A 72,089-nucleotide genomic window follows, 5' to 3' on the forward strand; every position below is an offset into this window, starting at 1 on the left:
GCAATCCTATTACTCTCTTACTAAATATATCTGTGATGTACACTTATTCGTATCTCTACTGGCTTTCCAAAATTCTTTGAGTATCTTACCTCTGAAGTGGAACAAATTCTTTTCCTTTCTTTTCTACCTTCTCTGAAATATCCGTTTAGGTCACTTTTAAATGTTTCTCCACATATGGCTCCACTTTTCATTCTCTGTTACTCTCAGTGAGCTAGCCTGTTTCTTTGCCTTCCCCTATTGCCTCAAACAACTTGTACAGCAAGTTGAATACCGTGGAGGGAGTTCCAGTACACAGTACATGGCTGCTTTCTTACAACTAGTTCTTCTTCATCGTCTGTCAAACTTTTCTTTACATTGGGGTGCTCCGACGACAACCTTACTTCAGTAACACGTCCTGTTGCTCCAGCAACCTCTATGAGCCCTCCCCAGAACTGGCGTCTGTGGTATTTGGTGCTGCAGATTGGGAGGCCCACAGGCAATACCTCACTGACTTTCCCTGGATAAATTATTTTGCCAATGACCGAGAGCCATCTGAATGTGCTTTAAGCATGTGCGGATGTTACTGTATTTCTGGGTTGGAAGTATACAGTACATTCTTTTCCCCTACCATCTGACTAATAAGTTGTTCTAATGCCGTCCTAATGGGGGCTCCTCCTCTTAATCTAAAGAACTGTGCTTCTGTGTTGAAACCCTGCTTAGGCAAATTCATTCACATTTGCTTGTCAACTGACATCTTTCCTTTCTGCTGAATGTTTGTTCTCATTCCACCTGATTCAAAGATGAGCGGCTGCTCTCAGTTCTCTAACAATTACCCAGATTCTTTAATCTCTTGGAATTCTAACAGTTTTAACCCTGTTGTGAACAGTAAGAGACACAATCACCTTTCATTTAATAGCATTCTTTCTGATAGGCAGTATGGGCTCTGTCTTCCGTCAGAGATACTCCATAGGTTATATCATAGCCTTTCAGATTACTGATCATCCACTTTTCGGGATTCCAGTGAAACTTTTCCTACTGTGATAGGCCTACATATTTCCAAGGCCTCGTATGGTTTCCATCCCTCTTTCTGTAAATCTTCATCTTGAATTTTCTTTCCATCCCTCTATGTTTGTTGCTCTTCTTTTAAGCTGTCAACAGTGGTGTTCTTAACCGTTCTGTCCTTTCATCAGTTTCTTCCCCCTTTTCATAAGAGATAATCTGTACGTTAATTTCTATTCATTCATACGTTGACTCTTTCACATTTTCATCTACTCACAGCGTCTCCGTCTATCACAACAATCACTTCATATCACGTCATTACTCACAGAATGAGGCTTCGGCACACCTGACTTCTGATTTGTCTGTTATTTCTGAGTTAGGAAAAGAAATGTTGTTAATACTTAAAACCTTAGTTTTTCATCTTCCAATTCGCTACGATCTTCCACGGGGCCATTCCCTTGCCTTCAACAACACATTTCAGTCTATTATCTCTCAGTGTTTCTTATGTTTCTTTTTCTCTTGTTCCATCTTGGAAGTATCAACTAGAAAGATAACATCTCTAGCAAAAATAACATCATAGAGGTTAGCAGCGCTGAACAAAATTCATGAATTCTTAAACATTGCTCAGCTATTGACTGTTCATAGGTCAAATTTACTCATGCACAAAGTACAGTTATCATATGTGTGTGTGTGTGTGTGTGTGTGTGTGTGTGTGTGGTGGGGAAGTTTACCATATATAAGTGCCTCTAAACAGGGTGGTGTTAAAAGCTCTTAACAACTGTTTCTTTAACTGACTCCCTTCGGCCTTTCTTTCTTCACGCAGTGCTCTCTCTCTCTCTCTCTCTCTCTCTCTCTCTCTCTCTCTCTCTCTCTCTCTCTCTCTCTCTCTTTCACGTTGCTTCTAATACACTGTTCAGGTTATTGTTCATTTGCATTCTGTACTTGCATTCCTTTTATATTACTGTGGGCACGCAACACCCGACGGGCTGCAAACATTTACTCATTTTTCTGTCCAGCTCTCCCACCCAAGAGTCAGTCAGTGTGTTTGGTAATGTAGACGTGCAGCTTCTGGGAAGTTTCATCCAAATCCATCAAATAACCTAGAGGGAGTTAAGACACACACACACACACACGCACACACACACACACACACACACACACACACACACCGCTCGCTGGTGCAGTGGTAACGTTCTCGCTTGCCATCTGGTAGACGGGAGTTCGCGCCTCGCTCAGGTTGCGAAAAGTTTCACTGACGAAGTGGGTGGTTACTGTCCCCCTTGAGCAAGGGGACGGGTGTGTGCGTGTGTGAAGGTCACAGCCTTGCCCTTAGATCGGACTATATGAGCTCTCAGCTCCCTTCCGGGAGGGTAAAAGCTGACGATCACGACCATCAGGTGATCCTGACCGACCCGGTGAATTACACACACACACACACACACACACACACACAGGCTGAATCTCGCACAACGGTATAGGGCAAGTGCCGCAAATATCATATGCATTTGGTCAGCACTGGGACTGTCTTCCCTGGTTTGTCTTTCCCAGTTCCTATGATTGTAATCTTTTAACTGCAGTCTATCCAGGTATCGAGAATGAGCTTGCATTGAACTTTCTAATTTTTGGTAAGAAGTAGGCTTTCAAAAAGTAAATGAAAAAGAAGCCATTGGAAAAAATAAATATACATGAATCGAGATGAAATCTAAAACAATAATTGCGTGGGGCAATAAAAACATCCATAAGCGAGAGTTCATGGAGCCACACAATTACACAGTAGCTTCAATTACAACACAGCAACAATAAATGTGTATGAAACTGGGTGCAATAGCATTTTCATCCATATTGACAAGTGTAAACGAAAACTGTCGATATTGCTGTTTATACTTGCATGTGTTCAGGTAAAAAAAAAAAAGTGCTATTTTTATAATTATTTTGCACGTAACAAATTATGGTCTTTGTAGAGCACAATTCGCCCAATGCTGGGTTTTTGTGCTTGGTTTGTGTAAAGCTCCTAACATGACTAAAACATTCCTCCTCTCCACTCTTGTGTTGCCCGACGTCAAGGCCTTCATGCTGAGGTTTCACCGGACCTATCTGAGGTTTTTTGATGTACAAGGCACTGTAAGAAATGAGACGAAATGGAAACCAACGACAAAGAAACAAATGGGAGAGACACCTTTTAACTTATAGTTGACTTTAAGTTTTATTCTTGTAACATGCGATTATAAAAGAATTGATTAGCTGTTTTGGTACTGTTAGTTTTTCTCTGTAAAGTAATTAAATGGGCTGTGCTATACCGTGAGAATCTACCTGCGGAGACTGTGGCAAAAAGATCTCCACGTCATCTAATCATGCTCAGATGCAGTCTTTCATTCCGTCCTAATTACATGTATGTTCCCTTCGCATTATCAGCTCACCTCTCTGTTGTAAGGTTTTTGAATTAACACAACCCACTCCGTGTGTGTGTGTGTGTGTGTGTGTGTGTGTGTGTGTGTGTGTGTGTGTGTGTGTGTGCGCGTGTGTGCGCGTGTGCGTGCGTGCGTGCGCGCGCGCCTTGCACGGAAATATAGTTCCTTCTCCGATTTTTAAAGCATGAAAGCATTCAACTCTCCATTTCAGCACACTGCGAATCAGACACCTTTAGGGCGGGAGAGTCGATACCTCCCAGGCAGCCTCGTACTCCCTGCCTCCCTCACAACACGACGCTGCTCCATTGCTTCCTCCATAAATAGACTTCCAGACGATTAACTAGCACGGACAGCAGCGGACATGGGAACGAGTGAGAATATAATCGATTTCAGAGCGCTTCATTTAACTCCAGTACAGGAGTCCATTCATCTTCAGATGGGCCTTGTTCACGGGTAGTTGACGCCGGGAACAACAGCGAGTAGGGATAACCGTGAACCAGATTACAGGCTTCCCCACTTCTCCCAAACTTCCAATATCAACTGCTTTAATTTCGGAGCTGAAGTTATGGTCTTGCGAGCTCCACAGGCCATAGAGCGAAGAGTAATGAAGCTCTAGTGATGGTTTTGTGTGTGTGTGTGTGTGTGTGTGTGTGTGTGTGTGTGTGTGTGTAGGGCAAATGGATGATGATGTAGCGCTCAATCAGAGTCTCTCAAGCGAGTGTGATGGATGGAGGTCATGGCGTAGCTTTATAATGTATTGACAGGTTGGCGTGTGCCGAGGGATGAATATACTCTTTCTTATATATTATCTTATGGACACTTTTTATTAATATTACTATTGATTATGAGTGTCGTTAGGAACTGCTATCGTTCGTTCGTTTACAGATGCCCTGCACCTATAGTGCAGGCCGGGCCATACATTAGCCCGGTCAGTGGCGTATGGGCTAATTAAAAATAGTAAAGGGGGAAGACAGGGTCTGGGGATTGCCCAGCGCACACGCCCTGTCTCCTGGCTGGCTTTGTGGTGTGTGAATCGGTATAATAAAAGCTCAAGAAAATAAGAAGGCAGGAGTTTCCTTCAGGCGGTAGCAAGAACTTAATGCTAAACAACAGGCGGTGCCAAGGCACAACAAACCCGTCCCTGGCAGTCATTCTAGTGCTGACGTATAAACACAATAGGATATCTAATAAAAGATGTCACATATCAAATTTGGAGTAAATTGGGTGAAAACTGACGATTTTATGCCCATTTGAAATTTGAGGCCAGATCCACCTGACATTGATCTCCCTGACAACTAACTGAGGGGTGACCCCCCTGATGTAATGAGGCATGTTATAGGATGCAGATTTGAAAGATGCACCTTTAGGTTTTGGTTTCATGTCCATATGACGAATTTGAAAGGAGTTATAGCAAAAAAAAAATTTAAAAAAATCGAATTTTACCCATCCCCGTTTATTTACATTTTGGGGGGCCTACAGCTTGGGCTTTGGCCCAGTTTGGCCCAAAATTTAATCAGTCGATCAGAAAGTCATAGCCCATCATCCCTGTAATTTTAGTCAAAATCGCACCAGTAGTTTTCGTGTAAAGTTGTTAACAGACAGACAGACAGACAGACAGACAGACAGACAGACAGACACACACACACACACACACACACACACACACACACACACACACACACACACACACACACACACACACACACACACACACACACACACACACACACACAAACATACAAACAACCAGACAAACCGATTGAAAACACTACCTGTCCCCGTAACAAGGTCTTGCCTTACAGAGGGTTAATATTATATATCTTGTGATAGTACTACTGGCAAACCGTGCCGTCATTGCTATTAGCCTACTACCGGTTTTCTGCCACCACAGTAGAAGTACTGTAAATACGTCTTTATATTCCATTATCATATCGAAATCGCCTCATGAACTCTATGAAGCTCTCCCATCAGCAGTTTTAGCTCCATTTCGATGACGATTTTCCGAATGTTTTGGCGACCATCAAACTATTATGATTTCAGTTTAGGTACAGCCTTTCGTAATGTAGGGTGTAAATACAGTGTGCACGAGGGATCACTACTGTATTACAATGATCACCTCAGGCGTCTTTTCCTGGCTGGAGATGGACCTCTTTTGGTCACATGGTTAAAACAAACGTTTAATTTTCAAATAAGTTTACGCTGCTTTCATCAAACTCTTCACTCACTGTAGTTGTATAGTAGTGTAACTATACAATTTGTTCACTTATCATTATCCTTTGGTCAATGGCTTTCCATACTCCACGTTCTTCTGAATTATCATTATTTTTTTCTTTACTCAGTTTACTCTCATGATGTCGAATGCACCTACAAAATGAAACGGCATAAACTTGTGGCTGAGCCTATAAATCAGTGTGTAAAACAAAGTTTTCCAAATGATTTGCCATCTGGTTTGTCTATTTATTCGACTATGCTTTATCTAGATCAAATAAAAATATGTTAAGACTTGTTTTTACCTGGTGCTTCAATACTCACCTGGTAAAGAAAACCTTCTAATGTTTGCAAGAAATGAGAGCAGAAACGTGTTGTCTGTCATGCAGGTGCCACGTAGTAACAGACACAATGAGCATGTCATGCTCCGACGACTGGTTAAGGATTCAGTTACAGTATGTCCCCTTTTTTATGCATGACGTTTTGTTTATAGGATAAAAGAATTAAGTAATTTTTAAAGAAGGTGTTTATTTCGAGGAATAATTGATATATTTCCTGTTTCTAGACGGTTGTCTCCCCTACAACTTTCATGCTTTGTATTTTTTTTTTTCTAAGATAATTCCCTCATTTTTTTTTTATTTCGATATATTTGCTCACCCCTTTATTTGATCCCACATTTCTGAAAAAGAAAAAAGTTTAACCAAGTTTTAGGATTCATTTAGATTATATTTGGCGAATATTAGGTTTTAATATCTGGTGACGACTTTATCTTAGGAATTAGCTTATTTCCTCTCCGCTTTAGCCAATAGAAATTTAATGTATACTTTGCTAAGATAGGTAGTTAGTTAACAGGAATGGCTGGCTTGTTAACCGTGTTCAGATGGTTCTCACATATCCTTTGTATCCAAATGTTATTATCAAAGGTATTATCCATTGTATTTTGTCTGCACTTGATGTATTCAGTATTTTGTCTACACTTATGTATTCAGTTATTTTTTCTTATATCCTTTTGTTATTTGTACAGTTCAAGTATCAAAATCAAGTTAAATTAACTCTGCACATTTTGATACCTATTTATCGATGATTACGATTTAGTAATAATCCATCCTCGATTCCTTCGACTATGTCATTAAAAACTAGAAACTTATAACTACATCTGCTAAGAAAGGTTTTCATCTACGGGAATGTTTGGTACGTTATGCGAATCTAGATGGTCCGCCTCCCTCAACACCCATCGTATCTCATTTTTTAAAGGTTATACTCCCATACTTGTGTACAATTTGTGGTATTAAATTTGTAGGTAGGTGGCAACCATCATCCACTCACTTGATGTAGTGCTCTCAACTTCTTCCTTAGTCTTTATTTATTTATTTTTTATTTTTTATTTTCCTGTGCCTGCCCTCCTCTCATCCTATTTCTCTCATCTTTCCTGTCATTTCTTAATGCTTTTCTTTCCTTTAAAAGTGGCTTTACATTGAGTGACAAGCCAAATGTTGCTTGTAAGCCAAGAAACCATTTACAACGCTGGGTGGTAACTATATAACCAAACCATACGTGCTCCCTACGTGTCAACAAGTGGGTTGGTGGAGGGTTAGTGCCCCTCCCCGTAAAACAAATAACTCAAAGTCAATGGCCACCCCTTACGGGATTATGGCGTCTGGCAACAGATAGATAGAAATTTGTAGATTACGACATTACGATTAGTATACGACAAAATGGACAGAAAAAGATTGTGGAAAGTTGTGCATGTACGGTGTAGATGGTAAGATGCTAGGTGTCGTCAAGAGTTTTTATGATGGCAGTGACGCATGTGTAAGGGTTAATGGGCATCTAAGTAAATGGTTCACGATCGGCGTGGGCGTGCGACAAGGTTGTGTGATATCCCCGTGGTTGTTCAATATATATATGGATGAGGTGATGAGAGAAGTAAAAACACAAGTAATGGAGAAAGGGATGGTGTTGGTAATGAATGGTCTATCTGTCTATCTATAGCCCGACGCCCTAATCCCGCAAAGGGTGGCTGCAGACAAAACGTCTCCAAGTCGCTCTGTCACCCACCATTTGACTACCCTTCCCCCAACTCATCCCCCCCTCCCTCATATACTTCTCAACTCCATCTCTCCACCTCATCCTCGGTCTACCTCTCCCTCTCCCTCCCTCCACCTCACCTACATACACCCTCTTAGTCAGTCTTTCATTCTCCATTCTCTTCACATGTCCAAACCACCTCAGTGTATTTCTCCTAATCTTCTCAACCACATCCACATCCACCCCACATCGTTCCTTCACTTCTTCATTCGTCAACCTGTCCCTCCATGTCACTCCACATGCTCCTCTCAAGTAACTCATTTCCACTGCCCTCACTCTTGACTTGTTCCCCTCTTGCAAGGTCCATGCCTCACTTCCATACGTCAGGGGAGGGATCACAATACTATCATGCAGTGACTTCTTAACTTCCACACTCACCTCCCTATTTCTCATCACTGCTTTCAGTGTACCAACGACCTTCCTTCCCTGCTGTACCTTTTCACGCACTTCATCCCCCAAAGTTCCATCCTTACTCATCACACTATCCAAGTACTTGAATGCACTCACATTCTCCATATCCTCACCATCCAACCTCACTGCACACTCTGTGACTTCATTCCTCTCAAACACCAATACTTTACTTTTGTTTACATTAACTTTCAGATTCCTCCTCCTACACACTGTCCCAAATTCATTCACCAAACCTTGCAACTCCCATTCATCTTCACTCAAAAGTACTGTATCATCAGCAAACAGCAACACCAGAAGCTTCCAAATCTCACCCTCATTCGTTAGAGCCACCCCCACATCCACTGCCCTACCCTGCACCTCCTTTACGACCCCATCCATGTATATATTAAACAGCCATGGAGACATCACACAACCCTGTTTCAGTCCCACATTGAGATCAACAACTCACTTAGCTCACCATCCACTTGCACCGTAACCCTAGCTCCCTCGTACATACTCTTCACAGCACTCAACAATTTCCCCTCCACTCCATATATTCTTAATACCTTCCACATACCTTGCCTATCTATTCTGTCATAAGCTTTCTCCAAGTCCATGAAGGCAGCATACACTTTCCTTCCCTTCTCTAGATACTTCTCCACTAAACATCTTAGAACAAATATCTGATCTACACACCCTTTTCCCTTCCTAAATCCCCCTTGTTCTTCTCCAACTAGCTCCTCTGTCATATGCCTAACCCTATCAATGAGTATTCTACCATATATTTTACCAGTCACACTAAGTAGGCAAATACCCCTATGGTTACCACATACTTCTCTCTCTCCTTTTCCATTGTATAAAGGAACAATTATACCTGATTTCCAGTCCTCTGGAACCCTTCCCTCTTCCCAAGCCAATCTACACAACTTCCATATCCACTCCACAACAATCTCACCCCCATACCTAAGCATTTCACCACACACTCCATCAATTCCTGGGGCCTTTCCCAACTTAATATTCTTCATCGCTTCCACCTCTTCCGCCCTACTGATCTCTTCCTCCCTCCTCTCATCTCGTCTTCTCCCAGCCATTCCCCAACCACTTATACTTGCACTGCTCTCACTCTCCACATTCAACAAATCCTCAAAGTGCTCCTTCCATCTCCTCAATTTCTCTCTCTTCTCCACCAACAATCTATTATTCCTATCTTTCACTCCCCTACTATTTCCCCCTTCACACTGCCTTACTTTCTTTACCTCCTTCCAAAACAATTTCTTACCCTCCCTCCATTTCACACTCAGATTCCTCCCAAACTCCTCATCCACTTTCTTTTTATTCTCCTTCACCAGTCTCTTAACCTCCCTTCTCCTGCTCACATATACCTCTCTCTTCTCTCTCTCATCTTCTCCCCTACCTCTACTCGCTAACCATTCACTATATGCCTTCTTCTTTTGTTCCACAGCTCGTTTCACCTCATCATTCCACCATGCTGTCCCTTGCACACCCTTGCATCTCCTCCTCACTCCACAAACTGCCTCACACGCTGCGCCTATCTCTTCCGTGAATATCTTACATACGTCTTCCACCCCTTCCATCTGCTCTAGCTCATACCTTCCCAGTCTTTCTTCCACTATGCTCTTATACTCTGTCATTTTCTCACTATCTTGCAATTTCTCCACTCTTCTCACAGGAGTTGCTTCCTCCTGTCTTCCCCTTCGTCTCCTCAACCACTTTCTTTGCAGCTCTACCTTGGCCATCACTAAGTGATGGTCCGAGACTCCATTCCCCCACCCTCTCCACACTCCTGCATCCAACACTTGTCTTCTCATTCGCTCATCCACACACACGTAGTCTATCATTGCCTTTCGTTCAACAAGTTCACCATCCATCCTCCTCATTACTCTCCATGTATACCGGTGGATCATCTTATGCCGAAAGTAGGTGTTGGCTATTGCCAACCCCTTACAAGCACAGATGTCCACCAAAGCACTTCCATTCCCATCTACATCAGCTGGCACACCCCACTGACCAACCACTCCATCCACTCGTACATTCCCAACTTTGCCATTCATGTCTCCAATCAACAGCACTCTCTCGCTCCTCTCAAACTTGTCCATACACGCTTCTACACTCGCTCAAAACTCATCTTTCACTCTTGCCACTCGATCCTCTGTCGGGCATACACACATACAATCGCCCACGCTTGTATACCTACTTTCATCCTCACCCATACAATCCTTGCACCCACTGTTCCATACTCTCTTATATTCTCCTTCCACTTCTTGCTTATCATCAGACATATTCTCTCTCTTGCCCTCTCATTTTCATTGACTCCCGCACATATACCTAAACCATATTCCCATTCTCTCACCCTTTCACCTTCTCCATTTAGTTTCTGTCAATCCACATATATCCACTTTTGCATCCTCAAGCACCTGGACAATCTCTCTCTCTTTCAATTCATCATTCACTCCTCCCACATTCCACGTTCCCACCCTAAGAATGTCCTTCGTCCGTTCCTTAGTCGTCAACATATGGTCCATCCGGGTCCGAGGCGCTTTGTTCGCTTTTTTAGTTACTCCTTTTTACGGGGTGGGGCACTAACCCAACACCAACCCTTTTAGTCGCCTCGTACGACAAGCAGGGATACTGGGGGAGTATTCTTGAAACCCCCCTACCCCCAGGGGGTAGATGGATGGAATATCTGAAATTTGTATGCTGATGATGCAGTACTGCTTGCAAGTACTGGACAAGAACTTGGTAGAGTATGTAGAACTTGCAGAGTTTTGCTGATGTCTGTGAGCGTCGTGCCTGGAGAGTAAATGTAGAAAAGAGTAAAGTGATGGTTACTGAGAGAGAAAGTGACTCCCAGTGTGAATTTACAGTGAATGGAGGGAGACTGGAATTGGTGAGAGAGTTCAAATACCTGGGTACAGTGATAGAAAAGAGAGGAAAATGTGCAAAAGAAGTGGAAAGTAGAGTGACAGAAAGAACAAAAGTAGCTGGTGCAATGAAGACTTTGATAAGAAACAGAGGCTTGAGTGCTGCAGCTGCACGAGGCTTAAATGAAGGAATGTTAGTGCCAGCTTTAACATATGGATGTGAGACTATGGTGTGGCATGAAAATGAAAAGTCGAGAGTAAGAGCAGTGGAGATGGGACTGCTGAGGAATGTATGTGGTGTACAAAGGGTGGATAGGATGCGAAATAATGTGATTTCGTAAAAGATGTGGAGTGAGGAAGTTGGTGGACACCAGAATCGAAGAGAATGTACTGAGATGGTACGGTCATGTGGAGAGAATGGTAAACATTAGAGTGGTGAAAAAGGTATATCTGAGAGAATTTGAAGGAGGGAGGAGACGAGGTAGGCCAAGGAGAAGGTGGAGAGATATGGTGGATGAGTTTGTAAGGAAGAGAGGTTTGGAAGTCGGTGAGGCTCGGAAATCAACAAGAGATCGAGCTGGCTGGATGAATGTTGTGAGGAGAAGTGCATGATCAGGGATTTGACACCCTTGTTTAACGTGGCAGCGTCCAGATTGACTCTATCGGATACGTTTATGTGAAGCTACAGAATGTGGTGAATGTTTTGGGGTATCCGATAGAGCCAGGATTCCGGGGGCTTGAATGATGAGTGAATGGAAGCGTGGCCCATTGGATTGGGCAAATCTGGGCTGTCTGAACATTGCTACTCTTCACCCTCCCCAAGGATGGGAAAGGAGGTCCAGATGAAATTTATTGATAATCTGATCTCACTGTGAATGTTGAAACTGTTTTTTTTTTTCATATTAGCTTTTAGCAGTTCTATACTTTTTCGACTTTAGCCTGATAATGACTACGGTGATAGTCGTAACGTTGCAATAAGCAAGGAGCAATCTATGAATCTTGTTTGCTACGCTACAAGGTCTAATATGTACACAACTTAAATTTCAGTCGACTCATATATATATATCTATCTATCTATATATATATATATATATATATATATATATACGAGGTCTGTTCAGAAGGTATCCCACCTTAGACCAAAGAAATAGCTAACCTCTTGAGCTAGGACAGTAATCCTCCTCATTTTTCAAAGTCGGTTTTCGTTATGTCCTGCAGGTGCATCACATTCGTCATGATTTCCGCTTTTGGATGAACGTTGCTCAAGACATGTTGGAGTGAGCAAATCGCGATCCAGACTTTCTGAAGACGTTATCACTGGAGATGATATTTGGGTGTACGGGCATGACACAGAAACCAAAACGCAATTGTTCTAGCGGAAGCATGCAGGGTCGCCTCGGCCAATAAAACATGACAGGTCCACAGCAAGGTGAAATGCCCGTTTAACAGTTTTTTTTTTTTTTTTTTTTCAACCACCGCGATGTTGTCTATCACAAATACGCGCCAGAAGATCAGACTGTCAACAGACATTACTATCTCGACGTTATTCGTCATCTTCGTGACGCAGCTTGGCGGAAGAGCCGAGACCTTTGGAAAAAGGGAAATTGGAAGCTGCACCATGACAACACCCCTGCCCATTCTTCTCAAATGATTTAGGAATTTTTGGCCAAGCACAACATCCTGCAAGTCCGGCAGGCTCCCTTCTCATCAGATATGGCTCCTTGTGACTTTTGGTTATTCCCCAAGCTCAAAACTCCGCTGAAGCGTTCTCGATCTGAGGCGAGAGAAGAGATCATGACGAATGCAACGAAGCTCCTGTAGGAGATACCGAAAACCGACTTTCAAAAATGTTCCAGGCAGTGGAAAGAACTCAGGGCTACGTGTGTCAAGTCAGAAGGGGCCTACTTTGAGGGGGATTGTGTCCTAGCTTTAGAGGTTAGATATTTATTGCTTATATATATATATATATATATATATATATATATATATATATATATATATATATATATATATATATATATATATATATATATATATATATATATATATATATATATATATATATATATATATATATATATATATATATATAAATGGATAGATAGATAGATAAATAGATGGATAGATAGACAGATACAGATATGCACACACACACACACACACACACACACACACACACACACACACACACACACACACACACACACACACGAGGTCTGATCGGAAAGTACCTGATCATATTTTTATTTTTCTTGAAAATCAGTAGGAGCAAGATGCTACTCATCGAAACATGGCCTTGAATCTTTGTGCGCATGGTTGAATACTGTACTGTATATTCAGCGCAGCCGCCTAGCCCAGATGACGCCGGTCAGTGTGTGCTTGAGGACGTGTTCTCGCTTGCTGCATTTTTGTTTTGTGCCGGAATGACCGAGCCAATCAAGCAACGTTTTTTGCATCAAATTTTGTCAAAAACTTTGTGACACGCAATCTGAAACCATCAAGAAGATTCGGTAGGCTTTTTTTTTTTTTTTTTTTTTTTTTATATGCGAGGAAGAAGGAACCAAAAACTCTGATGAAGGAAGGTGAAGCTCATGCTGACAGTTATTTTTACGACTGCCAGGACGTTCTTCATTATGAGTGCGTTCCAGAAGATCAAACACACAATAAAGAGTACTAATTGGGAGTTCCTCATCGCCTACAGGATGCTGTGCTCCGCATGAGACGAGAATTGTGGGAGGAGGAGGACTGGCTGCTCCACCACGACAATGCTCCAGCCCACTCATCCCATCTCATCCAAAATTTTTTGGCCAAACACAGGATCGTACAGGTTCAGCGGGCCCTCTACTCTCCTGACTTGGCTCACCGCGAATTTTGTCTATTTCTAAACAGAAGATTTGAGGACACAAATGAGATAAGGATAAATGCCACAAAGATTTTGTTGGCATCCCGATAGCTGACTTAACAAATTGTTTCAGCAATGGAAGGACTGCTGGGCTAAGTGTGCTGAGGTCCAAGGGGCGTACTTTGAGGGGGATTTGAAGTTTAAATTCAGTAAGATTTTTTTTTTTTTTTTTTTTTTAACCAGTTAAAGGACCGAAACTTTTCAATCAGACCTTGTATATATATATATATATATATATGAAGCCTCTGTGGTACAGTGGTACAGTGTACGTCTCGCACGCTGGTGGACGCAGGTTCGCCTCCCGCCAAAGTTGTAAAAACTTTGGAAGGCATTCACCAAGCCGTTTACTACTTTGGCAGACATAAGGGGTGCTGTGGTTGAACCAGTGTCGCATACTAATATGCTTGCACCCAATGGGGTTAAGGCGGCCGAATTATGCTTGATTCACAGACTAAACACACATCCTAAGCCACTACAACACTACAGTCACACTCACAAGCACTTCTAACCCTACATACAATCTCTACCAGACAGCCTAAGCCACTGGGTAGAGATACATTGGCTGTATTGTCCCTGATTCGGTAGAGATAGGCTGGTCCTGCAGTGGACCTCAATGGATGATGATGATGGTATATATATATATATATATATATATATATATAATATATAACCCATTTGAGCCCAGTGTCCTCAATACAGGACGGAACATGGAATTTTCAAAAGTTAATAAAGTAGGGAACCCCCGGGTAGGGACCTATGAGCTTCGTGACTATGAGCCGATAAGCGGAGGGCAGTATGCTTAGTACCCTCTCAGTACAATGCCTTGCCCAGGAACTCTGGGATCCAATGGTATATATATATATATATATATATATATATATATATATTGTTACATAGCCTATGATTTCATCATCCTTTGTGTAATTTTAACGCACAGTATGCTGCATGTTTGATCACGAGCGTGTTCTGCCTCAGTCCCCCCTTCTACCGTTATAGTAGAGTAAGTCGTCTTTTCTGTTGTTCAGAGCAGGATTGTCAACTCTTTGTCCCCATGGCTTCATTTGCGCGTCCTTCTTACAAGTTGTATCAAGCTCTGCTGGCCCCTATATAATGGGCTCAGTCTCTGCATTATTGCCACTTAGATCTACTCCTCATTTTGCTTACATCTCTGTCCTCCCCTGTACAGTTATTATTATTGTGAGTGCTCAGGAAGTCTCCAACCATCTAGCAGCTGTGTGTAAATTGAGTATAACTGTTGTTGCATTTTTTCTTGTACTGTGTAGCATAAGGTTAATTCTTAGGCCTAGTAAGGTTTTTGTAATTTATGTAAAGGTTCTTATTGTCAGCCATCATTAATAATATTTTGTATCTATAATAATATATCTGGCATTCACTATTATCTGGTATCTCATTTTAACAGGGCTGACTTAGATAAATTTACTCTTGCTAATTTCGTGTTAATAGAGGCTATTGCAGTTAACCATATATTTAACCTGTTTTTTGCCATTACATTATCCATATGAGTCCTGAATGTTTTGTTGTTAGTTTGAGCATTAAACTTTAACTTGTAATTTTACCTAACTCTTTTGTTTTGAACCTGGAACTTTACGGGACAGTAGTGATTTTTAGTATTCTCACTTAAAGTGTACATTATCTTTCTCTGTTCCGTAACATAAATTTGGCGACCTCTTATCAGGATATTCAGGATAATATCATAAGGATATTGCTAGATATTTAGTGACTGTGATTTATTCATGATGTCTACTATTACTACGCTTGATGAAGCCAAAGATTTTTTGTCAAATGTGCAAACAGTGTGTGATGTAGAAAACAGAACAAAGAATGAACTTAAGCTTGTTGCTCAACAATTGGGAATTGCAGTTCACTCTCATTATTCTAAAGATCAAATTGTTGGCATGATTCATGAAAGCTTGTTTAATGTAACTCCTCCAAATGAGCAAACGCAGATTGAATTAGCTAAGTTACAGCTAGCTCTGCAGGAGGCTCGTGCTAAAGAAGCTGAATTTCAGGCAAATGCTAAGTAGGCGGAGTCTCAGGCTCGTATTCAGGAGGCTGAATTTCAGGCAAATGCTAAGGAGGCGGAGTTTCAGGCTCGTGTTAAGGAGGCTGAATTTCACGCACAAGTTGAACTTGCTAGGATTCAGGCAGACCATGAGTATTGCATGAAACAAGGTGGAACTGGATCATCTAGCTCTGATGATTTTGATGTGGCTAAAAATGTTAAACTTGTCCCTCCTTTTAATGAATCTGATTTAACAAAGTATTTTCAGTTGTTTGAGAGGGTAGCTACAGGTTTTAATTGGCCCAAAAAGTATTGGCCAGTACTCCTTCAAACTGTTCTCACCGGTAAAGCTCAAGTAACTTATGCATCTTTGCCTCAAGATCAATCTGATAATTATGATGTAGTTAAGAGCTTCATTCTTAAGGCCTATGAGCTTGTTCCTGAAGCCTATAGAGTAAAATTTAGGACAACTTACAAGCAAGATAAGCAATCCCATGTTGAGTATACAAAAATCAAAGAAGATCTGTTAGAGCAGTGGTTAAATTCTAAGAATGTGGATTCTGATTTTGACAAATTTAAGCAGATGATTTTGCTGGAGGACTTCAAAAGGTGTATTTATAAAGATGTAAGCCTATATCTTGATGAGAAAAGAATAGATAATTTGTCTGATAATGCAGTTTTAGCTGATGAATATGTTCTCACTCACAAGAGATATTCTAGAGAAAAAGGGAAAGCTGAGAGTAAGTACGTTGCCTCTACTCAGAGTACAGGTAACAGTAAAGAGAATAAAGATGCTGTTTCTCAGGAAGTAAATACCAGCTTCACCTCTAGATTTCAGAAAAGTAAATGTACTTATTGTAGTAAGCTTGGTCATACTACGGAGAAATGTTTTAGGAGACAGCGTGATGTGAACAAAAAGGAGTCTTTAAATATTCAGTCAATTGGTCTAGTGTCCACTCTTGAGAGTTCCCAGAATTCTTTAACTGAGTTAGCTGAACCTGCTTTGAGGGGTAACTTAAATTCTCATGATGGAGCTCCTCTTTTGAGCAGTAACGTGGGTGACACTCTCAAGAGTTCATGTGCTAATTTCCTGTCTGATGGTTTTGTCAGTCCTCTGGACAGTAATGACAGGAAATCAGTTAAAATATATCGTGATACAGGTGCTTGCCAATCCCTTTTGCTGAGCAGTGTTCTAGGCTCTAATGTTAATTCCTCTGATGAAACTGTAATCTTACAAGGTGTAGGGAATAATTACTTCTCTGTCCCTCTGTGCAGAGTGAATTTAGAGTCTGATTTTGTTAATGGTTCCGTTATGGTTGGGTTGGTTGAGACACTCCCAATGTCAGGTGTAACTTTCTTACTTGGAAATGATATTGGTGGAAGTCAAGTGTGTCCAGCTCCTCAGTTGTCTAGTGAGCCAGTGGCTGCGACCCAGGATTGTGATGTCCCTGATGTGTTCCCTGCATGTGCTGTCACTAGGGCTAAGTCTAAAGTTACTGGTGATTTAGAGGATAATGATGATGATGATGTTATCCTAGCTGACACTTTTCTTGCTAATTTGGACCACTCACCAGATGAGGCAGTACCCCGTAGTGTTGATAATTTGTCTCCTCAAGAGTTGATTGAGTTGCAGGTTGCTGACCCTGAGTTGATAGGTCTAGCTAACTCTGCTTGCAGTGAGGAAGAGTCAACTGGTGCTTCTACTTGTTATTATATAAAGTCAGGAGTACTTATGAGGAAGTGGAGACCCCCAGCAGCATCAGCCGACTGTGAATGGGAGGTTGTACATCAAGTTGTCATCCCTCGTGTTTGTAGGCAGGATATCATTAGAGTGGCTCATGATTCCAGTTTGGCAGGACACCTTGGAGTAAGGAAGACTGTGGCACGCATTTTGAAACACTTCTTCTGGCCAGGTATCTTCAGGGATGTTTCCTGGTATTGTAAGTCTTGTCACACCTGTCAAGTTGTGGGGAAGTGTAATCAGACCGAAAAGGTTGCACCTCTAGTTCCCATTCCTCCTTTTGAGGCGCCATTCACCCGTGTGTTGGTGGATATTGTGGGCCCTCTTCCTAAGACTTCTTCAGGATTTTCTTATGTGTTGACCCTGATTGATATGGCTACTCGTTATCCTGAAGCCATTCCACTTAGAAATATCTCAGCAAAGAACGTGGTTAAGGAAATGCTAGGGTTCTTCATAAAGTTTGGTCTGCCCAAGGAGGTACAGTCAGACCGGGGAAGTAATTTCATGTCAAATGTTTTCAAGCAGTCTCTGAAAGAGTTGGGCATCACCCAGATCACGTCTTCAGCTTACCATCCCCAGACTCAAGGAGCGTTGGAGAGATATCATCAAATACTCAAATCGATGCTCAAGAAATACTGTTTGGAACATCAGAAAGACTGGGATAAAGGTCTTCCATTCGTTGTGTTTGCCGCAAGAGAATCTCCAAATGAATCACTGGGCTTCTCACCTTTTGAACTACTGTTTGGCCATGAAGTAAGAGGACCCCTTAAGCTACTCAAGGAATGCTGGCTGTCGGAGGAAGATGACGTCAACCTGCTGGAGTATGTGATGAAGTTCAAAGAATGGCTGTCCACTGCTTTACAACTGGCGAGAGAGAATTTAGGAGCTGCTCAGGAGAAGATGAAGACTTGGTATGATAAGAAGTCCAGGTTACGCCACTTTCAGCCAAGAGATCAGGTTTTGATTCTGCTACCAGTCCATGGGCAACCTCTTCAATCCAAGTTTAGTGGTCCTTATTTCGTGGAGAAGAAACTCAGTGATGTCAACTATGTCATCGCCACACCAGATCGTAGAAAGAACAAGCAACTATGTCAAATCAACATGCTAAAGTTATATCACAGGCGGGACGAAAATAATCCAGTCTGCACTGTAGCTGTTCCACCCGAGTCTGCAAGTGAAGCTCTCCCATGCAGTATGAGCCTGAGTGATAGTTTGGGGAAGAATCCTGATATCATGAATGATCTCCAGACTAAGCTTTCTCATCTACCTCCCGAGGAAAGGCAGGAGTTTTCGGCATTACTGCAGGAGTACCCGCAAGTGTTCCGTGCCACTCCAGGAAGAACCACTGTGTTGATGCATGATGTCGATGTTGGAGACACAAAGCCAATTAAATTGCCTCCTTACCGTGTGAACCCAGTGAAAGTTCCTCTCATCCAGAAGGAGCTTGGCTACCTGTTGGACAACAAGATGATTGAGCCCTGTCAGTGCGAGTGGAGTTCTCCTGTCACTCTGGTCCCTAAGCCGGGTGGGTCACAGCGGCTTTGCATCGACTACAGACGTGTTAATCAGATAACCAAAACAGACACTTACCCTCTCCCTCGCGTGGAAGATTGCATAGACAAGATTGGAAAGGCTAGGTACATAAGTAAGTTTGATTTGTTAAAGGGATACTGGCAAGTACCTATGACTGAACGTGCTAGGGAGATCTCATGTTTTGTAACACTAGGAAAGACTTTTGCATGTTCTGTAATGCCATATGGTATGAAGAATTCACCAGCCACATTTCAGAAGCTCATGAATGTTGTAACAGAGGGTTTGGCAGGGTGTGTTGTTTATATTGATGATGTATTAATCTTCAGTTACAACTGGAAAGATCACCTATGCCATGTCAGTAAATTTCTTGAGCGTTTGGTTCAGGCTAATCTTGTAGCTAATTTATCAAAGTGTGAGTTTGGTCAAGCTAAAGTTCAGTACCTTGGGTATGTAATTGGTGATGGACATGTTGCACCACCAGGAGCTAAGGTTCAGGTTATAAGTGATCTTCCCAGACCTAAAAGTAGGAAAGAGCTACAAAGATTTTTGAGAATGGTAGGTTATTACAGGAGATTTGCTCTTAACTTTTCAATTCTTGTATCACCACTTACAGACCTACTGAAAAAGGGAGTTAAATTTGTCTGGACCGATAACTGTGAATCCTCTTTCAGGAAACTTAAAGCTATCCTATTAAGTCAGCCAGTGCTCGCTGCTCCAAATTTTGCTAAGCCTTTTAAGATGTCTGTTGATGCAAGTGATACAGGAGCTGGGGCTGTTTTGCTGCAATAGGATGATCAGGGTATTGAACACCCTATATCTTATTACAGTAAGAAGTTCACTCCACCTCAAAAGAACTACTCAACTATTGAGAAAGAGCTTTTGGCCTTGATTTTGGGTTTACAGCATTTTTCATTTTATTTGTGTTCTGGTTTTGACCCCATAGTCATTTATACTGATCATAACCCACTGAAATTCCTTAGTAAGTTTAAAGATAAAAATCAGAAATTGACAAGATGGAGTCTACTTCTTCAGGAGTATTCATTAGACATACAACATGTCAAGGGGAAAGAAAATGTTATTGCAGATTGCTTATCTAGACTTTAGACAGATTGTTTTAGAGTAATAAGAAATTTCCTTTGTAAATTTCTTTTTCTTTGTGGGGAGGTGTTACATAGCCTATGATTTCATCATGCTTTGTGTAATTTTAACGCACAGTATGCTGCATGTTTGATCACGAGCGTGTTCTACCTCACTCCCCCCCCCCTCCTCCCTTATAGTAGAGTAAGTCGTCCTTTCTGTTGTTCAGAGCAGGATTGTCAACTCTTTGTCCCCATGGCTTCATTTGCGCGTCCTTCTTACAAGTTGTATCAAGCTCTGCTGGCCCCTATATAATGGGCTCAGTCTCTGCATTATTGCCACTTAGATCTACTCCTCATTTTGCTCACATCTCTGTCCTCCCCTGTACAGTTATTATTATTGTGAGTGCTCAGGAAGTCTCCAACCATCTAGCAGCTGTGTGTAATTTGAGTATAACTGTTGTTGCATTTTTTCTTGTACTGTGTAGCATAAGGTTAATTCTTAGGCCTAGTAAGGTATTTGTAATTTATGTAAAGGTTCTTATTGTCAGCTCTTATTAATAATATTTTGTATCTGTAATAATATATCTGGCATTCACTGAGTATTATCTGGTATCTCATTTTAACAGGGCTGACTTAGATAAATTTACTCTTGCTAATTTCGTGTTAATAGAGGCTATTGCAGTTAACCATATATTTAACCTGTTTTTTGCCATTACATTATCCTTATGAGTCCTGAATGTTTTGTTGTTAGTTTGAGCATTAAACTTTAACTTGTAATTTTACCTCTTTTGTTTTGAGCCTGGAACTTTACGGAACAGTAGTGATTTTTAGTATTCTCACTTAAAGTGTACATTATCTTTCTCTGTTCCGTAACAATATATATATATATATATATATATATATATATATATATATATATATATATATATATATTGTATGCGAGGAAGAAGGAACCAAAGGCCATGAGCCCGCAGTAACAGTTCCCTCCAAGAGAAAAACAAAATACAGCAGAGAGCCAAATTCAAGATCCGATCATTTTGAGATGCCTGGACACACAACGTTTGAAAGACTGGAGATCATAGGCAGCAGGAAATACAGACAGAGGGAGACAGTTCCAGAGCTGACCTGTTGCATAAATGAAAGACTGGGAGTAACGGTTAACTCTTGCATTAGAGAGCTGGACAGAAAAGGGATGAGAGTTTGCTGCCAGACGGGTGCTACGCGCCCGTCGTAGAGGTGGAGGAATGCAAGCAGACAGTTCAGAGGAGCAGTGACCATTAAAGTAGCGATAGAAAAGAGATAAAGATGCAACAGTGCGGTGAAGAGACAGAGGTTGAAGGGAGTCAGTAAGAGGAGGAGAGTTAATGAGACGAATAGCCTTTGACTCCACCCTATTGAGAAGAGCTGTATGTGGGGAGCCTCCCCACACATGAGAGTTGTACTCCACACAGGAGCGGATAAAACCTCTGTATAGAGTCAACAATTGTGCAGGGGTAAAGAAAGAGCGGAGTCGGCTTAGCACACCCAATCTCTTGGAAGCAGATTTTACAAGAGATGTAATATGATCTTTCCAAGATAAGTCCCGAGTAAATGAAACCCCAAGCATGTTCAAGGATGATGCAGGATTAAGCTGAATATTATTAAACATTAGTGGGTATACCTGTGGAAGATTTTGTCGGGTTGATAGGTGTAAGAACTGAGTCTTAGATGCATTAAAGACAATCATATTATTTTTACCCCAGTCAGAGATATGAGCCAAGTCAGACATTAGGTGTTCCATAGCCTCACCCCTTGTTGAAATAACTGTTGAGATGGGCGTTGCGGGAACCGAATGGAAAGGTGAAGGGTGGACTCATCAGCGTATGAGTGGATAGGGTTAGATGTACAGCTTAGAAGATCATTGATGAATAAAAGGAAGAGAGTTGGTGATAGGATAGAGCCCTGAGGAACACCACTGTTGATAGATCTAGGAGAAGAACGATGGCCGACTACAACAGCGGCTATAGAACGACCAGAAAGGAAGCTAGCGATGAAGGCACAGATAGAAGGATAGAAACCATAGGAGGGCAGTTTGGAAATTAAAGATTTATGCCAGACTCGATCGAAAGCCTTTGAGATGTCAAGTGCAATGGCAAAGCTTTCGCCAAAGTCCCGAAAGGAGGATGACCAGGAGTCTGAAAGGTAGGTGAGAAGATCGCCAGTGGAGCGTCCCTGACGGAACCCGTACTAACGATCGGAAAGAAGGTTGTGATAGGAAAGATGTCTTAAAATTTTTTCTATTAAGAATATATATATATATATATATATATATATATATATATATATATATATATATATATATATATATATTTTTATGTGTCCGACTCTGGGCAAAGGCTTCAGGGCCTATATCTCGGGGGCAGTAGCCTATCCCAAGGCCCAGTAGTCCTCCTACACCTCCACATGTCACCACTTCGGCGCTAACACCCACCGTCCATATTGAATACATGCTAGGGCTGTCTCATACAGGACTGGTGTATTGGTATTAGCGGGGGTACTTTTATGACATGTCGGCGGGTCATCTGGTAGATCAGGAAAGTCTGCTTCTATGAAATTCAAATCCTTAAACTGTTCCCTGCCCCAGCCGGGATTCGAACCTGGATCCATCAGGACTGCAGGCCGCCTCTCTACCGATTCAGCATCTGTCTATATTTACACACACACACACACACACACACACACACACACACACACAAGAAATGCCTTTAGCCTCTCATTATCTTCAAGATCACTTCTATTGGGAGCATTACCATTTCCTATGTTCTAATTATAACATATCGTCATGTTTCTCGTCACGGCAAAAAAATAAAAAATAAAAGCATACTGGGATAATTTTCGGCCATGTTTTGCCATATACCAGACTCCAGAGGGTCCTTAATAACTTTTGTTTTTGGAGTATGGTGATATCAACGTTATTACCTGAAGATCCGCATAAGGTTTCCATTGCAGACAGACAAGCAAACGCTCGCTCTGCCTCACTCTGTCTGTGTGCCTCACCCAGTGCTGTATATAGTGAAGGCATTTTGTAAATATTTTCATGTAAGTGTAAGCTGTAAATATTTTCTTGTAAGTGTAAGGACTATATAGTGAAGTCAAGTTGTAAATACCTTCTTGTAAGTGCCAGGAATGTACATAATGAAGTCCGATTGTACAGCTCCGGACAGATGAAACGGCTACACCCCATCCACCAGCGACTTGGTTTGGGTCTCAGTGGTTCTGGTAACAGTTGCAGGTGGAGGGAGGGGGGATGTGGGAGGGTGAGGAGGGGAGAAATGTGGGCGGAGTTATATAGGGGGTAGTGTGGGAGGGTGAAGAAGCAGCACAGTCTGGCTGGTGGGAGGGGGAGACGAATGGCTGGGTAGCGGAGACGAGAGTCTGCTGGAGGGTAAGACAGGTGAGTGTGATTAGATGAAAAGAAATTACAAAAAATGAAATATTATAATATCTGCTGCATATATTGCATTTTATCTACTAAATAAAAACACTGTCTATTATTCACCACCGTATTTGGGTATCCTACTCATTATTATTATCCTTTGGATATTAGGCAATAAATAAAGATATTGGACGGTCTGTCGGACCCGAACCAATTTTTTCATAACTTTTTTCTTCAGCTATTTCCGTATTCCTATTATCCCTCGTGCTTGAAGTCCCCCTTTTTATCACTTTCTCCTACGCCCTACCTTTTTTTTAGGCATAAGGCAGTTTAACTTTCTCTTTAAATAACCATATTTGTCAACAAATATTCCTTTCATTAATCTATTTAATTACCTGTTTTCTCTCAATATGCATTTGTCTAATAATGGGTGTTACACCTTAATTGGCGCCGCTATTTGACGTTTTGAATAAATTTGGTCTAAATTTACGCATATATTGCAGTCTCTCTCAAGTAGGCTGGCAACCTCACACATCCTCCCCCCTGCTTTCTCCTTCTCTCGCTACCCGTTCCCTCCTTTCCTTTTGTAGTACTGTTTATCTATTCTTTCTCATATTTTTAACCTCATTCATTCTTACAAACTTTTAGTGCCATAGGAATTTCTTCCTTATCACCTACAGTCTTACTACATGAAAGTGGAAAAAACTGCCATCGGGAAAATAATAGGCCTAACTAGAAATTTATGGCGAAGGTTACGCTATTAGTTATTTAGAATGAAAGTGTTGGCAGATACGCATTCTTGACGTGATTATCAGAGCCACAGCATTTCGCCTTCATAAAACAGAAGGACTATAGGTTTCATGCATTACCTCCTTACGTCCAGCATTACTGTGCAGAACGCCATGTATAACACATTAAGGACCACAAGGACAGTACTGGTAGTCATCGTGATTCTCATGAATCTCTCCATAGGCTATTGAAAACAGTGCTTTATGCTCAGCTTCAGAATTATGTTCTCATCATGGCAATGATAGGCAAAGATAATAAAAACAATATATACAACCAAATTATCATTTATTTTACAACAAAGCTCAAACTGCCTCTGTGATGCCTGAAAAAAATTAAATACCTTCTCATATATATATATATATATATATATATATATATATATATATATATATATATATATATATATATATATATATATGGATGATGCATGTCGTAGCGCTTAAGGGAATAACAGGGATGACGACGGTGATAATTGTCGCAAGGGAACGAGATGAAAGGAAAATTTTCTCTACCTGAAGTAAATTCTAATGGACAGTAATAATTCGAGACCCCGTTTATTGACAATAATTTTTATAGATCTGCATGTCGCCGTTATTGCGTCTCGGAACATTTCGGTAGATGATATAACTGATATAAATTGATAAATGGGTAGAGAGATATCCTTATCGTCTATATTACGTGATAAGTGTGATATAGTAATGATATTCTGTCCTGATAGAGTAAATCTTGCTGTGACGAAAGGGTATTTGTAAAGCTAACTAATTTATACCACAGACTGTATCAGAAGTGTTTCTTCTTCGTAAATTGAAGCTCGATGAATAGACTGTATGCCAGGAAGCAGGTGACCTTGGTGTTTCTTATGAGGGATCCGGTTCGTGGCATAGTATGGAGGATGCATAGAGCTCAAATTTATCAAACAGATAGTATCCTCGTAACTGGCCACCTCTTCACCCACTTCCTGAAACTCAGACATGGAGTACCGGGGTGAGAATAACGCCATAATGACTAATACACCACAAACACATGGATATTTATACATCAACGAGAAACGACTGTGGTTCACTTGTATTTTCTATGGACTGCAATAAACACCGTTACTCAGGGCAGACCACCAGTTCCATGTTTTGTCAGTATATACTGAGATGAATGATTCTAACCGAATCAGGTAGATCCTCTCCGTCAACTGAGACAGTGGCATAACGACATGTGAATTAATTGTCATGTCTGGTTATTCTTTAGAAACAGTAAAAAAAAAAAAAAAAAGACTTTTTGTTTACCTGTAGAAACAAATAAAATAGTAGTTAGAGGACAAACTTGTGCCACGTGACACTATGCGAAGTCGTTAGGTTTCATGGCATGAACAGAGGTGTTAACAGAGGTATCAGCCACCCCGGGGCATCAGTCACACGGATTCAGAATGGAGGCAAGACGGAGAGAGGCAAGAGACAGGAGGATTGGTTTAAGAGGGCGCATTGTAGGGATGCGTGAAGCCGGGCAGTCCATCCGAGCCATCGCTAACACCCTGGGAATTTCCACCAACACTGTCCAAAGGTGGATAAGAAGGTGAGTGTAGATATAGTTCCTCTAATAATAAATAACATAACCGTCAGTTTAGGAGTTAAAGACACATAAGGTTTATGAAATAACACCACATCATGTTCTTCCTGACCTTACTATATAATACATTTATTCTATTTCCTTCCGTCTGGCCAACGCAAGTTTAAATATGGTAACATCGCATTGCACGCTCGTGATTGGCGGAACAAATGTGGTCCCTTGGCTTGTTAAGATAAAAATTTAAAATTTATGCCTTCATAAATGTATTTTTATTAATCTTTGTGTCGTTGAGTAATAAAATTACGTTGACGAAGGCATAACTTAATTGTTCATCTCAATAAGTAAAACGTAATCAACATATGTTCGGTAATCACGAACTGCCAATGCGATAGTGTCATATTTACAAATAATGCCACAATCACGTAGGCCTGACGAAATAAAATAGTATATATTGTAACTGTTTAGGGATGAAAGTTTGAATGTGTAGACAACTAAGCTAGAAAACACGCATCCCGGATAATGTTAGGGTAAGGACTGCAGGTCTGCATTAAGTCAGGTGCGACTGTGTTGAATGATTCATGTAAAATCTAATGCCAGACTACTCCTCCCAAAAGCCTCGTTCCCTAGTTTAGCCCTCAAAAATTGAGTAGGAGTAAGTAGAGCGGTTATTAAGACAAATTAGATAAAGAAAACTACACAGAAAAATCAGATGAAACTGTCACTGTCATATCATAAATATGTAACTGGTGACAACGAGGTGGTTATCTCGTATCTGAGACTGATACCCGGGTCGGTGGAGTAGGTGGACAATTTTCCGAGCCAACTGTGTTCCTGATCACGTAGCAGAAAGTAGAAACTCTGATGTAAAACCGGGGGTTGCACTCTCATCTAAGGTGCCTAATTCGCCGTGAAATAATAATATATATATATATATATATATATATATATATATATATATATATATATACACTATATATATATATAATCATACAGGCTCTACACTTATGAAATTTAACATCGAGTAACCCTATATGCCCAAAGTAATTTCCTCTGCATGGACTGACGTTGTAACGAAACTGGTTGTCCCCCTGCAGTAATTATTAATATATTTTTATGGTCATGTATGACTGAACAGTTTAGTTTATACAAGCGAAAACCTCAGAAATAATACTCACCGAGTATTATTCCTTCTCCAGCAGTGGCGCCTTCAGTGACACACTTCCAAAAATCCTCTGGCTTGTCAACATAACGTTTGCTAGGGTCCTGTGATGCAACCCTGCTTCGTGCAATACTCTTCTCATAGTCTTTTCGCTGATATCATGGTCTGTGCATCGGTTTCTGTGGCGTGTAGTGCAACATGGTGGTTTCCGTGTGGTAGGTTGCCATGCTAGTTAGTGTCCTCTGCTTTACCCAACACAATAAATTTTAGATCAAACAGTGTTGTTCATGGTTATATATATATATATATATATATATATATATATATATATATATATATATATATATATATATATTTATATATATATATATATATGTTCATGTATTTAATTTCTTCAGGTTACATGTGATTGTGTGAGCTGGTTACACCCTTGAGACTGCAGCACGGAGTCAGTTTGAGCTTTGTTGTATAATAAATGATAATTTGGTTGTATATATTGTATATATTGTTTTTATTATCTTTGCCCCTGTGGCGCAATCGGTTAGCGCACGGTACTTATAGACAGTGTACGCTGCTAAGCCATGCCGGGGTTGTGAGTTCGAGCCTCACCAGGGGCAGCAATTTTCCCCCCTGGGGGTAGGGGGGTTTCAAGAATACTCCCCCAGTATCCCTGCTTGTCGTACGAGGCGACTAAAAGGGTTGGTGGTGGGTTAGTGCCCCACCCCGTAAAAAGAACTAACTAAAAAAGCAAATAAAGCGCCTCGGACCCGGACGGACCATACGTTGACGACTAAGGAACGGACAAAGGACATTCTGAGAGTAGGAACGTGGAATGTGAGAGGAGTGAATGATGAAGTGAAAGAGAGAGAGATTGTCCAGGTGCTTGAGGATGCAAAAGTGGATATATGTGGATTGACTGAAACTAAATGGAAAGGTGAAAGGATGAGAGAATGGGAATACGGTGTAGGTATATGTGCGGGAGTCAGTGAGGATGAGAGGGCAAGAGAGGGAGTATGTCTGATGATAAGCAAGAAGTGGAAGGAGAATATAAGAGAGTATGGAACAGTGGGTGCAAGGCTTGTATGGGTGAGGATGAAAGTAGGTATACAAGCATGGGCGATTGTATGTGTGTATGCTCCAACTGAGGATCGAGTGGCAAGAGTGAAAGATGAGTTTTGGGCGAGAGTAGAAGCATGTATGGACAAGTTTGAGAGGAGCGAGAGAGTGCTGTTGATTGGAGACATGAATGGCAAAGTCGGGAATGTACGAGTGGATGGAGTGGTTGGTCAGTGGGGTGTGCCAGCGGAAGTAGATGGGAATGGTAGTGCTTTGGTGGACATCTGTGCTGGTAAGGGGTTGGCAATAGCCAACACCTACTTTCGACATAAGATGATCCACCGGTATACATGGAGAGTAATGAGGAGGATGGATGGTGAACTTGTTGAACGAAAGGCAATGATAGACTACGTGTGTGTGGATGAGCGAATGAGAAGACAAGTGTTGGATGCAAGAGTGTGGAGAGGGTGGGGGAATGGAGTCTCGGACCATCACTTAGTGATGGCCAAGGTAGAGCTGCAAAGAAAGTGGTTGAGGAGGCGAAGGGGAAGACAGGAGGAAGCAGCTCCTGTGAGAAGAGTGGAGAAATTGCAAGATAGTGAGAAGAGGACAGAGTATAAGAGCATAGTGGAAGAAAGATTGGGAAGGTATGAGCTAGAGCAGATGGAAGGGGTGGAAGACGTATGTAAGATATTCACGGAAGAGATAAGCGCAACGTGTGAGGCAGTTTGTGGAGTGAGGAGGAGATGCAAGGGTGTGCAAGGGACAGCATGGTGGAATGATGAGGTGAAACGAGCTGTGGAACAAAAGAAGAAGGCATATGGTGAATGGTTGGCGAGTAGAGGTAGGGGAGAAGATGAGAGAGAGAAGAGAGAGGTATATGTGAGCAGGAGAAGGGAGGTTAAGAGACTGGTGAAGGAGAGTAAGAAGAAAGTGGATGAAGAGTTTGGGAGGAATCTGAGTGTGAAATGGAGGGAGAGTAAGAAATTGTTTTGGAAGGAGGTAAAGAAAGTAAGGCAGTGTGAAAGGGGAAATAGTAGGGGAGTGAAAGATAGGAATAATAGATTGTTGGTGGAGAAAAGAGAGAAATTGAGGAGATGGAAGGAGCACTTTGAGGATTTGTTGAATGTAGAGAGTGAGAGCAGTGCGAGTATAAGTGGTTGGGGAATGGCTGGGAGAAGAAGAGATGAGAGGAGGGAGGAAGAGATCAGTAGGTCGGAAGTAGTGGAAGCGATGAAGAAGATTAAGCTGGGAAAGGCCCCAGGAATTGATGGAGTGTGTGGTGAAATGCTTAGGTATGGGGGTGAGATTGTTGTGGAGTGGATATGGAAGTTGTGTAGATTGGCTTGGGAAGAGGGAAGGGTTCCAGAGGACTGGAAATCAGGTATAATTGTTCCTCTGTACAAAGGAAAAGGGGAGAGAGAAGTATGTGGTAACCATAGGGGTATTTGCCTTCTTAGTGTGACTGGTAAAATATATGGTAGAATACTCATTGATAGGGTTAGGCATATGACAGAGGAGCTAGTTGGAGAAGAACAAGGGGGATTTAGGAAGGGAAAAGGGTGTGTAGATCAGATATTTGTTCTAAGATGTTTAGTGGAGAAGTATCTAGAGAAGGGAAGGAAAGTGTACGCTGCCTTCATGGACTTGGAGAAAGCTTATGACAGAATAGATAGGAAAGGTATGTGGAAGGTATTAAGAATATATGGAGTGGAGGAAATTGTTGAGTGCTGTGAAGAGTATGTACGAGGGAGCTAGGGCTACGGTGCGAGTGGATGGTGAGCTGAGTGAGTTCTTTGATCTCAATGTGGGACTGAAACAGGGGTGCGTAATGTCTCCATGGCTGTTTAATATATATATGGATGGGGTCGTAAAGGAGGTACAAGGTAGGGCAGTGGATGTGGGGGTGGCCCTAATGAATGAGGGTGAGTTTTGGAAGCTTCCGGTGTTGCTATTTGCTGATGATACAGTATTGTTGAGTGAAGATGAATGGGAGTTGCAAGGTTTGGTGAATGAATTTGGGACAGTGTGTAGGAGGAGGAAGCTGAAAGTTAATGTAAACAAAAGTAAAGTTATGGTGTTTGAGAGGAATGAAGTCACAGAGTGTGCAGTGAGGTTGGATGGTGAGGATATGGAGAATGTGAGTGCATTCAAGTACTTGGGTAGTGTGATGAGTAAGGATGGAACTTTGGGGGATGAAGTACGTGAAAGGGTGCAGCAGGGAAGGAAGGTTGTTGGCACACTGAAAGCAGTGATGAGAAATAGGGAGGTGAGTATGGAAGTTAAGAAGTCACTGCATGATGGTATTGTGATCCCTACCCTGACGTATGGAAGCGAGGCGTGGACCTTGCAAGAGGGGAACAAGTCAAGAGTGAGAGCAGTGGAAATGAGTTACTTGAGAGGAGCATGTGGAGTGACATGGAGGGACAGGTTGACGAATGAAGAAGTGAAGGAACGTTGTGGGGTAGATGTGGATGTGGTTGAAAAGATTAGGAGAAATACACTGAGGTGGTTTGGACATGTGGAGAGGATGGAGAATGAAAGACTGACTAAGAGGGTGTATGTAGGTGAGGTGGAGGGAGGGAGAGGGAGGGGTAGACCGAGGATGAGGTGGAGGGATGGAGTTGAGAGGTATATGAGGGAGGGGGGGGTGAGTTGGGGGGAGGGGAGTCAAATGGTGGGTGACAGAGTGACTTGGAGGCGTTTTGTCTGCGGCCACCCTTTGCGGGATTAGGGCGTCGGGCTATAGATAGATAGATAGATAGCCTATCTTTGCCATGATGAGAACATAATTCTGAAGTTGAGCATAAAGCACTGTTTTCAATAGCCTATGGAGAGATTCATGAGAATCACGATGACTACCAGTACTGTCCTTGTGGTCCTTAATGTGTTATACATGGCGTTCTGCACAGTAATGCTGGACGTAAGGAGGTAATGCATGAAACCTATAGTCCTTCTGTTTTATGAAGGCGAAATGCTGTGGCTCTGATAATCACGTCAAGAATGCGTATCTGCCAACACTTTCATTCTAAATAACTAATAGCATAACCTTCGCCATAATTTCTAGTTAGGCCTATTATTTTCCCGATGGCAGTTTTTTCCACTTTCATGTAGTAAGACTGTAGGTGATAAGGAAGAAATTCCTATGGCACTAAAAGTTTGTAAGAATGAATGAGGTTAAAAATATGAGAAAGAATAGATAAACAGTGCTACAAAAGGAAAGGAGGGAACGGGTAGCGAGAGAAGGAGAAAGCAGGGGGGAGGATGTGTGAGGTTGCCAGCCTACTTGAGAGAGACTGCAATATATGCGTAAATTTAGACCAAATTTATTCAAAACGTCAAATAGCGGCGCCAATTAAGGTGTAACACCCATTATTAGACAAATGCATATTGAGAGAAAACAGGTAATTAAATAGATTAATGAAAGGAATATTTGTTGACAAATATGGTTATTTAAAGAGAAAGTTAAACTGCCTTATGCCTAAAAAAAAGGTAGGGCGTAGGAGAAAGTGATAAAAAGGGGGACTTCAAGCACGAGGGATAATAGGAATACGGAAATAGCTGAAGAAAAAAGTTATGAAAAAATTGGTTCGGGTCCGACAGACCGTCCAATATCTTTATTTATTGCCTAATATCCAAAGGATAATAATAATGAGTAGGATACCCAAATACGGTGGTGAATAATAGACAGTGTTTTTATTTAGTAGATAAAATGCAATATATGCAGCAGATATTATAATATTTCATTTTTTGTAATTTCTTTTCATCTAATCACACTCACCTGTCTTACCCTCCAGCAGACTCTCGTCTCCGCTACCCAGCCATTCGTCTCCCCCTCCCACCAGCCAGACTGTGCTGCTTCTTCACCCTCCCACACTACCCCCTATATAACTCCGCCCACATTTCTCCCCTCCTCACCCTCCCACATCCCCCCTCCCTCCACCTGCAACTGTTACCAGAACCACTGAGACCCAAACCAAGTCGCTGGTGGATGGGGTGTAGCCGTTTCATCTGTCCGGAGCTGTACATATCTTCAATTAAGTGTAAGATAATGCATTCAAAGTGAGAAAGACACACAAACTGTGATAGATGCTTAAGTAATAAGTGATCAGAAAAGTGTACTGAACATTGCTATACCTTCCCAGCATAAATGCCTGAGTATATCTTACATAGAAAACGACTTTCTCTCACGTTCGTGGTGAGCGTGAGAGAGCGGCTATACCTGTACACAAGTATGCAGGACTCAATAAAACCGATTTCCGACCCTTGGTGAGCATTTTAATGGCGAAATTCGTTGTTTCCACATCAAAATCTATCATTTTAGCCCCCCCCCAAAAAAAGGTCGAAAAATGGCCGGCACTGGGGTGACCCAGAGGGCTAAAAATAGCCGGCACATGGCGGGTTAAGATAACAGAATTAGGTAAGTGCTTCGTGGCTTTACTGGGCCCCTCAGTGCTTGCTCAAAATGTTCCATTTTTGAACAGCACTTGGTCCTGTGTAGATTGATGAAACTCTACAGAAATGCCCCGCCAGATTTTCCGCATATGCATCATTAATATCGTTAAAATGGACCTCACGGACCTTCTACAAGACCCAGAGCTGTTAATAGCATCACCCCATTACCGAACAGTAAAGCAGTAGTATGTATTCCGTATGGACGGTGGTTATTAGCACCGAAGCATAAGGAGGGTTGCCAAGCCCGAGCCAGAGATATATCAAAAGAAAAGAACAAAGTCACAGTAATAAAAGAAAAACATAATACAAATAAATGCTGCTACTTGTGTGTTCTCGTCTCAGTACAAATCACTCTGTATATCAATCATCTGTATCAGTAACACTTTATACGAAATTCACACAGTTATTGTAAAAGCATTATAGAACACGCAAAGATGACACATTAAGCCCTTGGACACATTCGAACATATGTCAGTCACAATATTGTTGAACTTCAGTGGATGTGGTATTAATGTTTAATCCTAATTTTATAAGCATTACCTTCACCTGCTTCTGTATATTCAAGATTACCGGAATGTATGGAAGTGTTTATAACCCACAAATAGTTCCAGCTAACTTCAGTATAGTCAATAAAATACTGAGTCAAAAAAATATTCGGAAATACGATTTTTCGTCTATGAACATATATTATGCCATTCATTTATGTACTCTTCTGTTGTCAGTTGCGAAATCTGTAAAGCACATAATTTTAACTCTTTATCTGCGTGGTGTTATCTCACCTAAATAAGACTGTTGGCAGCAAACTCCAGGGTAACCATCACAATTAACCCCTAATCGCATCAATTGATGTGATTTGAGTTTTATGCCAAAATGCCTAAATGCATCAGTTGAGCAGGGCATATAAAAAACTGTGGAGCGCTTCCTCTGCCCCATCTATGACGTACATGGCTTCAGGCCAATGAGAACTCACCTCTGAGTAGTGAGGGGGGATCGGACCAACCTGGGCAGTGGGGGGGCACCCCGCCCTCTGGGCCGCCTCCATGCCACCCTCTACCCCAGTCCCTCCTCGTCCCCCATCACCCTTCCATCCCTCCATGCACCTGCATCTCTCCTCCCACCACCATCTGTGTCCCTTCTCACCCACACCCTCCCCTCCTCCCACCCTGCTAGCCTTGTGTCCCCCCTGAACCCCACCCCATCCCTCCCTCCTTGTCCCTCACTACCCTTCCACCCCCTATAGACCCCCGAGAGGTATCAGGCCGCCAAAATGTTACAGAACACACTGAAGTGCTTTCTTTTCATGCGAAAAGTTGGTGATTTTTCCAAGCCTCGTACCTATGGGCCTACTCCCCACAGCCTACTCTATCTCCCCACAGCCTAGTAATCTCCCCACACCTACATACACCTGTTTTCATGGCTGGTGTGACAAAACACTTTGAAATGCCCTGTTTCAATAAGAAAAATATGTAGTTATCAAAATTTTCACATTTTAGAGTGTTTTCGTGGGGAAACTATTATAAACTTTTTTTTTAACTTTGACACGCGATTGTGCGGTAACATTTGGCCTACGGGGGTGTGGATTGCATTGTCAGGTGTGTAAATTCTTCCTCTTTAGCCAGAACACAATCAATTTGCCCATGGTGAAAGTCACCAAAACACCTCTGAATTACAGTTGTGGGAGGTACCCTGCCTGAAATAACTGCGTTCTTTAGGGGTTAAAGAATAATGCTGAGAAAACTTTTAACCTCCCATTGCATATGGGTTCTTTTGGGTGAATGTACCGTCTAGGGTTACCCAGAATGAAATACCTACATTGATAATGGCGGCGAAGGGCTAAAATGATAAATAGTTAGTTAATACTCATTGTAAAACAGTTGATATAATTCCAAGGATCCAGATTCTGACACATAGATACCCACGATCTTCCGTCTTGTAGATGACATCTTTACCTTCCGCCTGACAAAGTCAGAGGAGGGTGCTGTGATTACTGGGGTCAATAGGTGTCCGTTCATAGAGTTGGGCGGCAAGGCGGAAGGGCGGCTGGCCTGGCATAGAGATTTTGTTTCCGGGCCAGAGCTCAGAAAGTGTTCACTATTGAGTCAGGAAATTCACATAGTTATGTGCGTTATAGTGAGATGGTGCCTTTTGATAGGTAGAATACTGGGTCTTCGGTAGTTTTTTTGAAAATAATGAAATAGTTTAATTTTTTTTTTTCCAGAGATTTCAATGCTACCTGCGCAATAAATCTGAAGGGCCCAGATTATGTGTCCTCAAGGTGTCCTCCTTACGCCCACCTTCAAAAGAAAAGATTGGGAGGGGGGGTGAGGGCCGTTGTGGGCTTGGTTAGGTGTGCAGGGAGGTGGGGATATGTATAGTCGGGGAAAGTTCCGCATTACTGTGTGAGTTATACACGGGCGTGTCCTCCCGAGAGTGGTTTGAGAGGGTAATCTCAGGCTAGGTGTGTCTTTCTCAGGTACCTTGTCCCTTGCTTGTTTTTCTCCTTCTTCCCACTTCCCCCGTGAGGGGGAAGTGGTTGCTATGACGGACGCCCCTGCCGCCTCCCCCCCCTTCAGGGGGGGAGGTGGTCCTGACGAATGTAGGAACGACCGGACTGACCACCCCCAGACTGACGGACGCCAAACTCGTGCCCCACTTGACGTTCCTGTTGACAATGCCACGTTCGTCATTATCCATGCTCTAGGTTCGACTCCCCTGTCCAGTCTCAATCCCTTCCTTATCAAGAAGGTGATTGACCACTGTGCAGGAGAAGTCGAACAAGTGAAAAAACTTGCTAACGGAGATCTCCTGGTAAAAACTGTTAACTCGTCACAAGTGAGAGATTTGCTGAAACTGCGTAAATTCCACTGTTACGATGTCGAAGCCAAAATCCCAGTCTCCATGAATTCTTGCAAGGGTGTTGTCACTTGCAGGGATCTCATGGTGATGAGCGAGGACGAAATCGTACAAGAATTGGCGCAGCAAGATGTAATTGAAGCTAAATTCATAACTCGTTATTCGGAAGGCAAAAGGATGAAGACAGCAACTATTATCTTGACATTTGCCAAAATTTCTCTTCCTAGTCAAGTCAAAGTTGGTTATGAAATCATCCACGTTCGACCATACATCCCTAACCCTTTCTGTTGTTTGAAATGCCAGTTGTATGGGCATGGTTCGAAGACTTGTCGGGCTTCCCAGCCAGTGTGTGGCAAGTGTGCAAGCCAGGGTCATGATGCGGAACATTGTACATCTGAGACGGTCTGTTGCTTTCACTGCAAGGGCGCTCACTCCACTTCCTCTAGGGATTGTCCCAAGTGGAAGGAGGAGAAGGAAGTCTGCACAGTGAAGGCAACTGAGGGCATTTCCTATTACGAAGCTAGGAAAAAGGTGAAGGAGTTGCATGCAACTCCCACGCCGAATAGGTCCTATGCTTCGGCGGTAATGTCTCGTCCTGTGATGTGCTCTGTAGAGACCCAGACTGACCCTGTCTTTCTCCCTCCTGCCACTTACAGTACATCTCCATCTCGACCTCCTGTCCGTTCCAACTCTCTCACTGACATCCCTAAGGCATCAACTTACTCTCAGGCTGCTGCTGCCTCTCCATCGGTACGGCCTAAAACGAAGCCTGACAAGTCTAGTAAAAGTAACATGACCACCCTCACGAAACAGTCACGTCCTCATGTCCTTCCGGTTCCTACTCCAGCGAGGGAGAGAAAGGTTAGCTCTTCCTCGGGGGAGGCTGGGAACCTAGTTATTGATGACAATATGGAGGTTTCCATTAACAAGCACCGGGATAGGTCCCCCGGTAGTCGCTCGCCTGCCGGCGGGAGACAAAAAAAGACAAAGCACACTGGCCCCCAACGAAAATCTTAAACCGTCGCTTTCACTGTATTACAGTGGAATTGTAGAGGTATTGGGAATAAGTTACACAATATAGCAATCTTGCTTTCTATACACAGGCCAGACGTTGTTTGTTTACAGGAGACGCGCCTGGAGGATCAACCTGATCCTCCACAGTTCAGACACTATCACTCATATAGAAGATATGAAGGTCACGGAGTTGCCATATACACACACAAATCACACCCACAAACGGAAGTGATTCTAAATTCTACTCTGGAAGCTGTCGCGTGCAGAGTAAAATTTAATAACACGTATCTGTCTATTTGCTCTCTGTACTGTCCTCCACATGGCCCCATTGATAGTGATGCTTTAAATTCACTAGTGGAACATCTCCATGGGAATAAGTTAGTGTTGGGCGATTTTAACGCCCATCACTATCAGTGGGGTAGCTTGAGGATTGATGGTCGTGGGGAGCAAGTAGCCGACCTAATACTACAGTCCAACCTCTGTCTTCTGAACGATGGTAGAGCGACTCGTGTAGATGATCGTACTGGTAACTTTTCGGCCATTGACTTATCTTTGGCCTCCCCTGGTATACATCAAGATCTCTCATGGGACCCTTACGACGACTCCTTGGGAAGTGATCATTTACCCATCTGTCTTTCTTATACACGCAACATCATTTCGGACCCTCCACCTCCAAAATTTAACTATAAGAAAGCAGATTGGGGATCCTTCTCAAGGATCGCCAATTTAGATATATCTGGGGAGACCATAGACGTTAAGGTTGAAAATATAACTACTTCCATATTACACGCAGCTGAGGCTGCTATTCCCAAGACTTCTACAGTTCATGCGAAGCATAGAGCACATTGGTGGACGCCGGATTGCCGACAAGCATTAAGAAAACGCAATAGGAGATACAGGATTTTTGATAGTCAGCCCACTGAGAAAAATTTTATTGCATACAAACGGGCACGGGCTGAGGCAAGGAGAATAATAAGAAGGGCCAAACGTGACTCCTGGCGGTCCTTTGTGTCCACGGTGACTCGTACAACACCATTACGTAAAGTCTGGTCCACCATAAGAATATTAAATAATAAAGGCCCATATTTCCCAGTCACCACCCTTCAGGTGAATAATAACATCTATGACGAGCCCGTGGACGTTGCTAACATCCTCGCCAGGAGATTTTCTCATGTAAGTAGCTCAGCCAATTATGACCCGCGTTTCCAACATCATAAACGCACGGCTGAGCTACAGATATTAGACTTTGCCACAGAAGACGTAAACTCCCGTACAACCAAGAGTTTACGCTAGATGAACTGCTCCTTGCCCTTAAATCCTGTAAAGACACCAGCCCTGGACCAGACACCATCACGTACGGTATGATCCAGCATCTTAATCAGGACAACCTGATTAAGATGTTAGCATTGTACAATGAGATTTGGGCGTCTCGAACGTTCCCAAACTCATGGCACTTTGCGCACGTCATACTGATACCCAAAGAGGCTGGTCGTCTTATGAATCCCACTTCATTTCGTCCTATTGTGTTGACTTCTTGTCTATGTAAGGTCATGGAACGTATGGTTAACAATAGGCTTCTTTTTGTTTTAGAGTCGAAGAACTTGTTAAATGATCAACAATGTGGCTTCCGTAAATACAGAAGTTCACTAGATCATTTAATGAATTTGGAGCATTGTATTGCAGAGGCATTTGCCAATAAAGAATTCATGATAGGGGTGTTCTTGGACATCCATAAAGCCTATGACATGACATGGCGACACGGTATACTAATGAAGCTCTATGCTTATGGTTTAAGAGGAAATTTGCCTGTTTTTATTTCAAATTTCTTAAGGGACAGAACTTTCTCTGTCAAATTGCCCCGTACCGTAACATTGGATATATTTATCCAGGAAAACGGGGTGCCGCAGGGAAGTGTGCTTAGTCCTACTTTATTTAGTATTATGATCAGTGATATTCTGTCATCAGCTCCCATCCCGAGGAATCTTAAATACTCGCTCTACGCTGACGATTGTGCAATATGGCACTCTTCCTGTAATGCACAATTTTCGGCTGGGCGGATTCAAGCAGCCCTTGACTCCGTCCACCAATGGGCCTTGCAGTGGGGATTTAAGTTTTCCGTCCGTAAGTGTGCCGCTATAGTTTTCACTAATCGTAACGTACCTAATTTGTGCTTAACTTTGGATAATCAGGCGGTACCTTTTCAAAATTCTGTAAAATTTTTAGGAATACATTTTGATCGTAGAATGAATTTTAAACTTCACGTTAATACTTTGCTTGCTCGTTGTGATAAACCGTTAAATGTCCTCAAGTACCTAGCGGGTACTACATGGGGTGCCGACAGAAAATCTTTATTAATGGTGTATAAGTCCCTTATTCGATCAAAGCTAGACTATGGCGCACAGGTGTATGGCTCGGCATCCGATGCCACGCTGAAAGGATTGGATGTGCTACAGAATAAATGTTTGCGAATGTGTCTTGGAGCCGTCCGGTGTACACGTGTGGCTCGTATGGAAGTGGAGGCGAATGTGCCTCCCCTCCGTATTCGCCGTGACCACCTGGCCTTGTCCTACAGTGTAAGGACATTTAGAAAAAGTAATATCGGCAATGTGGCCTGTACCCCCCTGCGTCAATACCACCACCTTCTGCGGGGGGTGCGTCGGCCACTTGCCATTCGCCTCCACTTACTGACTCAGGAGCTTGGTGTGGACCCCAGTGACTGTGACAAGTTGGTGTTAAAAAATATAGCGCCTTGGGAGCCACCTGCCTTTACTGTTGATGTTACATGGCTCCCAGCACCAAAGGCCAAGGCGCCGGAGGCGGAGGTCCACCACTTGTTTCGTAACATCATCATTCGTCACTTGGGGTCCCACCACTTGTACACCGACGGCTCCAAGTCGAGTGAATGTGTGGGTGCAAGTGTGTGGTCGACTGAATGTGCCCTCAGGTATCGGTTGCCGACTCATACATCTGTGTTTACCTCAGAACTTTTTGCCATTGACAAAGCCATAGACTATGCTCTCAATTCTAGGCATGATTCATTTGTCATATTTTCAGATTCAAAATCAGCCCTTCAGGCAATTGCATCTTGTATTACGGACTCTCACGAGATCCAGGGCCGCATCGTTAATAAGTTGCATTCATGCAACAAGTCATTCACGCTGATCTGGGTGCCTGGTCATTGTCGTATCTACGGTAATGAGCAGGCTGACTTACTTGCAAAGTCGGCTGTAGAGCTCGAGGAGACTTGGGACGTTCCTCGTGATCTACGGTCGAGTCTCTCTCTCGGAAAGAAATCAATAAATCTTCTGTGGCAAGGTCAGTGGACCAGACTAAATATTCCAACCTGTAAGCCGTACCTGGGCGACTGGGATACCGCCAACCGCCCCAGTTGCCTGGAAGAAAAAGTGTTGGCACGATTACGGCTTAATGCCACCGTTGTAACACACATGAAACCTTATATGGAAAGACGCTTCCCACCGCATTGTGACATCTGTGATGCGGTGTTATCTATCAGTCATATCATCCTGCGCTGTCGGCGATTTATTCGTGAACGTACTTCACTAATAAATTACTGCGGTGCAGCAGACGTCCCCTTCACCCTTTCCACCATCCTGGGTGATGGGGACATTGTTATGACTGATAAATTGATGACTTTCTTGAGAGAGACCGGACTGATCAGAGTGATGTGACTTTTTTACTGTGTGGTTATGGTTTTTATCAATAGTAAATATGTATATATTGTAATATTAATTAGGGTTGACAGTTGACATATTTGAAATAGTTCCTCCTCCCACTGATCTATTTCTAATATAGATGTCCCCTACATTAAGCCAAGTTCCTCGACTAACAGTCACCAGCTGATGAGTGCAAGTGTGCAATATAGAAAGATATTGGGCACTTGCAGTCGATGGTGGTCTGCTGGCCGAGGTTCTTCACTTTTTGTACAAATTATGTAAATACATTATACCATCTTGCTTAAGTTATTCTAATTAGGGCTGACAGCTGACGTATATGGAAATGTTCCTGACTCGTCTGGTTCCCTTTCATATATTGATGTCCCCTATATTAGGTTGTGCCTCGACTGACAGTCACCAGGTGATGAGTGCAGGTATGTAATGTAGAAAGGCATTACATATCTGCAGTCGATGGTGTTGTTAGTCGAGGTATTTTTACCATTAGTGTAGGTCTAGTTATTTGTCTCTGTAGGATTTAGTATAGGTTAGCGATTTGTCTGTTAGGTGATTAGTTTTAGGGTCTTTACATTAGCTATTTTAGTTTATAAGTAATATAAGGTTAAAAAAAAAAAAAAATACAAAAAAATAATAAAATAAAAATTATTATATATATATGTACGTGTGCATGAAAGTGTGTATGTTCATATGCATGGGTGTGTGTATGTATGTATGTATGTATATATATATGTTCATGTATATATGTATATATGTGTAAGTATATATACATATATATATAAATTGCCTTAATGGCCAGGGGCTCCGGCCTCAATGGTCGATAGGCAAAAAAAAAAAAAAAAATCCGCATTACCCACCTCCCGAAGCACCGGCGTGAGACAGGTGAATCTGAAGCGGCAGCCAGACCTCGTATGTCTGGTAACTGTGAGTGTGAAGGAGGGGGAGGAGGGGGATTGGGGGCAGAGGAGGGTTTGATGATAGATTGGGAATCACGTGTAAGTCTGCAGTGTATGACTTGGACGGTGTTTGAGTTACCAGTACTTTAGTAAGGATAGATGACAATATTATGCTAGCATTTTATGAAAAAGATTACGTAGACGTCTGTAGAGTTAATGTTGTCAGGAAAGTTATGGAAGTTTGCTGGGTTCGGACAGAGGTTTCAATGCGTTCCTTTCCTTTCGACTTTAACATAAGACGCTTCCCCAGGATATATTCGTAACGATATAACATATATTTATAATATGTGTTGACTCGAAAACAAAACCTCTATATTATCTATCAGTCTATCTACCTATGCGTAAATTCTTATATTTTTGTTTATTTATTTATCCCTTACCATCCCACTGTGAACATCCACCAGCAAACATTTCTAGTGTTATTCTGGTAATTATTAATCTCGAACATAGAGTCTAAGGTAGTGTGTAATAATAATAATAATGATAATAATAATAATAATAATAATAATAATAATAATAATAATAATCTATATGTGCGATTAATAGGTTTTTCGTTTTCCTTTAGACAGAATGGCATGGGAAGTACTGTTTATAAGATCATTCTCAGTAACTATCATTCCTATCGAACATTACAAAACGAAGGCATAGAAGCATACCGTTGACATTAAGCATGTACTGATACTGTGACATGAGCAACTCTTCAAACTCTCCCATCTCCGGCCACCCTCCCTCCCACTCAGTTACCAGACAAGTCGGTCTGGCTGCTACTTCGTGACTATTCGGCGACCATCAATGCTCCGAACAGTGGGTAATGCGGAACTTTCCCTGACTGTACATGGGCATGTGTAGGGTTGCAGCATCGTAGCGTTGCCAATGTTTTTACTGTATTCCCGCTGTAAAGCCTCTTCCTTTGTGTGTGTGTGTGTGTGTGTGTGTGTGTGTGTGTGTGTGTGTTACTTATTCCTTACCCTCTTTTGCGACGATAACATTAATGATTCCTTCTGGTGGATACACTGAGTGACAGTCAACTGTAGCTCAGGAGACCATTTTCTAAGTGGGGTGGTAACCAAAACAACAAATGGATGCCTGGTTGTCTTGTGTGTTAAGATGTTCCAACCGGATCTGGTCTATGGTGAGGTTTTGAGTTTACTGCACACATAATGCCATTCAGGGAAGAATAACTGGTTATGTTCGCCTTAAATGTCTGAATTAATTAGCCTAGCTCCGGGCACCTATGCTCCTAATGAAGCATAAAGGATTAGGTAACAGGTGGAAGGAAGGTCTTTCGTGCTTTGACAAGTAACGAATGCAACATACCTGTATACTCCCTCCAGTTCGAAAACTCTCCCGTCTACAGATTGCATATGTAAAATATAAAAGACGTCGTTGGGCTGAAGGGGTTAATATTGTCTCGCATGTTACTGATGCAAAGTTTCTAGAGAGCGGTACCATCACTTGATGCCACCAACTGGCCTATAACCGGGCGAAATCACAGCTCGGGTATACAAACGTCTCACGTCGTTCCCTACCTCCGAAAGAAGGTGGTGGATTGCCCAAGAAGTGCAGCTTCGGCCTGCAGTCCATTGGGTTCACGTTCAAATGAGTCTGGAGTTGCAACTGCTGCTACTACTACTACTACTATTACTACTAATACAACTACTACTACTACTGCCGCTGCTGCTGCTGCTGCTACTACTACTCATACTAATACTACATCGATAGTATAAATATAAAAATAACACCAGACAGTATTCAAGGTAGAATATTCAAAATAAATCGCTACGGATGAAGTTTTAAAAACTGTCCTGTGCCAACAAAAATGCAGGTTGGTGTGCTTCTCTGGGCATGCTGGTTGATAGTTTTCATACTGTTTTGCTTTCTGTCATTTTGTTACTGGATCCTACCTCATCCCATGCTTTTGGTGGAATATAAGACTGGGATGAAGAAGGGTAACATTATACCAGTCGACTACACGAGGGTCATGCCAAGTCTTGCCCTAGAGCACGACCTGGAACACTCGAATTTACATCCAGGTCCTCAGCTATACTGCTATGTGAACACAGGTAAAGGGAAACAAACTTTGGCGAACTATCCGATCGGATTGGAAATTGAACTCCGGCTGAGCTAGATGAGCTCGTCTGTAGGCAGCAGGAAGAAAATGAAGATGACGTCCACCAGGTGAAAGGGTTTATAGCTCCAGTACATTTTGTTTTTCTTGCAATATCTGGGTTAATGAAGCATTCAACCCCTACTGTTTGGATTGGTAGCAAGAATAAAATAGAAAGACGTATTGTAGAGATTTATTAAGTACTCAGCACAATCTCCCCCTCCCTGTGTACTCCCGTGTGAACCCCCTTATTTTTGTATCACTTGCTCAACTGTGTCAACAAAAGTTATTTCACTCTGTATTTGCCATCTTTTCGTGTAAATAAAGGCGCTGGCAAGGAGTCTATACGTGATGGGGCTGTGCATCCAATGTGAAGCAGCTACAGTTCCCACCCGGGAACAAAACCTTCTCATATTTTCCTGAACCGTACCGTGGGAAGTACTCTACCCAGGCCCTGGTGAGGCACTGTCTACTGCAAAGGGGAGCCACATCCCTACACGGTGCATGTACTGTACTCAGTCGTGCAGGCCTGTCTCACAGAAGCAGTTGTTTGCCTGTGATCAGACAGACTTCTCAACCAGACAAACCGGAGTTAAGAAGCAGAAGCAGCAGCAACAACGTGTAAATAAAGGTCTCGATGATGATGATGATGATGATGATGATGATGATGATGATAATGATGATTTACCATTTTTACGCTTACTATTTTTTCCCGCCTTTCATCGACATCGCCTCCCAGAGTCTTAAAGCTTGGTTATTTATCTACCCCACCTGGAGCTTAATATCCCGTGGCTAGACTAAAATTCAGGCCAGAGTGACCAGTTAATCGGTCCTGAATGATCTGTAACAATAAACCCAACTATTCTTCAGAGGTAAACCATTATGAGGCACATCCGGTTGGAGCATCTTTAGTCAAATAGAGTACTTGCCGTCCTTTTAGTTATTGGCTGTACCATATACTACCCAACACAATTCATGGTTTCCTGACGCACAATAAACCACTTGGCATGTCCACCAGAAGAGTCACGAGAAAGTAGCACATCAGTCGCGTGGACGTTGATAACTTCTTGAAGAGTGTCCAAGTCGGGCCGAAGGTGCTGCATCTTCATTATAAGCATAGATTATATGATTATAATTTTCCCACAATTCCAGCATATCATTTTTACTTCATTGATCACACAGCAAGACAGTTGTACTACAAGACCTTTCCAGCTGGAGGGGGGTTACATGCGTGAAGACTCAGCCCATTCAGACAGAACGTTTCAATCTTGCTCTCCCCAGACTATATTATTTATCTTAGGATATATTTATCGAATTGATCTCACACACACACACACACACACACACACACACACACACACACACACACACACACACACACACACACACACACACACACACACACACACACACACACACACACACACACAAAACACACACACAACACAAATGCAAAAATCACACAAACCCCACAGATAAATGCACACATTAACTAAAAAATTCACATTACACAGAATAGCACAAAAATACACACAAGGATAGAAAACACACACACACACACACACACACACACACACACACACACACACACACACACACACACACACACACACACACACACACACACACAAATGACCCCACACAAAAACACACGCAAAAACACACAAGCACAAACACGCAAAACGCAAGCAAAACTCGCACTAAACAGAAAACCACAAATACATATATACAAACACAAACAGGCACAAACACAAATTAAGACAAACATACAAACGCACACAAACACAAACATAAACACATACAAACACAAAAGCAAACACACAGGCACAAATGCACACACAAAATCACGCAGAGACACGCAAACGTTAACACAATCACAAACGCACACAAACAAAAACATGCACAAACACATACAAACAAAACAAGCACAAGGACAAATAAACTCAAACATACACACAAACTCAAACACAGACACGGACACACAAACACACTCCCACACACACAAACACACACAGTAAACACATAAGCACGCACACAAACGCACACACGCACATAGAAACGCACACAAGGCTCTCCCCCACCCACCATACCATCTGGCAGACACTGGCATGAAAAAATATATATATACAGTCTAGAAGCACACCAGGCCTGTTAGATAGATCAAGCATGGAAAGTTTTATATACCAGGCAGAAGAGGGAAAACTATGCACTATGTAATCTCTATTCTACATATATGGAAAAAAGAACATCCACAATGTCAGAATGTTTTCATAATTAAGCAATCGTTTCACTGTCCGTATACAATTCAACCTGGAAATAAACAAAAGAAAATTAGTTATGGCCTATAGTCGCCAAATATTTGTCTAATCTAGATTTAAATGTATCATTAGTATTTACCTTAACTAATGCTGCTGGTAGTTTATTCAATTGTTTCACTACACGGATATTAAAATAATTTCCCCTCTATATCAGTGTTAAATCTGTTTTGAGTTTTATTTCCTTTTTTCTAGTCGCAGTATCATGCTGTATTTTGAATAAATTAGCATAACTAATGTCATCGAGTTTATTAAGAAATTTAAATACCTGTAATGGAAGGCGATTGAAGGACATGTTTCAGGAATGGAGTTTATGCATTTGCAATCCATATCTAGCAAATAGGTGCATACAAATATACATGGTACAGAGGGAACGGATACAGTCCTGAGAAAAGCCTGATTGATTACAGGCTTTTAAAGAGAACGATGCTTGGAAGTGTTGCTGAAACAAGAGAAGTGAGAGGACGATGAGGAGGTCTACCTGATCATATGACTGTATTATGCAAGGCCCTGGCGCCGGATGTAGATACCTGTACACTTTTCCGAAGACATAGTTTCACATTTGATGTGAGTATGGGATACCCCGGCTTCATGAATCTGTTCGGTGGAATTCCGAACTTTGTAGCGTTGGCCGGAAAGGCCAGTTTCCAAATGGCTGCCATCAGGTTAGAGTCAAATAGGAAATGTGTATATATTTTGATAGCAACGTAGTACACAGATGATTTTGGTATCTATCAGAGGGTTGTCGGGTATGTGCGATACAGTGGTGGCATTTAAAACCATGTTAGGCATTGCATAGGTACCAAAAACCAAGATGGCCTCCACGCAAAGTCTATCAAACATGAAAACGTATTACTTTTGACATAAAGGCAGTGTCTATGGTCGGTTATGGTATGAATATGGTATATGTTCTGAAGTACAGAAAGTGATAAAATAGGCTAATAAGGGCATCAATATACGAGTAAATCCAATTAACAGTGATCACTTGACAAGATTAGTAGTTATGTGCTAATCTAAAAAAAATAGAAAATAAAAAACTTAAATTCTCACTTATATAGAGTTTTCTTTGAAAACTAATTAAATCAATATCATATAAAAGGACCACATCAGCAGTATATTTTAGTGAATCAAATTGTCATTTTTATCCAGGCAGTGGATGAACTGAAAAAATTTACTGCACTGATCTATCTGCGCAATCCAAGATGTCAGTGACTTAACAGGCTGGTTACTGACACACTGACTGGCATTGTCTGTGACAAGAGGTCACACAGTTTTGCCCAGCTTTTTTGCATGGACAGTGTTTTGTGTCACACTTTTCCATGCACTTGCTGATTGCAAACTTTCCATGGGGGAGTGGATTTAGACATTTTGCAAGCAAGAGGATGTCATGATTAATTATCCAGCCGTAGTTCACTGAATCTGGAGTTGAGTGAGATGCATCTAGTATGGCCAGAACCTTACATGTAACAAGAAAAGTTCTCGATATGTAAAAAGAGGGAAGGGAGAAACGTTTAAATTTTGAGAACAATCGGTCAGTATTTAAGGCCACAGAACAATGTCAAACTTTCTGCCCTTTAACTAAAAAAGTAGCTATTTAACTTGGATTAAACTTGGTGAAACGATTCAGGGTCAGACATATTTTAAACTGTTCAGTTTTGTTAACAGTAGGATGGCGATCAAGGTCACAGGATAAGGTCAACTTAAAGGCTTTTGATCCAATTTAATCCAGGCTTGGTGCAGGGGTTCAAGGTCACGCAAGGCTGAAATATTTAAATTTGAGAGCAATCGGTCAAAGGTGGAGGTCACAGAGCTAGGTGGAAATTCCGTCACAGACTGTCTGCGCTGGCTCAGTGCTCCTTCTCGATTCTATCTCCAGATGATTTTACGGTATTAAGCCCAAGAAAGACTGTTCGGGTTAGTCAGAACCCTCATTAATCCTTCCACCATTACGACGCTGTTAATCTGAATATCTTACAGAAACCTTCGGAACTTTCTTCCACAGAGGCTTTGAAAAATCATTATAAGAAGTATACAGGAATAATAACGTGTATGAAGATGTAGGTGTGGCAATGCACCAAAAACCACTGGACGAAGGTTAAGTCAATAAAGCACCATGTAATCCCATCTCTACATTCTGATGTTGGCCTCCAGTCTGTGCCATTGTGTGGCATAAGTGCACCCGAAAAGTGCAGTGACAATGATACAACTATTAAACAACCATGCAGTGCACACACACAAAAAAAAAAAGATGCAGGGATGGGATTACATGTCTTACTGCCTCGACCTTGTTCCAGTGGTTTTTGACACATTTCCAACCCTATCCAGTATCTTCATACATTTAATTAAATGTTACACACACACACACACACACGTTATATATATATATATATATATATATATATATATATATATATATATATATATATATATATATATATATATATATATATATATGTGTAATTCTAACATCTTCTCACCAGAAACTTTTAACCCCTTCGTTACTATGATTTCTTACATTTTTTTGATTTACCACAGTGGCAAACAATTTCATTTATCGTGGGAAAGACGGCGAGTAGTGTTGGGGATAAAGGCAGGTAACATCTAACATCTTCGCTTTGAAAAATCTTTCCTAAGTTGAATGAAATCGTCATTCTGAAGCATCAATAAGGTAACCAGGACGTCATCGTATTAAAAGGCTAAGTCTTAGAACGATATATATATATATATATATATATATATATATATTATAATCTTGATGCCAACAGAGGATTTCATTCAACATAAGAGAGCTCTTAGTAATGGGATTAATGAAACCAATATCGAACACCTTCAGTTTGAAAAATCTATCCCAGCCCCAATAAAACCGTTTGGAGATACCATGAATATAATATAAAAGCTATGCTCTGGTTGACAGGTGCGATAATGTATTGGAGAACGCTAGTTCGAGCGTGACCCGTCATAAATTTTATAATCATTGGTTTTAGTGCCTCCATTAAGCTTCGTGATATATAATTCAGTAAAGTCTGTTCGAGGGAATATATTATTTCCTTAGCTCTATCAGACCAGTTAGTGTATTTCTTAACTTCACCGGATTTCCTTGCTTGTGATATTCTGCTGTACTGTCCTCTGTTATCCCCTTGCTAGAAGTCTTAAAAGGTGGAAGAGGCTGAGTAGATTATAGAAATGCATACGGAAGTGCAGTCACACTCCACCTTATACAGCCACATTAACCCTTTTAAACAAAAACACTAGCATTTTATAACAACTACACCAACACCCTACAACTGCCACACTAACATGCTAAAGCAACCACACTAACGCAGTAAAACAACCCCACTAATACCCTAAAACAATTATACTAACACCTTGCAGCAACTACACCAACATCCTGAAACAACCGCACTAACTCCTGAAATAGCAACAGAAACACCTTGAAGCTACGCAAACATCCTAAAGCAACAACACTAACATCTTAAACTCTTAAAGCAACACTAAGACCCTAAAACAACAATCCTACCACCTAAATCTACACCGGCACCCTAAAACATCTACACTAACAACCTAAAACTGCACTAACAACCCAAACGACACTAAAACTACAGTCAGTAACACCTTAAAACACCCTACAATAACAATAACACCCTAAAACAACCACTGTAACACACTAAAATAACCACATTTACATCCTGTACTCCCAGGCCCTATCCAACCACATTACCACCCTCCAACACGACATAGCTCACTAGACTTTCTTGGTCGTGGTATACCGAAGCGGTGCACATTCTTGTGTCGCTCCATCTGTGTAAGACACAGAAGAGGGAAGAGGTTGACCTGATTTCATTCCTGTTACCTAAAATTTCTGTGAGTACTGCCTTCCGATACTTGTTTCGCTACTGTAACCACTGCTCAGCCGTGCAAGCATAACTGAGAGGGAAAGCACACATTTTGTTGTGATGCTTTCCACCACGTCAACAGAGAGGAGGGGGACAGTGGAAGAACTGGGTAGCGAGAAGTGAATTTCAGAGGGAACAAATGGCAGGGGTCAACCCAGCATCATCGGTCAGTATTTTGTGGGCATTGTACAAACGCAAATACATACAAGTATAAGTGAAAAGGAAAGAATCCAATAAACTTTCCCCCAGACTATGGTGAGTAACCATTGTTTTATATATCTAGACCCTTTTTCAGCTTTAGATGTGAATAGACTGGGGAAAAGAGGTCCTACTCGTAGGTCTCGTGGTCAGTTTGGGAAATGAACCTGGGACCTCTTGGTTGTGGGACAAGTGTGTTTTCGATTACACCGCCACCATATTCCACTCCGCCGCCGGTGGAAGCTATACTTGTATCCCCCAGTGTACGGAGGGTTAACTGGTGGTCCCGACTCCATTGCTGTGCGTCTGAGCTTGCAGATGGAATACATTGGTTACCAGGTCACCTTTGCTTGTACTACTTTGCACACCCATCAGGCCTGTGGTAAAAATGAAATCTCCCATGATGCATCATAGTTTGTGGACACTTTTTTCGGTATCTTTGCAAACCTACTTGACCTGTGTTAAAAAAAATATATATATATATCGATTTTCAAGGATCGAGGCTTCCCTGCCTCTTCCTCCCTCATCCCAGAAGTTTGTGGACGTTGAATCCAGGCCATCTTTTTTGCAACCTTACATAACACACTCACACCAGGCCTATAGTACAGGTAATGCTTATCACTTTCCAAGCCTCTAGGTCTTCTCTCCCCTTCCCTCCCCCTCCACACACACACACACACACACACATACACACAACAGGTATTACACTGTGTGAATGTTTTATCTCAGTAACTGGACCACCTTTTGGTTGGGAACTTTGTATTCATAACAGATTTATGGTACCAGCCGACCCTTTCAATTGTTAAGATTCTAGGTCCTTCCCCTCTCCTCCAGATCCACTCCCACGCATCACAATCTGTAGGTGTTAGCTAAGCCACCTTTTGTGGTGAAATCTAACACACATAGTAAGTCCTAAAGGACCAACCTATTGGTTTTCAAGGTTCTAGGTCGTATCTCGTCCCCTCCACCTCTCCCTGTTCTCCCCTAATCACCCAAGCACACCACCGTCTATGGACGATGGATCTCAGTAAACAGCCTGCCTTTGGAAATGTTGCTTTAGACATTCGATAGGCTTCTTGTAAAGGAAAATTTCTGTTCACATTCAAAGGTCCTGGTCCTCTCTCGCATCACTCACCACATATCATAGCTTGTGTATGCCATTTCAGTAACTCTGCCACATTTGGTTGTCCTAACTTTACTCACATAATATGTCCACGGTAGAAGCTTTGGCAAAGCTCCAGTCTATTGATCTTTAAGGTTTTAGGCCCCTCCACCCTCTCAGAATGCCTTTCCTCCCGCACGTTATCTTGAGGAAGTCATATCCAGTTAACCATACCACCTCTTGTTGTACAAGTTTTCACTCACACTAGGTTTAAGATGAAGGACAGCCTATTGATATTCAAGATACAAAATGATGTGCTATAAAAGAAAATGTCTGTCAGTGGTTACACTGATTTCTGACAACTGACGGACATATTGAATCTAGTTGCAGTACGTGGATCCCAACCTTTTTTTTTTTTCCTACCTCCCTGACGAGGATACTGATTGCATTCTTACAACCGCCAAACGATCTTACTAAACACACGAGTTCTCGTCCAATAGGGATAATTTTGGATGAACATTCCATCAATCACATCTGTATAAAGAGGAGGGGAGGCAAAAAGCGCATATCGAAATGGTGATGTGATTTGCTGGATTTCATAGCTTCCCTGTCGCAGTTGTGGTTGTCACTGAGACAACCATGTTGAGATTGTGGCAGAGGTGTCAGTTATTGGGTTTCAGCGATGAGTTGGAGAACTGCCTTTACCAACAAACTCCCGATAGTGTTTCTGAATGAATGAGGTACCAAGGAAGAGGTCATTGCATTACTTGTACCTGAGTATAAATTGTTTTGAAAAGAGTGGTACTGGCAAATCAGAGATAATGTGTTTTACTACACTGGCAAGCTGCAGAATCAACCACTGCTGTGCTTCCACAGTTAATGTGTTTCCAGGTGTGGGACGAGGACCTGTATTATTAAGCACATAAGAAATCTCATCAGTCAAGTTTCTCGAACCTCTGTCCATTTGACTGTGGCGATGTTGACACTTTATATTTAATTAACAATATACTTGGACATGTGCTTACATGTTGGGAAAGTACACTTCAGGAATAAAATATGTTCCTAATTATCTCTCCTGAAGTCATTATTTCTAACCATAAATTGTGCTCGCCCCACTAAACAATTATTTGGTGGAATATTTGAGGGAAAGTAGTATTCGTTATACCTCATCCACCAAATAGTACCGGTAAGTGAAAGAAATTAAATAATAAATACTTTTGTCGTTGATATTATCACCTCTTATTATAAATTGTTTGATCCACCTACAAAACTATCTCAAACAACAGGAAGGGCGAAAACTATGCAAACTCACTCATTTACTTAATCGGGGTGGACACACCGGCAGCACAGTTTCACTCACCTTTAAACTCCATTCATGCAGGTTCCTCCATGCAAGCCTCCAGGCTGTAACATCTTCCCATCCCAAATAACTCCCATATGGAATGGTTGGCTTGCTCCAGTCATGAGTAGTGAGGCCTCCCTCTTGGTCTCTTCCACCCTGGGTTGTCTCTTCCTCATACTATTCTGTGAGCAGGATTAACTTCAGAGTGATGTGTGACATGTCCATATAGCTACAGCTGGCAATAGCTTATTATTCATATTGTTCGATTGATTGAATTCACACTCTAGCGCTAGACGACAAAGGCCATATAGAACTTAGGTAGTGAAACGTAATGGAAGAGAGGAAAATGTAAAGTTATAGATTAACCAAATGAGACACATGAAATAGATGGAGATAATTTATAAACCAGGAAGGACGTTCATGTAACTGAGAAAGGACTTAAGACAAGTAATGGAAAAGGAGGGAGATTCAAATAGAACGTCACTGATGTCTGGGGTCCTACGAGCCAGGTGTGGGAGGAAGTTGTGTGGACGTTAAAGATCCTACGAAGTCCAGCCAGATGTAGGAAATTATGCTAAATGTTATCGAGCAGGGTACAGTGTAGAAGCATGTGGGAAACACTGAGACGTGACTAGAAGTTTGAACAAATGAGGGACTGATCACTGGTCATGAAGAACAAAAGCAGTTTTCCAGCGCCTGCTTTTGTGTCAATGGGAGGACCATGAAGAGACAAATGGTTTTACAGGGTTAAGTTTGTTGTTTGGGACCTCTGACCACAGAGGCTGCCAGTTTGTAACAGTAAGGCTTTAAACACACGGAAAAGATCCAAGCATAGAACAGGGTAGGAGACAAATGTGAGAGGACATGCCTGACCGGGCAAGTTGATTTAGCATTTCCTTTCCAAGGATGCCTGTATGTCCAGGGACCCAGCAAAACGGACAGATTAAAGGAACCGCGGCTCTTGGATCTCGAGTGCTAAAGGATGGGTGCAAAGGGTTCAGTGGAGGAGCTGGGGTGCGTTAATGCAGTCAGAAAAAGTGGCAACTGAAGAGAAAGGTGACGTGTAAAGTCGATGTACGGCAAAAATAATGACATGACTACAGCTGTCAGTTCACTGGTACTGATGGTAAACGATACTGAAAAGTAGTGTGGGAAAGAGAACAGCCCGATCTGTTCCATTAGACATCCTGGTCCCTTCTGTACAGACGGGAGTTGTAGAAGATTGTGCAGACAAGTGTGTAAAAAATAGAGAGCAAAGTAAAATGGGGGGAGGCGGGATGACTTTGAGTAGTGTAAAAGGGATGAACAAATAGAAACACACGATAAAAGCTATGGAGGGTAAAGGCAAGGATGGAAGGGGAGGATACTAGGTAAATGTATTAAACAGAAAAATGGCTTCGACTCAGATTCATGGAGTAGTCGCTCATTCCGCTCTCAGTCGTACCACCGACGGCACTTTGTACCAAAGGAATTAATTTGCCACCCAAAGGTTCTGTTCAGTGTCATGTCTCAAAATATGAAGTAAGGCAGGGAGCACCAATGCCTTGAAGATGTGAATCTTTGTTCAGCACAAATAACGACACAATCAAATCCTCGAACTGACTAAGTCCATAACACTACACGCCAGATCAGTTCATCAGTCTTCATGTGACCCACCACTGTCATAGATCACATTACCGGGAGGTGAACCTCTCCAAGACCTTTATGTCCTTATCACATGTTTATCCAACAGCGCTGCTTCATTGAGCAAGTTACTAAATGCCTGGACCTTGGTTGTGGATCACGAGATCTTTAGTCTCAGTTCTCGAGAGCATTCAGGTGTGCCTGCACCATTTCCAGCAGGAAAAGAGTTAACGTTACTAGCCATAATAATACCAAATGATATCCCATAGTGATTCCGAAGCACAGATCAATCCTGCACCCAATCCAAGTATGTGTTATAAGTGAAAGAGTAAAATACACCCCTCTCTTAACCCAGAACTTACTGGAAAGAAATCGGATATTCCTCCTTCACGCTTGACAGCATTCCCATTGTCTGAGCAGAGGACAGCTACAAGTAAAATAACCCCTGTGGGAACAACACGGAGCTGCAGGAGTATGAAAGACCTGCTTGAGATCGGCAAAGATTACGAACAGTCCCTTCTAATACCTCAATTTTGCATTTCATGAGAATTCAAAGTGCTTGGATCAGAACTACTTTACACTTCTTACGAGTGAATCTGGAACGCTTGGACCTTTGAAATTTTAGCACTTTGCCTTGGATTTGTTATCAAAAGCACGCAAGTGGTTTGACACGCTCTGCACTGTAAGAGCACGGTAAGTACTGTAGTCACCTTGATTACCTTTCCTTTTCTAGAAAGAAATGACCAAATCCTTTGTCCAGTCTGGTGGTATCATACCACTTCTTCTAACAGTTTCCACGACTCCAGAGAATTCCTGGATCATGGCTTCGTCCCCATCTTTGACGAACACTAGCTGCTCTACCACTATTCAGCCTAACCATTGCCTCCATGATTTTAATAAGAGATTTTCCGGCATTGTCGATTGGTGGGACAGCAGCCAGTCGCTGACACCAACCAAGAGAAGCTCACTACTGAAGGGTCTGTCATATACAGCTACTATAGGTACTCAAACGAGTCCTTTTCTCACTTCAGTGTTGCCAACCCCTAGACACTGCTTAGCCCTATGCCGATAGTGAAATTATCCTACATCACCCTTCATTACCCTACGGCTTAGAAAAGATTTCAATTGATTATTACGGTATTTTATAGCCTACATTTTTATAAAAAGGAATTAAAGACTTTCTCTAGGATTCTGTGTGGCATACAACATTTTTAAAACGCAAAACTATCGGCTTCCCTTCAGAAATCGTAGTCAGAAGCCTGGTAGCACTGTGGTTAGAAATCACCACAGCCGACCTTGCTTTGTGAGCAAAAGTTTAAACTCCCAGAGATGGCTGAAGGTTTTTCTATTTAGACGCAATGCTGACAAGAGTGCAGGCCTGCCAGATACTTAGCGACGGCCACCATTCACTTCGAGAGGGGTGGATTAGGTTTAGTACTACTTTTAGGCTATATCAAGCTTTCCTTTTTTTTTTTTTTTTTTTTTTTTTTCTTGGTGATGGTGGATAAAAAATCGCAAAATTTTTTTGTCTGAATAGTCAGGATGGGATTATACGAATGAGATCACACACATTAAAACAGTCCTGTTAAGCTGAGTCCTCCACGGTGTGAAGCATTCATCGTGAATAAAGGATGAAATTTATAGCGTTCTTTTTATTTCGTGTATGAAAGGTTATAAAATTTCTGTTCGTCTAGCAAATTGTATTTGGTTATGATTATTTACAATTATCTTACAGTTTCAGATATTTTAGAAAAATTGCACTGTCTCCTTACGGGCTGAAAAATAGTCTGTATTACACTACGCATTGGGTAATAGCACTACAGTTAGCAACGCTGATCACTTGCCGTCCATCTACTGCTCGAACAGAGTTAACCCAGTAAATTAGCCTGAAGCGAAGTTTCTTCGGTGCCCGATAAGAAAGATGAAGGTAATTTTCATTACAGTGATCCTCTGCCTCTTCGGCCCATTTCCCTAACATACATCTCATTGTCTCTTCTCAGCGAAAGTCTTGCACGACGAGCTAAGTCTGTGCAGCTCCCAGTCCTAGTCAGCCAGGCGGTATGAATTGTAGTCAGCCTTCCTGGTGAGAAAGACGAACCTCTTCCTTTGTCTCAGGAACTTCCAATGGTGTTATTATATATACATACATACATACATATATATATATATATATATATATATATATATATATATATATATATATATGCGAAGAAGAAACCAAAGGCCATGAGCCCGCAATAACAGTTCCCTCCAAGAGAAAGACAAAATACAAGAGAGAGCCAAATTCAAGATCCGATTATTTCGCGATGCCTGGACACATTGCGTTTGAAAACCTGGAGATCATAGGAAGTAGGAAATACAGGCAGAGGGAGACAGTTCCAGAGTTGACCTGTTGCATGAATGACGGACTGGGAGTAACGGTTAACTCTTGCATTAGAGAGTTGAACAGAAAAGGGATGAGAGTTTGTTACTAGACGGGTGCTACACACCCGTCGTAGAGGTGGAGGAATGCATGCAGACAGTTCAGAGGAGCAGTGACCATTGAAGCAGCGATAGAAAAAAGATAATGGTGCAACAGTGTGGCGAAGAGACAGCGGTTGAAAGGAGTCAGTAAGAGGAGGAGAGTTAATGAGACGAAAAGCCTTTGACTTCATCCTATTAAGAAGAGCTGTATGTGGGAAGCCTCCCCACACATGAGACTTCTACTCCACACAGGGGCGGGTAAAACCCCTGTATAGAGTCAACAATTGTGCAGGGCTAAAGAAGGAACGGAGTCGGCTTAGCACACCTAATTTCTTGGAAGCAGATTTTACAAGAGATGTACGAGTAGTATGATCTTTCCATGACAAGTCCAGAGTAAATGTAACCCCAAGCATATTTAAGGATGATGCAGGAATAAACTGAAAATTATTAAACATTAGTGGGTACACCTGTGGAAGATTCTGTCGGGTTGATGTATGTATATATATATATATATATATATATATATATATATATATATATATATATATATATATATATATACATATATATATATTATATATATATATATATATATATATATATATATATATATATATATATATATATATATTGTTATATTGCCTATGATTTCATCATCCTTTGTGTAATTCTAACGTACAGTATGCTGCATGTTTGATCACGAGCGTGTTCTACCTCACTCCCCCCCTCCTCGCTTATAGTAGAGTAAGTCGTTCTTTCTGTTGTTCAGAGCAGGATTGTCAACTCTTTGTCCCCATGGCTTCATTTGCGCGTCCTTCTTACAAGTTGTATCAAGCTCTGCCGGCCCCTATATAATGAGCTCAGTCTCTGCATTATTGCCACTTTGATCTACTTCTCATTTTGTTCACATCTCTGTCCTCCCCTGTACAGTTGTTATTATTGTGAGTGCTCAGGAAGTCTCCAACCATCTAGCAGCTGTGTAATTTGAGTATAACTGTTATTGCATTTTTTCTTGTACTGTGTAGCGTAAGGTGTTATTTCTTAGGCCTAGTAAGGTTTTTGTGATTCATGTGTTTTGGGTGTCAGCCCTTAATAATATTTTGTATCTGTAATAATATATCTTGCATTCACTGAGTATTATCTGGTATTCTCATTTTATCAGGGCTGACTTAGATAAATTTACTCATGCTAATTTCGTGTTAATAGAGGCTATTGCAGTTAACCATATATTTAACCTGTTTTTTGCCATTACATTATCCTTATGAGTCCTGAATTTTTTGTTGTTAGTTTGAGCATTAAACTTTAACTTGCAATTTTAATTAACTCTTTTGTTTTGAACCTGGAACTTTACGGGACAGTAGTGATTTTTAGTATTCTCACTTAAAGTGTACATTATCTTTCTCTGTTCCGTAACATAAATTTGGCGACCTTTTATCAGGATATTCAGGATATTATCATAAGGATATTGCTTGATATTTTGCGACTGTGATTTATTCATGATGTCTACTATTACTACACTTGATGAAGCCAAAGATTTTTTGTCAAATGTGCAAACAGTGTGTGATGTAGAAAACAGAACAAAGAATGAACTTAAGCTTGTTGCTCAACAATTGGGAATTGCAGTTCACTCTCATCATTCTAAAGATCAAATTGTTGGCATGATTAATAAAAGCTTGTTTAATGTAACTCCTCCAAATCAGCAAACGCAGATTGAAATAGCTAAGTTACAGCTAGCTCTGCAGGAGGCTCGTGTTAAGGATGCTGAGTTTCAGGCTTGTGCTAAGGAGGCTGAGTCTCAGGCTAAGGAGGTGGAGTCTCAGGCTCGTATTCAGGAGGCTGAATTTCAGGCGAATGCTCGCATTCAGGAGGCACAGGCACAGGCTCAGGCACAAATTGAACTTGCTAGGATTCAGGCAGACCATGAGTATCGCATGAAACAAGGTGGAACTGGATCATCTAGCTCTAATGATTTTGATGTGGCTAAAAATGTTAAACTTGTCCCTCCTTTTAATGAATCTGATTTAACAAAGTATTTTCAGTTGTTTGAGAGGGTAGCTACAGGTTTTAATTGGCCCAAAAAGTATTGGCCAGTACTCCTTCAAACTGTTCTCACCGGTAAAGCTCAAGTAACTGCATCTTTGCCTCAGGATCAATCTGCTAATTATGATGTAGTTAAGAGCTTGATTCTTAAGGCCTATGAGCTTGTTCCTGAAGCCTATAGAGTAAAATTTAGGACAACTTATAAGCAAGATAAGCAATCCCATGTTGAGTATGCAAAAATCAAAGAAGATCTGTTAGAGCAGTGGTTAAATTCTAAGAATGTGGATTCTGATTTTGGTAAATTTAAGCAGATGATTTTGCTGGAGGACTTCAAAAGGTGTATTAATAATGATGTAAGCCTATATCTTGATGAGAGAAGAATAGATAATTTGTCTGATGCTGCAGTTTTAGCTGATGAATATGTTCTCACTCACAAGAGATATTCTAAAGAAAAAGGGAAAGCTGAGAGTAAGTACGTTGCCTCTACTCAGAGTACAGGTAACAGGAAAGAGAATAAAGATGATGTTTCTCAGGAAGTATATACCAGCTTCACCTCTAGATTTCAGAAAAGTAAATGTACTTATTGTAGTAAGCTTGGTCATACTACGGAGAAATGTTTCAGGAGAGAGCGTGATATGAACAAAAAGGAGTCTTTAAATATTCAGTCAATTGGTCTAGTGTCCACTCTTAAGAGTTCCCAGAATTCTTTAACTGAGTTAACTGAACCTGCTTTGAGGGGTAACTTAAATTCTCATGATGGAGCTCCTCTTTTGAGCAGTAACGTGGGTGACACTCTCAAGAGTTCATGTGCTAATTTCCTGTCTGATGGTTTTGTCAGTCCTCTGGACAGTAATGACAGGAAATCAGTTAAAATATATCGTGATACAGGTGCTTGCCAATCCCTTATGCTGACCAGTGTTCTAGGCTCTAATGTTATTTCCTCTGATGAAACTGTAATCTTACAAGGTGTAGGGAATAATTACTTCTCTGTCCCTCTGTGCAGAGTGAATTTAGAGTCTGGTTTTGTTAATGGTTCCGTTATGGTTGGGTTGGTTGAGACACTCCCAATGTCAGGTGTAACTTTTTTACTTGGAAATGATATTGGTGGAAGTCAAGTGTGTCCAGCTCCTCAGTTGTCTAGTGAGCCAGTGGCTGCGGCCCAGGATTGTGATGTCCCTGATGTGTTCCCTGCATGTGCTGTCACTAGGGCTAAGTCTAAAGTTACTGGTGACTTAGAGGATAATGATGATGATGATGTTATCCTAGCTGACACTTTTCTTGCTAATTTGGAGCACTCACCAGATGAGGCAGTACCGCGTAGTGTTGACAATTTGTCTCGTCAAGAGTTGGTTGAGTTGCAGGTTGCTGACCCTGAGTTGAAAGGTCTAGCTAACTCTGCTTGCAGTGAGGAAGAGTCAGCTGGTGCTTCTACTTGTTATTATATAAAGTCAGGAGTACTTATGAGGAAGTGGAGACCCCCAACAGCATCAGCCGACTGTGAATGGGAGGTTGTACATCAAGTTGTCATCCCTCGTGTTTGTAGGCAGGATATCATTAGAGTGGCTCATGATTCCAGTTTGGCAGGACACCTTGGAGTGAGGAAGACTGTGGCACGCATTTTGAAACACTTCTACTGGCCAGGTATCTTCAGGGATGTTTCCTGGTATTGTAAGTCTTGTCACACCTGTCAAGTTGTGGGGAAGTGTAATCAGACCGAAAAGGTTGCACCTCTAGTTCCCATTCCTCCTTTTGAGGCGCCTTTCACCCGTGTGTTGGTGGATATTGTGGGCCCTCTTCCTAAGACTTCTTCAGGATTTTCTTATGTGTTGACCCTGATTGATATGGCTACTCGTTATCCTGAAGCCATTCCACTTAAAAATATCTCAGCAAAGAACGTGGTTAAGGAAATGCTAGGGTTCTTCACAAAGTTTGGTCTGCCGAAGGAGGTACAGTCAGACCGGGGAAGTAATTTCATGTCAAATGTTTTCAAGCAGTCTCTGAAAGAGTTGGGCATCACCCAGATCATGTCTTCAGCTTACCATCCCCAGACCCAAGGAGTGTTGGAGAGATATCATCAAACACTCAAATCGATGCTCAAGAAATACTGTTTGGAACATCAGAAAGACTGGGATAAAGGTCTTCCATTTGTTGTATTTGCCGCAAGAGAATCTCCAAATGAATCACTGGGCTTCTCACCTTTTGAACTACTGTTTGGCCATGAAGTAAGAGGACCCCTTAAGCTACTCAAGGAATGCTGGCTGTTGGAGGAAGATGACATAAACCTGCTGGAGTATATGATGAAGTTCAAAGAACGGCTGTCCACTGCTTTACTACTGGCGCGAGAGAATTTAGGAGCTGCTCAGGTGAAGATGAAGACTTGGTATGATAAGAAGTCCAGGTTACGCCACTTTCAGCCAGAAGATCAGGTTTTGATTCTGCTATCGGTGCATGGGCAACCTCTTCAAGCCAAGTTTAGTGGTCCTTATTTCGTGGAGAAGAAACTCAGTGATGTCAACTATGTCATCGCCACACCAGATCGTAGAAAGAACAAGCAACTTTGTCACATCAACATGCTAAAGTTATATCACAGGGGGGACGAAAATAACCCAGTCTGCACTGTAGCTGTTCCACCCGAGTCTGCAAGTGAAGTTCTCCCATCCAGCATGAGCCTGAGTGATAGTTTGGGGAAGAATCCTGATATCATAAATGATCTCCAGACTAAGCTTTCTCATCTACCCCTCCGAGGAAAGGCAGGAGTTTTCGGCATTACTGCAGGAGTACCCGCAAGTGTTCCGTGCCACTCCAGGAAGAACCACTGTGTTGATGCATGATGTCGATGTTGGAGACGCAAAGCCAATTAAATTGCCTCCTTACCGTGTGAACCCAGTGAAAGTTCCTCTCATCCAGAAGGAGCTTGGCTACCTGTTGGACCACAAGATGATTGAGCCCTGTCAGAGCGAGTGGAGTTCTCCTGTCACTCTAGTCCCAAAGCCAGGTGGGTCACAGTGGCTTTGCATCGACTACAGACGTGTTAATCAGATAACCAAAACAGACACTTACCCTCTCCCTCGCGTGGAAGATTGCATAGACAAGATCGGAAAGCCTAGGTACATAAGTAAGATTGATTTGTTAAAGGGATACTGGCAAGTACCTATGGCTGAATGTGCTAGGAAGATCTCATGTTTTGTAACACTAGGAAAGACTTTTGCATGTTCTGTAATGCCATATGGTATGAAGAATGCACCAGCCACATTTCAGAAGCTCATGAATGTTGTAACAGAGGGTTTGGCAGGGTGTGTTGTTTATATTGATGATGTATTAATCTTCAGTGACAACTGGAAAGATCACCTATGCCATGTCAGTAAATTTCTTGAGCGTTTGGTTCAGGCTAATCTTGTAGCTAATTTATCAAAGTGTGAGTTTGGTCAAGCTAAAGTTCAGTATCTTGGGTACGTAATTGGTGATGGACATGTTGCACCACCAGGAGCTAAGGTTCAGGTTATAAGTGATCTTCCCAGACCTAAAAGTAGGAAAGAGCTACAAAGATTTTTGGGAATGGTAGGTTATTACAGGAGATTTGTTCTTAACTTTTCAATTCTTGTATCACCACTTACAGACCTACTGAAAAAGGGAGTTAAATTTGTCTGGACCGATGACTGTGAATCATCTTTCAGGAAACTTAAAGCTATCCTGTTAAGTCAGCCAGTGCTCGCTACTCCAAATTTTGCTAAGCCTTTTAAGATGGCTGTTGACGCAAGTGAAACAGGAGCTGGGGCTGTTTTGCTGCAAGAGGATGATCAGGGTATTGAACATCCTGTATCTTATTACAGTAAGAAGTTCACTCCACCTCAAAAGAACTACTCAACTATTGAGAAAGAGCTTTTGGCCTTGATTTTGGGTTTACAGCATTTTTCATTTTATTTGTGTTCTGGTTTTGACCCCATAGTCATTTATACCGATCATAACCCACTGAAATTCCTTAGTAAGTTTAAAGATAAAAGTCAGAGATTGACAAGATGGAGTCTACTTCTTCAGGAGTATTCATTAGACATACAGCATGTCAAGGGGAAAGAAAATGTTATTGCAGATTGCTTATCTAGACTTTAGACATTGTTTTAGAGTAATAAGAAATTTTCTTTGTAAATTTCTTTTTCTTTGTGGGGAGGTGTTACATAGTTTATGATTTCATCATCCTTTGTATAATTCTAACGTACAGTATGCTGCATGTTTGATCACGAGCGTGTTCTACCTCACTCCCCCCCCCTCCTCCCTTATAGTAGAGTAAGTCGTTCTTTCTGTTGTTCAGAGCAGGATTGTCAACTCTTTGTCCCCATGGCTTCATTTGCGCGTCCTTCTTACAAGTTGTATCAAGCTCTGCCGGCCCCTATATAATGAGCTCAGTCTCTGCATTATTGCCACTTAGATCTACTCCTCATTTTGATCACATCTCTGTCCTCCCCTGTACAGTTGTTATTATTGTGAGTGCTCAGGAAGTCTCCAACCATCTAGCAGCTGTGTAATTTGAGTATAACTGTTATTGCATTTTTTCTTGTACTGTGTAGCGTAAGGTGTTCCTTCTTAGGCTTAGTAAGGTTTTTGTGATTCATGTGTTTTGGGTGTCAGCCCTTATTAACAATATTTTGTATCTGTAATAATATATCTTGCATTCACTGAGTATTATCTGGTATTCTCATTTTATCAGGGCTGACTTAGATAAATTTACTCATGCTAATTTCGTGTTAATAGAGGCTATTGCAGTTAACCATATATTTAACCTGTTTTTTGCCATTACATTATCCTTATGAGTCCTGAATGTTTTGTTGTTAGTTTGAGCATTAAACTTTAATTTGTAATTTTACCTAACTCATTTGTTTTGAACCTGGAACTTTACGGGACGGTAGTGATTTTTAGTATTCTCACTTAAAGTGTACATTATCTTTCTCTGTTCCGTAACAATATATATATATATATATATATATATATATATATATATATATATATATATATATATATATATATATATATATATATATATATTTTATGCGAGGAAGAAGGAACCAAAGGCTTTGAGCCTGCAGTAACAGTTCCCTCCAAGAGAAAAACAAAATACAATAGAGGGTCAAATTCATGATCCGATCATTTTGAGATGCCTGGACACACTACGTTTGAAAGACTGGAGATCATAGGCAGCAGGAAATACAGACAGAGGGAGACAGTTCCAGAGCTGACCTGTTGCATAAATGAAAGACTGGGGGTAACGGTTAACTCTTGCATTAGAGAGTTGGACAGAAAAGGGATGAGAGTTTGCTACCAGATGGGTGCTATGTGCCCGTCGTAGAGGTGGAGGAATGCAAGCAGACAGTTCAGAGGAGCAGTGACCATTAAAGTAGCGATAGAAAAGAGATAAAGATGCAACAGTGCGGCGAAGAGACAGAGGTTGAAGGCCGTCAGTAAGAGGAGGAGAGTTAATGAGACGAAAAGCCTTTGACTCCACCCTATTGAGAAGAGCTGTATGTGGGGAGCCTCCCCACACATGAGAGTTGTACTCCACACAGGGGCGGATAAAACCCCTGTATAGAGTCAACAATTGTGCAGGGGTAAAGAAAGAGCGAGTCGGCTTAGCACACCCAATCTCTTGGAAGCAGATTTTACAAGAGATGTAATATGATCTTTCCAAGATATGACCCGAGTAAATGAAACCCCAAGCATGTTGAAGGATGATGCAGGATTAAGCTGAATATTATTAAACATTAGTGGGTATACCTGTGGAAGATTTTGTCGGGTTGATAGGTGTAAGAACTGAGTCTTAGATGCATTAAAAACAACCATATTATTTTTACCCCAGTCAGAGATACGAGCCAAGTCAGACATTAGGTGTGCCATAGCCTCATCCCTTGTTTGTTGAAGTAACTGTTGAGATGGGCGTTGCGGGAACCGAATGGAATGATGAAGGGTGGAGTCATCAGCGTATGAGTGGATAGGGTTAGATGTACAGCTTAGAAGATCATTGATGAATAAAAGGAAGAGAGTTGGTGATAGGACAGAGCCCTGAGGAACACCACTGTTGTTAGATCTAGGAGAAGAACGATGGCCGTCTACAACAGCGGCTATAGAATGACCAGAAAGGAAGCTAGCGATGAAGGCACAGATAGAAGGATAGAAACCGTAGGAGGGCAGTTTGGAAATTAAAGATTTATGCCAGACTCGATCGAAAGCCTTTGAGATGTCAAGTGCAATGGCAAAGCTTTCGCCAAAGTCCCGAGAGGAGGATGACCAGGAGTCTGAAAGGTAGGTGAGAAGATCGCCTGTGGAGCGTCCCTGACAGAACCCTTACTGACGATCGGAAAGAAGGTTGTGATAGGAAAGATGCCTTAAAATTCTTCTATTGAGAATTGACTCGAAAACTTTTGAAATACAGGACGTTAAAGCAATTGGACGATAGTTGGAGGGTTGAGAGTGGTCACCCTTCTTTGGGACTGGCTGAATGAGAGGAAACTTCCAGCAAGAAGGAAAGGTACAAGTTGACAGACAAAGGTGAAAGAGTTTGCCTAGGCAGGGTGTAAGCACAGAAGCACAGTTCTTGAGAACAACAGGAGGGACCCCATCAGGCCCATATGCCTTGTTAGTACTGAGGCCAGTGATGGCAGAAAATACATCAACTGAAGAAATTTTAATGTCAGCCATGAGGAAGTCAGAGGGGGGAAGTGATGGAGGAGCAGCACCGGAATCGTCTAAGGTGGAATTGGAGGAGAAAGTCTGTGCGAAGAGATCTGCTTTATCAGTAGAAGAAATAGCTACAGAATCATCAGAGTAGAAAAGAAGAGGGAAGGATGATGAGGTAAAGTTGTTAGAAAGATTTTTGGCAAGGTGCCAGAAGGAGCAGGAAGAATTCGAGTTGGAGAGTTGAGAGCATTTAGTATGGATGAAATTATTTTTAGTAGAGCGAAGAACAGACTTAGCACGATTCTGGGCAGAAACGTAAAGATGGTGTGATTCAGGGGTGGGTTGGCTCCGGTACCTTTTGTAGGCCCTCTCCTTGTTGCGGACAGCATTTGAACAAGCGTGATTAAACCAAGGCTTTCTTGCGTTAGTCAAAGGATATGAGAAAGAAATGTATGCTTCCATGACCGAGAGAATAACCTCTGTAATGTGCAAGGCACATTCAGATGGCTCCCGGCCATGGAAGCAATAATCATTCCAGGAAAATCAAAGAAGTACTGCCTGAGGGCCTCCCAATCCGCGGCTCCAAAATGCCACAGACGACGTTTCCCTGGAGGGTCCACAGGCTGTACCGGAGTGATAGGACAGGTTAAGGTAATAAGGTTGTGATTGGAGGAGCCCAACGGAGAGAAAATATTAACAGAGTAAGCAGAAGGATTAGTTGTGAGGAAGAGGTCAAGTATGTTGGAGCTCTCTCCAAGGTGGTCAGGGATACGGGTAGGGTGCTGTACAAGCTGCTCTAGGTCATTAAGGATAGAAAAGATGTAGGCTTGTTCACCAGGTGGATCCGTGAAAGGAGAGGAGAGCCAAAGGTGGTGGTGAACATTGAAATCTCGTAGAATGGAGATTTCAGAGAAAGGAGAAATGGATAGAATGTGTTCCATCGTAGAAGTAAGATAGTCGAAGAATTTTTGATAGTCAGTAGAATTAGGGGATAAGTAAACAGCACAGATATATTTAGTCAGAGAATGACAGGAAAGCCGAAGCCAGAGTGTAGAGAATTCAGAAGAATCGAGTTCAGGAACACGAGAGCAAGATAAGTCGGTGCGTGTATATACACAACAGCCACCTTTGGCTGGATGAGTGAAACTGTGCCTGCAGATTGGAAAAAGGCTGTGATTGTACCCCTGTACAAAAATAAAGGTGAACAAAGTGAGTGTAAGAATTATCGTGGCATAAGCTTACTGAGTGTGGTAGGGAAGGTATATGGAAGAATTATTACAGAGAAAGTAAGAGGGATATCAGAAGTCCTAGTGAGTGATGAACAGGGTGGCTTTAGGAGTGGCAGAGGATGTGTGGACCAAATATTTTCAGTGAGACAGATAGTAGAGAAGGCTTGTGAGAAGGACCATTAGGTGTTTATGGCATTCATGGATATGGAAGAAGCATATGACAAAGTGGACAGAGAAGGATTGTGGAAAGTTTTGCGCATGTACGGTATAGAGGGTAAGCTGTTAGGTGCCGTCAAGAGTTTTTATGATGGTAGTGAAGCATGTGTCAGGGTTAATGGGCATCTAAGTGAATGGTTCACAATCAATGTGGGCGTGCGACAAGGTTGTGTGATGTCCCCATGGTTGTTCAATGTATATATGGATGGAGTGATGAGAGAAGTGAAAACACGAGTAATGGAGAGAGGGATGGCATTGGTAACATTGGTAATGAATGGTGATGGATGGAATATCTCAAATTTGTTGTATGCTGATGATCCAGTACTGCTTGCAAGCACCGGAGAAGAACTTTGTAGGCTAGTGCAGAGTTTTGCTGATGTCTGTAAGCGTCGTTCCTTGAGAGTAAATGTAGAAAAGAGTAAAGTGATGGTTATTGAGAGAGAAGGTGACTCCCAGTGCAATGTAAGTGAATGGAGAGAGACTGGAACTGGTGAGAGAGTTCAAATACCTGGTACAGTGATGGAAAAGAGAGGAAAATGTGCAAAAGAAGTGGAAAGTAGAGTGACACAAGGAAGAAGGGTAGCTGGTGCAATGAAGGCCTTGATAAGAAACAGAGGCTTGAGTGTTGCTGCTGCACGAGGCTTACATGAAGGAGTGTTAGTGCCAACTTTAACATATGGATGTGAGACTATGATGTGGCATGAAAATGAAAGGTCAAGAGTAAGAGCAGTGGAGATGAGACTGCTGAGGAATGTATGTGGAGTACGGAGGGTGGATAGGATACGAAATAATGTCATTCGTGAAAGATGCGGAGTGAGGAAGTCGGTGGACACCAGAACTGAAGAGAGTGTACTGAGATGGTATGGGCATGTGGAGAGAATGGATAACAATAGAGTGGTGAAGAAGGTATATCTGAGCGAATTCGAAGGAGAGAGGAGGCGAGGTAGGCCAAGGGGAAGGTGGAGAGATATGGTGGATGAATGTGTTAGGAAGAGAGGTTTGGAAATCGGTTAGGCTAGGGAATTGACAGGAGATCGAGCTGGCTGGATGAATTTTGTGAGGAGATATGCATGATCAGGGATTTTTGGCACCCCTTTTTAATGTGGCAGCGTCTGGATTGACGCTGTTGGATACGATATGTGAAGCTACAGAAGGTGGTGAATGTTTTTGGCGTATCCGATAGAGCCAGGATTCCGGGGGCTTGAATGATGAGTGAATGGAAGCATGGCCCATTGGATTGGGCAATTTTGGGATGTCTGGACATTGCTACTCCTCAACCTGCCCTTGGGTGGGAAAGGAGGTCCGGATGATGATGATGATGATGATGATGATGATTATGATATATATATATATATATATATATATATATATATATATATATATATATATATATACCTTCTTCACCACTCTATTGTTATCCATTCTCTCCACATGACCATACCATCTCAGTACACTCTCTTCAGTTCTGGTGTCCACCGACTTCCTCACTCCGCATTGGGATGTCTGGACATTGCTACTCCTCAACCTGCCCTTGGGTGGGAAAGGAGGTCCGGATGACGATGATGATGATGATGATGATGATGATGATTATGATTCTGATATATATATATATATATATATATATATATATATATATATATATTTGTAATTTTTTACAGCCGTGACAACTACGTTGGTTCAGTACGGTTGTGACTGCAAAGGTGGTTGTCAGGCTGTCACTTGTTTGGAGGTTGCAGTTATGGTTGCTAAGCTTCATGACATTAACTATTGTGTACTGTGCAGCGCATATTTTTTTTCTTTTATGTGAGGAAGAAGGAACCAAAGGCAACAAGCCCGCAAAACTGTTCCTTCCAAGAGAAAAACAAAATACAAGAGAGAGTCAAATTCAAGATACGATCATTTCGAGATGCCTGGACACATTGCATTTGAAAGCCTGGAGATTATAGGATGCAGGAAATACAGACAGAGGAAGACAGTTCCAGAGTTGACCTGTTGCATAAATGCAGGACTGGGAGTAACAGTTAACTCTTGCATTAAAGAGTTGGACAGAAAAGGGATGAGAGTTTGCTACTAGACGGGTGCTACACACCCGTCGTAGAGGTGGAGGAATGCATGCAGACAGTTCAGAGGAGCAGTGACCATTGAAGTAGCGATAGAAAAAAGATAAATATGCAACAGTGCGGCGAAGAGACAGAGGTTGAAAGGAGTCAGTAAGAGGAGAAGAGTTAATGAGGCGAAAAGCCTTTGACTCCACCCTATTGAGAAGAGCTGTATGTGGGGAGCCTCCCCATACATGAGAGTTGTACTCCACGCAGGGGCGGATATAACCCCTGTATAGAGTCAACAGTTGTGCAGGGGTAAAGAAGGAACTAAGTCGGCTTAGCACACCCAGTCTCTTGGAAGCAGATTTTACAAGAGATGTAGTATGATCTTTCCAAGATAAGTCCCGAGTAAATGAAACCCCAAGCATGTTTAAGGATAATGCAGGATTAAGCTGAATATTATTAAACATTAGTGAGTATACCTGTGGAAGATTTTGTCGGGTTGATAGATGCAAAAACTGAGTCTCTGATGCATTTATAACAACCAGATTATTTTTACCCCAGTCAGAGATACGAGCCAAGTCAGACTTTAGGTGTGCCATAGCACACCCAAAGCCCAGCAGTCCTACATGCAATAGGTGGTGAAATACACCATCACGTACTGTATGTAGTTTGTAAGCTATTTCAGTCCATTGGTGGAGTAATGAAGCAAATTCATGGTTCGAGGATAAAAATGGTAACTTAAATGGTGTTATATTGCAGCGTATTCTCGTTGGCTTAGAAGATTTCTTGGCATCTCTTCCTCAGCGAGTTACTTTGCAAATTACACCTGATTACTGTACTTATCATACCCTCTTCTAGTATTTCAGTGTTGTTTATACCGACATATGTTGCACAGGTACAATGTGCTAGATAATATTATTTAGCCCCAAGAAATCTGTCGAAGGAAATGAGTTAGAAATGTATATTAACAGCCTGAGTAGTTCACTGATGCTACCGTACCAACAGAAAGTGATATTCTGCTTACGGGAAAGTTCTTGTAGTGAAGGCGTTAACCCCTTCATTAAGTTTTAAGATCATGTATATTTCCTTCACCCTCTTAAGGTCTCTTTTTGGGAAGAGATTATTGAAGACTATATCTAACTCCTGTTCGGGAAGTCTGTTGAACTGAACAAAGTCATCTGGTGGGGAAAATAAAGTAAGAATGATGTCTTTAAGATGGACGAATAAACTTGCTTGTTGCAGAAGTACCGTGATGATGATGGTGATGATGATGATGATGATGATGATGACGGGAGTGGGATGGCGACTGATGACATGATCGTTGTGTGGAACCAAACCCTGCCTCTCCCTTCCATCAACCTCACTCTGCCCATTAATAGAACCTGTATCTCTGTCTACTCCTCCTTACCCCACTTTCCCTCTTTCTCTCTCTCTGTCATGTCACTCTTGATATAAACGCCCAAGAGTTTGTTTACTAATGTTTTAATCCTTCAGAACGGTGACATCCTTCTAGATTTTACAGTTGCCACTGGTTGACGATTTTATTCACGTCCACCAGTACAATTTGTAAGTACTGTATGTGCCAGGTGTTTTACTGACCAATTCACCTGCTTTAACACTCAGTCTACCGTGATTCATTCTGCGCTGAATAAAATTATGTACCGTTAGCAGGAATAGAATACTAGAGTTTTCCCGAGTGTGAGAGGGTCATTGGTACCGTATTATCATCCTCAAGCCAATATCACTCACTCTCAGCTAAATAAAATCGCCTGGCTTTAGCTGCAGTGAAATAAATCAAGATGCGATCATGAGAGGAAAAGTATCTTCAATATGATGATTTTCTATGAATTCTTGCTGCCCTCAGACGTTTTCACTTTATGAAAGTTTCCTTCACCATGGCCATCACTCCAACGCATATGCTGCGTGTCCAGGAGTATGTCAAACCAAGCAAAGCATTTCAAAAGAGCTGCAGACATATGAAATACATTGCCTTGCCTCGTGGTAGACCGCGCTGCACTGCAAGCATTTTACTCCATCAGTTAAATGACGTATATCATCGATAACTCTTGCTGTATACTGGTGATTTTATTCGTCTTAGGAGAGTGCCAAAGTAGTGAAGGGGTTATTGAAGGCTTTGTTTAACTCTCCCAGGTCGAAAGTCTCCTATAATCTGAGTAAAAACGCGTGGAGATAGTAAAATTGGTACGAGAAAGACGCCATTATATTGTAAAGGCTGAAAGTCGCGTAGATGAGATTCTTAGCACTGATCCTCATTTGATACATTCACGTCTACATGTTTAAAAAAGTCCGCAGAGAATGCAACATGTTAACATCGTTATTCATTTAATGAGGCTTCTCACTTACAGGTTACGATAGTGAAAATCCTCTCCTATGGTATTTCCATGACAGTTTTCTATGCTGCTTGGTGGCCCAAATTTTTTTCTGCCGGCTTTGACTACTTCAGTAATTTTAGACTCATAGATCTTGGCCATAGTATTCCCTGTAACAAATAGACTCAGTAGAATGATTGGGTCTGATGCCTTTATAATTCTTTGGCTTTAACACTTTAGCTGCGCAGTTATTTGTTTATCGAAATAAAAGTGTCCATGGGTTGTAAGAATAAAACATTTAAAGATTAACCACTGCAGAAAAGGGGTTATAGAGATAGACTGTAAGCCTCTGAGAGACTGAATGAACTGAACTTGCATGTGGAATGTAACAAAAAATGAGATAGTGCTGGATGTGGCGTTCCCTGCAGACAGTGACGCTCTGGGGGATATCTAGTACTCTAGTTTCTCTCCCACTAATTGTACACCCTTCGTAAAAAGTGTCGCATTATTACATTTTGAACGGGAGAGGCTGGGTATTATTCAACCACTCCAGTTTCAGACGCTTTCCCATACCTGAATGAAGTCGTTTGGGGATGGCAGGAATAAAACGAAAAAAAGTACTCGAGCTGAATACATTAACACCTTCAATCCGAGGACGATTTTATTCTGCATGGAATAGACCTATCATACGGGAGGGGTTCAACAAAGTCTATACTGACCCCTTCACTCCAGAGGTCGTTCCCAAGGTAATTGATAGTCATCTGGTGGCAGCCTGGGTAAGTTCTGTACGCTGGTGTATTTTTGTTTTATTCTTTCTTACAGCACACGATTTTATTCAATCTCCAAATAATGAAGATGAAGTATGTAGTGTATATTAATAATGCCACAAGGTTTGGAAAGGTGAAAACGTGTATCACGTTGGACCTACAGTACTATGTTTTTGCGGTGCATTCCCTCTGAAGAATTTTTTTTTTTTTTTTGAGACAAAAGCCGGACTATTATTATTATTATTATTATTATTATTATTATTATTATCATCATATCTAGCCAGTGTAATTCGAAAATCTCCCTTAAGCAATCGCAGTAAAGGGGTTAAAATTAAACTGAGTCGTTATAGTAGAGGTAAATGCATTTCACTGTATTAAATCACGACAATACAAACTGGTTTTTATAATAATCACTCCTCATTTTTGTCAGTGATGTGTTGTATATCACAACTTATTTCATACAAATTCAACTGTAAATTCAGGCAAGAGGCAAATCAGCTACACGGTACAGGTAGCAATGGAACCTTGATATGCAGTTTGCCTTTAATTGGCAATAGAGTTTAACCCTTCCACCCCCTCCC

At 41.7% G+C, this 72,089-nt stretch overlaps 1 non-coding gene across 1 annotated transcript; it reads left to right on the top strand.

Moving 5' to 3' along the window:
* The first annotated feature begins 27,674 nt into the window (after positions 1 to 27,674).
* On the top strand, positions 27,675 to 27,769 carry TRNAI-UAU (transfer RNA isoleucine (anticodon UAU)). Its single transcript has 2 exons — positions 27,675 to 27,712; positions 27,734 to 27,769. It is a non-coding gene; the product is annotated as a tRNA-Ile (tRNA).
* The last annotated feature ends 44,320 nt before the right edge of the window (positions 27,770 to 72,089 follow it).

Source organism: Coenobita brevimanus, chromosome 100 (genome assembly GCF_032717465.1).
Source record: "Coenobita brevimanus isolate Jiangsu-jjx chromosome 100, ASM3271746v2, whole genome shotgun sequence".
Classification (NCBI taxonomy): Eukaryota; Metazoa; Arthropoda; class Malacostraca; order Decapoda; family Coenobitidae; genus Coenobita; species Coenobita brevimanus.